This window comes from Triplophysa rosa, unplaced genomic scaffold (assembly GCF_024868665.1).
Source record: "Triplophysa rosa unplaced genomic scaffold, Trosa_1v2 scaffold426, whole genome shotgun sequence".
Lineage (NCBI taxonomy): Eukaryota > Metazoa > Chordata > Actinopteri > Cypriniformes > Nemacheilidae > Triplophysa > Triplophysa rosa.
Window position 1 is genome coordinate 1 of NW_026634431.1, and position 53,622 is coordinate 53,622.

At 43.0% G+C, this 53,622-nt stretch overlaps 2 protein-coding genes across 2 annotated transcripts; one reads left to right on the forward strand and one right to left on the reverse strand.

Annotated features, from left to right (window-relative positions):
- Positions 1 to 2,390: 2,390 nt before the first annotated feature.
- Positions 2,391 to 18,879, forward strand: LOC130550769 (integrin alpha-6-like). The gene is made up of 3 exons (XM_057328275.1): positions 2,391 to 2,676; positions 18,218 to 18,345; positions 18,761 to 18,879. Exons 1-3 carry the CDS (start codon positions 2,495 to 2,497, stop codon positions 18,877 to 18,879), a joined length of 429 nt encoding a protein of 142 aa, XP_057184258.1. The 5' UTR covers positions 2,391 to 2,494.
- Positions 18,880 to 30,588: 11,709 nt separating this feature from the next.
- Positions 30,589 to 30,993, reverse strand: LOC130550770 (protein LDOC1-like). Its single transcript, XM_057328276.1, has one exon. It carries the CDS (start codon positions 30,991 to 30,993, stop codon positions 30,589 to 30,591), a length of 405 nt encoding a protein of 134 aa, XP_057184259.1.
- Positions 30,994 to 53,622: the final 22,629 nt, after the last annotated feature.

The window sequence follows — 53,622 nt, forward strand, 5'->3', positions numbered from 1 at the left end:
ATTAACCATTATATAGATGCATTGGACACTCTAGCAACACACAGCGAGCCCCACAGCTCGATTCGTCATGCATTGCTTCATGTGATTTACAGCTGTCAGGTGGGGACAGAGCTGTCTGAAACAAGAGGTTTCTCTGTATAACGGCAGGAATCGTGTCTTTCAACCAACGTAAGTTTTACCACAGTTTATCACATGCCAACTATATATATATATATAAGAGAGAGAGAGAGAGAGAGAGAGAGAGAGAGAGAGTGCTTTATTTAATTACTTATTCATTCCTTGCTTTGTTTATTTGTTTATTTACTTATACATTACTTGCTTTGTTTATTTGCGTATTCATTATTTATTTAATCACTTATATAACCAATTCTTTCTTTAATCACTTATTTGCCGATTTATTGCTTTTATTTACTTATTCATGCCTTTATTTATTCACGCATAAGATACGTGTCAACATCATAAAAACATGTCCAAACATGATCTCCGGAGAAGAGAGAAAAATGTTCGGTAACCGTACGGGCAAAAGTTCAAGAGTTCAACTCCAGACGTGGGCAATCCCTCACGACGTGGACAGATACTGTCAAAGGCCAAAAGTTCAACACAAAGGGGGGCAGTCCCTCACAATGGGGCGGGTATGGTCAAAGGTCAACGCAAAGGGGGAGGGGCCCTCACAACGGTCAAAGGTCAAAGGTCACCATCAATCATTTTGACACTATGTCCCCCATATATACTACTAACACTCTCAGGAATGTCTATACTGTGCACTGCACAGTGTTTTTTTTGCACTACAACTTTTGAATTTTCTGAACAAGAGAGTTATGTTGGTACTGTAAAGAGTAAACAGGCTGGCATTTCATTTTGTATAACAGTAAAATAATTTTATTTTATTTTGTGTAAAGCAGAATATTTTTTGCTGTGCAAAACTTGTTTAATAAAGTATATTATTAAGATTTTTTTGGTATTTATTTGAGATACATTATGTATCATCGATACATTTTATTAATCGAGCAACAGAAAAATAATCGTTAGATTAACCGTACAACTAGTCGTTAGATTAGTCGACTAATCGATAAAATAATCGCCAGATTAATCGTTTAATAAATAATCGTTTACCCCCAGCCCTAACTGCAGTGTTGTGTTATAGTGTTGTATTAAGTTGTACTTGATGCATACTTATTGTAACCTATATGTATGTTGTTTCATTTGTACAGACCACACACACATTTACAGTAAATAATCAGCAAGATCAGAACGGTGTTTGATTCGGCTCTAATCGGTCCACCAGGATAAAGTGTACCATCTCCAACAGTCCTTAAGTCGTGTTTTCTAGTTCCAATTCTACATTACTTTGAATACTTGAGTACTTTTAAAAGCACGTACTTCTGTACTTTTACTCAAGTAAGAATCTGTCTTTACAACTTTTACTTGTAGTGGAGTAATATTTGACCAGTAGTATCTGTACTTTCACTCAAGTAAGGAAGTTGTGTACTTCGTCCACCTCTGCTCATCTCTAACTTAACATCTGAGGCTAACCAGAGAAATGTCCCTGACAATAGGAACTTATGTGATTAAACTGTCCTTTTCTATACATATATCTAACTATCTAGGTTGTGTGTTGGCGCTCGTGCCATTTTAAATAGTCTGTCACAGTTAGATATACAAGTTTAATTCAGGCTTTATTTGTGTGCGTTCTATCTGAATGAATCATGACTTGTTGCAATTCAAACCTGTCCATTTTTGATATCTAAATGTTTGTCTTTACAATTCCTCCTTGTATATATACATTGTGTGACCATAGAACACTTTCTTTTCATTATGTTATAATTGGGAATGATATTTTGTAAAGTTGCCAGGAGGTCATAAAGATGCAAATTAGCTGTTGAGTGGACAAAGAACCTCTTCCCTGCTCAACTCTGATTGGTCGATTCAAACTCAGGTGGGCATGCCCTCTCATGAGGTTAAATATCGAGCCTGTTCTGAAAACCTTCTCTTGTCTTGTCGTCCACTCTTCTCTTCCGGCTTCGTCTCTTCCTCTCATCTCTTCGGAGACTGCCCTCCCCCCTGGGGGAAGGGATGGAACAATGGACTTCTACTGCCACGTGGTTAAGCCTGATCGGCCCGCAACTTTCTGCAGGACTGCCTTTCTGAAACCTTTTGAACAATTCCATCTCTACACACGCATACGGATATCGGTCCAGCACAGAGCTTGCAAGTATCCGTTTCTAGCTGTGTTAAGTCTGTGCCTCTTTGTTAAAGATGATTTTTATTGGTGTTCAGAAATCGCTGCCATGCCATCTCTCTCTCCCCCTCTCTCTCTCCCCCCCTCTCTCTCCCCCCCTCTCTCTCTCCCCCCTCTCTCTCCCCCCCTCTCTCTCTCTCTCTCTCGTATTCAGCGCAGTGCAGTGCAGTGAAGCTTACATATTCACTTCTCTCAGCGCACCGCTAACTACTGCAAACAAGTGCTATATTCATCCAGCATCATTATTTGCATGCAATGGAGCTCTTTGCAGAGGGGCTCTCTCCGAACCTGTGGATTTTTACATTGCTTTTATGGACGTCTGCGAGTGCATTTAACCTGGACACGCAAAACGTCCTCAGGAAGAATGGTCAGCCGGGCAGCCTCTTTGGATTCTCTCTAGCTTTGCACCGACAGCTTCAACCTACCGATAAAAGACTGTGAGTAGACTTTTTAGTGTCGATTATAGCGAAGATTTGCGGCGAATGATGAGTTGCGCTATTGGCGCTCCGATCATCTTCCGTCCGTTGTGCACCTGCGCCCCTTAATTTAAAACACTTGTGAGACTTTCTTCTGCAGTTGCACAGGGATACGTATTTAAGTGTATTTTAAGGAACGAAAGAAACACTTTTTTGGTGAAATGTAGGTAATAGTGTGGCCTAAGGGTGATTGGTCGGAATTAATGCAGTGCACTCAACAGTCTGTGTAGTCGATGGTATTGAGTTGCGGCATGTGGGGGGAAGGCACGGCGCTTGAAGTTAACAATGCCCAACGTGATGTGACATGTCACCAGTAGACAATGGCTTTTCTCATTCAAAGAGCGATTCCACACAGTTTACACTCTTTAAAAAAGTCTAGAAACGCTATGAAGTTGTGGGGGTTGTGGGATTTTGCGTCTGTACAGATGTTTGAGTTATATGTTTTTTCTTAATTTTACTTAGATAAGCACAAGATGGAATTTTTTAAAGTGTGCTTGTTTTTTGACTGTACCAGTGCTTAAGTTGCCTTGGATGAGATCTACTAAAGAGATACATGAAATGCATCACTTCCCTTTTTTTTGCAGAATATTTAGATAGAGGTTTATTATGCAGTGATGGCATGGGTTTTAAATGACTTTGCTTTCTGTATGTGTTATCACGTTTTCTGCATGTTAGACCTGTACTCTGCCTGGTGCAGTTGGTAGCTTGGAAGGGTCTATCCGAGGCTATAAAACATCTGTCGGGATGGGATCCAGGGACCCTTTATGTGAAATATGAGAAGAAGCTTGGCACCACATTTTCATCCAGATGGTTAACTTCTAGGGAAAATCCAACCTGATATATTGAATGTCGATAACTTTCTTGTAGCAAATGCCAACTGGAAGGGGTTTCTAGAGTTAAGACTGGGTGATGGCGGAGTGAAATGGAAGTGTTGGTAAGCTCAATGCTGAGATCAGTTTGAGATTTGTGATTAACGGGAATGCTGAATGATTTACTCGTAGTGTGAGGGGGGTCATTGGCTGAAAAGAACACACAGGGATTTGTGTGCGTGTGGCTGTTTGTTCATTTGTGAGTGTGTTTGAACAGTTGTGTACAATGAACAAGTGTGGTGGAAGACACCTGTTTAGAGCACTATCAATGGTGTAGCAGCGCCTACGTTTACATTAGTTTAGCGGGGAAGATCCCAGAGTTGCCAGATTTCCGTTAAAAAACTGCCAAATGGCCATTCAAAGCTTGCCGGAAAACGGCGAGCATAGAAAAACTGAAATACTTGGCAACAGTAAAAGGTCCTGCAGATCGCAAGCCAGATAAATTGCGCACACAGGAAACCCCGCTGCATAGAAACCATTTTCTACTTTTGGACCTTTTTATAAATGTAGTGGAGTAAAAAGTATGATATTTGTCTTTCAAATGTAGTGAAGTTAAAGTACAAGTACTCAGAAAAAATAATACTCAAGTAAAGTACAGATACTCAAAAAGTGTACTTAAGTACAGTACTCAGGCAAATTTACTTCGTTACTGTCCACCACTGGTATTAGGATTTAATCATTTGCTCTTAAGGTAAATCTGTTCATTAAGACAAATAGGGTATCATAGTAATTATATTCACACATCAGGTTATTAGAGAAGTGTGAACTAAATTACGACTTCCGAAGCACTGGTCTATAGCGGACATGCAGTTTAAGAAGTGTATCTTTACGTCTGTCATTTGCTGACATGTGAGATTTGGAATGGGTGATGCATGTGGGCTTACCTTCATATGCCGATGCAAGTCTACATCACTGAAAGACAAGGTGAAGGCAAATTAAAATGCAATGTATGTTTGAAAGTACTTATAGAGCAGTCAAGAAAATATGAAAACACAAGCATTTGGCTGAATATGATAAATAAACTTTTAAATCAGGAACACACTGAAACCGGAGCATCTCTATCTTGAGAGCACTATACAGTATGTTTTGCTCATTTGAAGTCAATTCACAGCGCTTCAGATAATGCATTGTCTGCACAAGCTGACCATTTTTCTTGCATGCTTTAGCCACTTTTTAGGTTTATTTTAAGGATATATTTTTAAAAGTTTCCTAAATTTAACTACATTTTACCACTTACCTGTAGTACACAATCCAACACGCAACCTGTCTGATCTGAGTATGAAAAAAATATATATAAAGTTATTTACTTCATATCCTTGCAGTGAAGACCTCTATTGCTCAGTTGCTTTGTGTAAGAAAATATAGCCTAGTATATTCATTAGACACTCAAAAACAAAACATAAGAAAATGGTGAGGATAAAATGAAGAAAAGGTGATTCAACGTATACTTTGTGCGTGTAAAGTTTGGATCTAAAGCAAACTGTTTAACAACAAAAACAATTAAAACCTTGTTTAAACTAAAAGTAAACAGAAACACTTACTGTAGGATGGAATGTCTACTTCTTGAGTTTCCTTGCTACACAATCAGATGTCCAACACAAATTAATAAAAGAGGTTTGACGCTGAAAAGAACTCAGAGTCTGCTCTATATGTCAGTAAATCTTAGAATAGTGTCTAGGTGTTAAGGGGTTGCCACAGTTTAACACTAACCACTGAAACAGATGTGCAAAGACAACTCTTAATAACAGGATGTGTGAGATTTGACTGTTCTAAATGTTCTAAAGAATATCAGTTTAGAATCATATAAACAATTATGTTATAAGGTATACCTTTGATAGAATCACTTTTATTTTTAATCTAAAAAAAAAACAGAAAAAATATGTTGAAAACCTTATGCAAACTTATTTTATGATACAACCTGGAGGCATGATATAAAAAAACATTCATGAAATGAACATGAGGTACATTCAATTTAAGGATTCTTGCTGTTCAATCAAAATCTGCTTTATGTGTTTTAAGGAATCACCCAACTGCCTGCTGTGATGCTATGAACACCAGCAATAAAGATGTTTTTTTTTCTTCACCCTTGGTTGGTGGACGCACTGGCATCTTCTCAGACAGAAGGAAAACAGTCAGGATAGGGGGAACATCATGGACACCATTTAAAGACACCGCTCCATGCAGTTAGGAAAAACATGCGCTTTAATTATACAGTGTTGTAGACACAGTTTGAAGAATGGATACTCAGATTTTTTTTTTCATTTTTCATGAACGCTGGAAGGTAACCGCTCAACACTTGTGCACACATACAAACATTTATTTGGTCAAGCCATTTTCATGGTTGCCCCTGTACAATTAGACACGTGTGAGAATGGTTTAAGTTTTAAACAAAACAGGTAATGATGAATAAAGCGGATATGTTCAGAATGCTAGTGGAAAGTTGTTTTCTGATTAGTTAGAGATATAGCGAGATTATATAGTTGCATTGGACACTCTAGCAACACACAGGAGCCCCACAGCTCGATTCGTCATGCATTGCTTCATGTGATTTACAGCTGTCATGTGGGGACAGAGCTGTCTGAAACAAGAGGTTTCTCTGTATAACGCAGGAATGTCGATCTTTCCTCCAACGTAAGTTTTACCACAGTCTTTATCACAGCCTAAATACAGTATATATATATAAGAAGGAGAGGGAGAGAGAGAGAGAGAGAGAGTGCTTTATTTAATTACTTATTCATTCCTTGCTTTGTTTATTTGTTTATTTACTTATACATTACTTGCTTTGTTTATTTGCGTATTCATTATTTATTTAATCACTTATATAACCAATTCTTTCTTTAATCACTTATTTGCCGATTTATTGCTTTTATTTACTTATTCATGCCTTTATTTATTCACGCATAAGATACGTGTCAACATCATAAAAACATGTCCAAACATGATCTCCGGAGAAGAGAGAAAAATGCTCGGTAACCGTACGGGCAAAAGTTCAAGAGTTCAACTCCAGACGTGGGCAATCCCTCACGACGTGGACAGATACTGTCAAAGGCCAAAAGTTCAACACAAAGGGGGGCAGTCCCTCACAATGGGGCGGGTATGGTCAAAGGTCAACGCAAAGGGGGAGGGGCCCTCACAACGGTCAAAGGTCAAAGGTCACCATCAATCATTTTGACACTATGTCCCCCATATATACTACTAACACTCTCAGGAATGTCTATACTGTGCACTGCACAGTGTTTTTTTTTGCACTACAACTTTTGAATTTTCTGAACAAGAGAGTTATGTTGGTACTGTAAAGAGTAAACAGGCTGGCATTTCATTTTGTATAACAGTAAAATAATTTTATTTTATTTTGTGTAAAGCAGAATATTTTTTGCTGTGCAAAACTTGTTTAATAAAGTATATTATTAAGATTTTTTTGGTATTTATTTGAGATACATTATGTATCATCGATACATTTTATTAATCGAGCAACAGAAAAATAATCGTTAGATTAACCGTACAACTAGTCGTTAGATTAGTCGACTAATCGATAAAATAATCGCCAGATTAATCGTTTAATAAATAATCGTTTACCCCCAGCCCTAACTGCAGTGTTGTGTTATAGTGTTGTATTAAGTTGTACTTGATGCATACTTATTGTAACCTATATGTATGTTGTTTCATTTGTACAGACCACACACACATTTACAGTAAATAATCAGCAAGATCAGAACGGTGTTTGATTCGGCTCTAATCGGTCCACCAGGATAAAGTGTACCATCTCCAACAGTCCTTAAGTCGTGTTTTCTAGTTCCAATTCTACATTACTTTGAATACTTGAGTACTTTTAAAAGCACGTACTTCTGTACTTTTACTCAAGTAAGAATCTGTCTTTACAACTTTTACTTGTAGTGGAGTAATATTTGACCAGTAGTATCTGTACTTTCACTCAAGTAAGGAAGTTGTGTACTTCGTCCACCTCTGCTCATCTCTAACTTAACATCTGAGGCTAACCAGAGAAATGTCCCTGACAATAGGAACTTATGTGATTAAACTGTCCTTTTCTATACATATATCTAACTATCTAGGTTGTGTGTTGGCGCTCGTGCCATTTTAAATAGTCTGTCACAGTTAGATATACAAGTTTAATTCAGGCTTTATTTGTGTGCGTTCTATCTGAATGAATCATGACTTGTTGCAATTCAAACCTGTCCATTTTTGATATCTAAATGTTTGTCTTTACAATTCCTCCTTGTATATATACATTGTGTGACCATAGAACACTTTCTTTTCATTATGTTATAATTGGGAATGATATTTTGTAAAGTTGCCAGGAGGTCATAAAGATGCAATTAGCTGTTGAGTGGAAAAGGAACCTCTTCCCTGCTCAACTCTGATTGGTCGATTCAAACTCAGGTGGGCATGCCTCTCATGAGGTTAAATTCGAGGCCTGTTCTGAAACCTTCTCTTTGTCTTGTCGTCCACTTTCTCTTCCGGCTTCGTCTCTTCCTCTATCTCTTCGGAGACTTGCTCCCCTCTGGGGGAAGGGATGGAACAATGGACTTCTACTGCACGTGGTTAAGCTGATCGGCCCGCAACTTTCTGCAGGACTGCCTTTCTGAAACCTTTTGAACATTCATCTCTACACAGCATACGGATATCGGTCAGCACAGAGCTTGCAAGTATCCGTTTCTAGTGTGTTAAGGTCTGTGCTCTTTGTTAAAGATGATTTTTATTGGTGTTGAACGTGTCCATGCCGATCTCTCTCGTCCGCCTCCTGCAGTCATCATCCCTTCCCCTCTTCTCCCCCCTGGCTTCTCTCCCGCCCTCTCTCTCCTCTCTCTCTCTCTCTCTCTCTCTCTCTCTCTCTCTCTCTCTTCTCACTCTTCATCTCCGCGCTTCCAAGCGCATTTGTGTTTCATGTATTTGTTTGTTTTATGCGATCGTCATTGTTTTTGTTATCATGTAGAGTAGAGTTTAATAAACAACCATATATATTACTTTGTGATGGGTTTTCTGTATTCACGCTCACAGACTTGGTCCCTTTTACTGTGTTTCATTTACGCTACCTTTGCTCTAAATCCTGTTTGGTAAAGTCACGTTACTTATGGCCATGAGATAATGTAAAGTATATAATATCATTGAGGCATTTGCTGGACGTAGTGTTGTCAAAAGTACCGGTACTTCGGGTCCAAGTCGGTACCTAAAAATAAAAAAGTTGTCGGTACCTAATTTTCACAAGACCCGGTACACCGACGTACCGGGTCAACCGGGTACTGATGCTCTGTCTGACAGGTTGTCAGTCGGAAACTTTTTATAGACGCAAAAGACGTGATGAGCGGATAAGCGCGGCTCCGATCCACAAGAGATGCGCACAGAAATACTTCAGATTAAAGTCATATCACGAAGAAAACGAACAGAGTTTTGTGGTGAAACGAGGAAGCATCCGGATTTAAGTTAACAAGTTCAAGCGGTAAGTTTCAAATTCTGTTCGCGTTTGCATTATGAATGTTGTAGCATATGTTAAGTTAAAGGTTACGTTCAAAATAAACATCCCTGTTTGCGTGTTAATTTGTTAGCGCCAATGCTAATCCAGTCAAGTGTCCTTATTAACCATTTAATGCTTTTATAACTGTAATGGAGTAAAATAAGTGGGAGGACAGGTGGGGTTTACAGTACCTAGTTTTATTTAGGCCTATCTGAATCTATGTGCTAGAAAACTAGCATACTAACTGTATGACTAGCAATGTGTATGTCTTGGATAGATAACATCTATTAGGTTTAAAAAACCACATTTAAACTAAAGAAAAATTATCTGTTGCATTTATTATTTTAATATACAGTTACCTTAATTAAGTAATCTTGTGTAAATGCAGTATAAAAACTGAGGTTTGTTCTTAATATTGCATATGCATGTTTGTTCAGTCAGTTGACTTACTGAAGTTTATTCTATTTGTCTTATACAGCAGCAGACTGAGGAGGATGTTCATCAGCATGAAAGACCCCAGTGAGCACACAACAGTTTCAGCAACAATTAACTTATACGTTCATGTATACAAAATGGCATTGCTTTCTATACATTTATATTAACAATGAGCTTGTATTAATAAAATTGTGTTTCAATTAGCATGTACTGTGTTTTGCTTTGGTACCGAAATTGGTACCGAGAACCGTGGAATTTTACTGGTATTGGTACCGACTACTGAAATTTTGGTACCGTGACAACACTACTAAGGACATTCATTCCCACAATTCCATCCAATCCCTTCAGCTCCTGTGCATCGGGGTTGGACTCTGTGAGCACGAAGACACACTTTCCTGGAAGCAGACTTCCCATGCACTCTATATCTGGTATGGTCTTAAGATGGTGGAGACCATANTTACAGCATCTATGCTGCCAAGAAAGTGCACAGCACCTGTGAACAGGCTTGCTGTCTATGTCTGTGAATGTGATAGTAAGTGTGATGATACAGTGAAGATTCTCATATCACTGCAGTGTGAAACAATTGTGTCATTTTTTATTTTTCTGTTGCTAAAGAGAGATGCAGCTGTATCTTTCGTGCTTGTTGGATTCACACACATACTTACATGTTATTGTAACCAATAACACAATACAACCATACAAGGATTTTAAAGGTTATTTAGTCTGTCTGATTCATGAGCTGCTTGGAATTCCTCAGCAGTTTGGTGGGATTTTCTCACTTTACTCCTAAAAGTCCGAGGGGTTAAGGTTAAATGTAGGGCAGGAAAGGAGGGTCTACAGTATAAGTGAGAGTGCAGAATGTCTTAAACTATTAGATATTATTTTGCGATCTGAATGCTGTATAGCGACATCTCATAGCTCAGGAGATTTATTGGAGTTCTATGTTGTGTTTTCATCAACTTAGTCTCTGATCCCCGATAGCACACACACACATCTGTGAGAGGTTTATTTAATGTCTGCGTTTACATCTGCAAGACGTATATTTGATTGTTTGCTCATCTGCAATATGTCATATAGATATGTAGACGTCAGGAAGATGTTTATGAGTATGTAAAACTGCCCTTTCTATCAGATGTTTCTACACAGCAGATGTTTTCCAGATCTCTAGATCTTTAGCAGGCGTCTTACAGACATACCTGTGCTATCTGGGATGTGTCTCCTCAAAATGCGTAGGGCAAATGAAACTAGAAACATATGGGACAATTCTTCAAATACATGAAGAGCTGTAAAACGAATGTGCATTGTACAGGTAAAATCATCTGGATTTGGGTCAATTGGATGTGAAGTTCATAATATAATAATAAAATCTTCAATAACACAGACTTTGCAGACGCTGCAAATCTGTGATTCAGAACTTTTCCAATACTCAAATGGAGACATTTGTCAAATTATGTTTCTCTCAGGTGAAATACTGTATGTGAGATATAGGAGACGCAATGAAAGGTTTTATTTGCTCTTCATTTAACCTCATTGACGTCTATGAGGAAAAATATATTTTGAAGGGATTCATTTCATGTGTGATTTTGTTTCATGGGTCATTCCTGCCATTAGTCTCATGTGTGTGACTGTGAATAGAGCTGAACTCCGGTGGTAAGACGGCAGAAAGCCCACTTGTGCTGCATGACTGACTGCCGCTGCACTGTTTGTCCAATGTTTCACATAGGTTATGAGAAAAAGTTAAACTTTTTTTAAATACAAGATCATTTTTGAACTGAATTGTGAGCTTGAGTTGCTTGTTTACCAGATTCCAGATTTCTAGTCGAACTGTGTGAGCCACTGCAGACTTTAGGGAATCATGTTTCCTGCATGAAAGAGGTGAACAATCGCTGTGTAACTGAGTCTCCGGCTCTCCTGGCAGATGCCATTCAGTTCACCTAGATTTCAGTAGCTGCTTCTTTTTAATGGTCTTCCTTCCTGACATTCATATAGTTTCCTGTGGTCCAAAAAGAACCAGTGCTGATCTTCTTTAGTCATCTTAGAGAAGGAAGCCACGTAATCCTCAAAACACTCAGATGGACATGTTTGTGCTGCTGTGAATGTGTTGAGCGACCGATGAACAGGTTGGCATTTGTTTACGCTGGAACAGGAGGAATCAGGGAATACGTACACCAGGCCATCTGTGCTCCTGTAACACGAGAGACTCTTCGCTGGAGGCCTCTTTTCTTTTCGGATTCTAAGACTGAACAAATCATTTGTGCCTTCTCTCAGGTGTGGTTATTGGTCGTAGGGGTATTGTGGTCATTGTGGACATTTTCTAAAGTATACATCGTTTTCTGAAGTATTAATATGAACAACACACAGATTCAATCCAATGCAGGACCTTTTGCTATTTAGGCTAGATGCACATACTGTACATGCATGCTATACCCATCATGCCAGCATAACCCAGCAAACACACAACAACCTAAAGCACATGCTAATATAACCCAACACACACACATCATAATCCAACACAACCCCAAACAAATGCATCAAACCCCAAAATTACCCAACAGAATCTGAAACAAATGCATTGCACCACAGCATAAACCCAATACACATCATAACCCAACACAACCAAAATCAATTGCTTCACATGTCAACATAACCCAACACAAACACACATAATAACCTAACGCAACCCAAACGAATACATCATACGCCAACATTGCCCAACACACCCATCAAACCTTATGTAACCTCAAACAAATGCATCATTCTCAACATGACTCAACACACACATCATAACTTAACACAACCCAAAACAAATGCATCACACCTCAACATAACCTAAAACACACATCATAACCCAACACAACCCAACACAAATGCATCAAACCCCAACATTACCCAACACACCCATCAAACCCAACAAAACCTCAAACAAAGGCATCATACCCAACTTAACCTAAAACACACATCATAATCCAACACAACCCCAAACAAATGCATCAAACCCCAAAATTACCCAACAGAATCTGAAACAAATGCATTGCACCACAGCATAAACCCAATACACATCATAACCCAACACAACCAAAATCAATTGCTTCACATGTCAACATAACCCAACACAAACACACATAATAACCTAACGCAACCCAAACGAATACATCATACGCCAACATTGCCCAACACACCCATCAAACCCTATGTAACCTCAAACAAATGCATCATTCTCAACATGACTCAACACACACATCATAACTTAACACAACCCAAAACAAATGCATCACACCTCAACATAACCTAAAACACACATCATAACCCAACACAGCCAAAAACAAATGCATCATACGCCAGCATTGCCCAACACACCCATCAAACCCAACACAACCCAACACAAATGCATCAAACCCCAACATTACCTAACACACCCATCAAACCCAACAAAACCTCAAACAAAGGCATCATACCCAACTTAACCCAAAACAAATACATCAAACCCCAACATTACCCGTGGTTTGATGCCTTTGTTTGAGGTTTTGTTTGGGTTAGCCAAAACCTCAAACAAATGCATCATTCCCAACATAACCCAACACACATATTTAACCTGTAAAGAAACACGTAACACAATATAACCCAACACCCACTTCGCACCTCAACACAACCTAAAGCAAATACACCTAACACATTCATCATCACCCTTCCAGTTCCAACACAACCCAAAACACACATAACGACCTAACCTATGGTTAAACCCAATTTTTTTGGATATATTTGCACAGCTAAACTGTAGTGGCTGCACTCTGTAGAGATAAAACATCACTCGTAACACATTTGCACAGATTGTGCCCAGTTGTGAGCTACTTAGAAGCTCCAAACAGCTGTTCCAGCTTTGGCACGGATGGTTTTGGCCTGTGTAACACACCATGTATTAGTGAAAGCTTATGCTGCTGGTGTATTTTCTGATGAAAAGATGGAAACTTCTGCATGAGTGGAATGATGAGAGCTGACAGCTGGGTCTGGTCATTTTTCCCGTTGTGTGATGACGCAGCACACCGAAACAGGTGAATCATTCCGATGACTCATGGTCATTGTAAACTGTTTAGAAGCAGGTTTTGTAGGAATAAAGGCTCAAACTTGGAGAGATTTTACAGTGTGCAAGTGATAGATTGAAGCCAGCTGCTATGAAACAGCTGTGGGTATAAAGAAAAACAACGTGCCCACACTGACCACTTTTCATTTTACTCTTCAGCACTATAATAATAATGTTCATAATGACAGCTAAAGTCTGTTCATCCAAATCAAAAATGGATTTGAAATTCACAATTTTCATTATTGCAAAGCAGCTTTACATACATCATAATATTTTTTAAATCAAAATAATACTGTATGTACGGTAGAATATATGGTATTAAGATACATGGTATTATTGCAAGTTTTTCTCTATGCGATGTACACTCACTGATGTCAATGGATTGTCAGAAATTGTAAATTATTCAATCGAAGTATATTTAATTTAGGTATATTATTATTTTCAATATTGTTTTCAGGACTGGGAGCCTAAAATTACAATATACTAGAACAATTTGCAATAATACCAAAACGTGCAGAAAGAATATATTTGTTAAAATATGTTACCGTGCATGTGTGTTGTTAAACGCAAGTTGTTTATATTTATGGATTAAACTAAATCAGCAGCCTCCCAGTGAGTAACGGTGGCAAGGAACCAAAACTCCACTATAGATGTATATGTGTATTAGAGTGGATTAAAAAAAACCTTGGGAGAGGCCAGACTCAACCGGGAGACCCAGTCCTCCTCTGGCATATTAAAATAGCACTGCTATTTTACTGCTATTTTATTTCTCTCACTACAGAGAGAAAAATGACTCTAAACTGTGAGATTCATCAGAAATAGTTCGCCAGGCTGGTTAGTGAAAAGAGGAAAGAACTAGTGATGATAGAAAAAATAGATATTTAGGTCTGTCCAGTATTATTCTGGTTCTGGATGACTGTAGGTTGTGGCTGTAGTTGTCATCATGTACTTTCACTTTTAGAAATTTGCATTGTTTGTTAGGTTAATATGTTAAAGGGGTCATATGACACGGCCAAATGAATATTATCGTTCGTAATACAATGTGTATATACGATTTAAGGTTCAAAAACGCTGTATTTTCCACATACCGTGCATGTCTGTAACCCTAACTCTCTGAAACCCACATTTTTTACGAAGCTCATGGCTCTGAGAAGCGAGGTGTGCTATGATTGGTCAGTTCACCAGTGTGTAGTGATTGGTGGAATACTGCAAGCGTGTGAGGGAAATGTGACGCCTCTTACCATATTTGGAACATCAGGTTCCTCTTCAATTGTACTGACAGGTCGCCCACCTTACTTGAGTCTACATTTGGGCGGTCTTAGTCAAATCAGACCACCAACTGAGGTAGATTTGTGGGGGTGTGGCTACACGAGGCGTTTCAGGCAGGTCTGGGTGAGCATTCGCTTTTACATAGAATGACTCTTTTGTTCCCACACTTTCATTTTTGCAATTTTACGTGTCTAATACATGCATGAGCAACTTATAACACACCAAAGACACAGAAAAACACGTATTCGCACCATATGACCCCTTTAAATCTGGTGGTGACTAAAAAACCCTCATACTGTAAAAAATGAGAAGCTTCGGTCAAATCAAACTATTTGAGCTGAATAATATTCCCTTTATGCCTGAAAAGAAGGCAGGGCAACATTCTCTGACTTCTGAAAGTAAAATGCTATTATTTCTCTGATGAGATCTTTTGTCCTTCCTTAACGGGGTGTGTCAGGGCGACTGCTCACATTCTCCACATTCAATTTTAATGATTTGTCTTGCATTAGTCCCTCAGTCCATTAATGACTCAGGGCTGAAGTGGAATCTGTGCTCTATTAGTTTTATAGCGCTAACAATAACAGTAGAAACTGTATTTTGGCAACTGTGCTTAAATTTGAGTTGGGACCATAAATCATCATGGATGGGTTTAGAATGATCCTGAGTAGTAGGGCCTAATACAGTATGTACATGATTGACAGTGCCTATTATCTCATGCTCACAATGAAACATCTCATTCATGTCTATGACGGAGAATGTGACCCATTGGAGGTCTTCGGTTTTCCCACCACTGCCTATGTGCTGATCTGAATGGACTCATCCTGGAAGGATTATGGTGTACTGGGTGCACAGATGATTATGAAATGATGAGAAAACTCCCAATACTTTAACGGTTGATCTGTCCCATGTAGGAATGTGAGTTTAATGTTTGACAAACCCAACAGTGTCTATCAGGCATGGGTTGTTGAATTCACTGTTACTAACTGTCATTCTAGTGCTTTCCAAACGTTACCGTTCACCTCGTACGTTTTTGTGGGAATGAGTTGAGGTCCAAATATTTATTTACGTACGATAATTAGGGATGCACCGAATGTTCGGCCACCGAATATATTCGGCCGAAAATAGCAAAAAACGCATGTTCGGTATTCGGCCGAATATGTGAAATGGCCGAATAAATTTTACCGAACATGACTCGAGAAACGATCAACTAGCAACCAGCGCAGAGAGAGGAGAGAGAGAGAGAGAGAGAGAGAGAGAGAGAGAGAGGAGAGACGTGCGCTTTATTAATGCCGCAAACATTTTGGCAGTGTGTGTGTGGAGCATTTTAAGGTGTCAGAGAAAGACTTGATTGAACTTAAAATGTAATGAAGCTGTTTAACTTAAGTTTTTAAGTTGTTGTTTGTTTTACAGTGTATAAAGACGCTATTTAGTCTATATGAACTTCCATATTTCTATAGCTTTTTGAGGATGTCCTTCAATCTTTTGGTTTCTGAGGACATTTATCAGTCATTTTGTCTTTAAAACTACAGCTCAGTCGGGCACACAATCACACATTCAGGGCCTGGAAAAATGTGACCCTGATCTTTTTTATTTAATTTGTCTCACAATAAGTTCCCTGTGTTGCATGCAAGTCTGGCAGATTGAAGCCTTTCAGTTTTTCATTTACCGAAGTGCTCTGAACAGTTCATTCACGCGGGCTTCTGGAAATGTTTCATCGGAATAACAGCTGCTCAGTGCCGCCTGTTGTGAACTGCTGTGCGTGAAGTTCAGTTTGTCTCACTGTCATGCTTTGTGGAATCTGTCTAGTAAATTCAAACAGGCCAATCGAAACAGCTTACAGTGGATGTTAGCAGTAGGCAATGAAGGAATCTCTTCTCTCGGGAAAGGCGTGTCTGGAATGAACTGTGGAAAATGGGATTGGTTGTAAAAATTCCCCCATGTTCTTCAGAAGCACGACAAATGCAGTTTTGGAAATGCAACAAATAAGATTTGGGGCTAACAGGATTTGGAATAGAAACAACACATTTCTTTGGAGCTTTTTAGCCATGCCAGATGAGATGAATGCTTTAAAGGGATCGTTCACCCAAAAATAAAAATCCTGTCATCATTTACTCACCCATTTGTCATTTCAGACCTGTTTGACTTTCTTACTTCCGCAGAACACAAAAGAAGGTATTTTAAAGACTGTTGGTAACTAACTGGCACCCATTCACTTGCATTGGTTTTGTGTCCATACAATAGAAGTGAACGAGTGCCGGCGCTGTTCAGTTATCAACTTTCTTCAAATGATCTTATTTTGTGTTCTGTGGAAGAAAGTCGTTTACAATGACAATTGAGGGTGAGTAAATGACGACGGAATTTTCATTTTTGGGTGAACTATCACTTTAAATATGATGCGGTACAGTAAAACACAATCTTTGATCTGTTCTTCTTACATTGAGTTACCTCGATTGCAATTTAGAGCTAGACTCAGAAGAGAATATTTATATTTACAGCATTTTGAGCTAGATGGCGCGTAAATTGAAAGGTTTGCTTTTCATTTAGCCTGTCAAATATTTGTTTTGCTGTTGGTGCGAATAGAGCATCCGTTTGAAGATTCACTTGGTGTTTGGTGTGAGTGAAGGGCCTTTACATGTTCTATTTCTAGTAATGTCGGTGGGAATTGTGAGTGGAAATGTGGTGTGATGTGTGTATAGGTCAGTTCTGTTGTGTTGACAGCTGTGTGTATGTAAATAATTGATTGGTTGTTTGGTGCAGCTGGCAAATGCAGGAAGACACTCAGCGGTGACAAAATCTGTCAAATCCTCTTCATCAAACAGCACCAGTACAATAGCCTGGTCATTTACTCCGTCATAATGCCAAAGACTTTTCTCTTTTTGGTCTTTCCATCAGTCTGTGGCCGTGTTTTTATGTTCTGCTGTGTACTACCTACAGGGACCGCTGCATCCATTACATTTCATATGCATGTTGTTACTTTTACAATGTTATACTTTTGCTATGATACTATCTTTCGGTACGCCACGAGACGCGTTGGTGAGAGCTCCTGGCAAACAGTTTTTTGTACTTTTGAAGTCAAGCATTTCAATGTACAAACCATAAGTGACATGACAAATAAAAATGAAACATTTATAAGCACAAAATGTATAGTTTACTAAGCTTTTTCAAAGAATTTACTCACATTCATTTCCATAAATTAGAAATTATTTTAATATGCTTGATTTTGTTCTTTAAAATAATGAATACTGATACCTTTCTATTTTAAATATGATAAAAGATATAAATATTATAACTATAGTCAAAAGTTTACTATAGAATTGTATTTGTTATTTTGGTATTTAGTACATGAATACAAATTTTATGTAAATGAAAAATGTTTTGCAGATTGTTGATTGGCGCTCCCAAGGCCAGGGCTTTGTCCAATCAGAATGCAAACATCACCGGTGGGCTGTATAGCTGTGACATCACAACACACCCCAATGATTGTAGACGGGTGGAGTTTGACAATGATGGTGAGTTTGTGTTTCACATTTCGAAAGAACAAACAGAAAATGTGATTAGAGCGTTTAAAATCTGTTCTTCAGAAATGAAATGATTGTAGTATACTAAATATCCAATTCCAACAAGTAAATGTTTACCTAGTCCAGATTTTCCATTGGAAAGCTCTTACAAATGTTCTTAAAAATCAAGCATGGATTTTTTCCAATAGCCATGAACCTTATGTACAGTACATACCTGTTCTTTTCCTAATTTGATTTATATGTACAATTGAAACGGATATAGTTACATTGTAGTATGTAAGGGATAATCCACAGCTAGCCGTGCATTAAAGGCTTTTAATGCACACCTTCCAGCCAATCAGAATCCAGTATTCAAACAGACCATGGTATAAATGCGCTTAGTATGGCTGTTTGTCTTTTCTCACAGTGGAGGATGGTGCGGAGAATAAGGAGAACCAGTGGATGGGTGTAACAGTCCAGAGTCAGGGACCTGGGGGCAAGATTGTGGTACATCAGGAACATCTATTAATGCTAATGGATCATTAATTGACTTCAGACTTCCGTGTTATCACCCCTAAACTTTACATTTCTCTCATCCTGTATAAATCTTAATGTATACTGAGATTAATGTTGTATTTACTACCAAGCCATCAACCTGCATAAACACTGATATTCCATCACATCGATAAGTCTCGCATTAGTCCGTCTTTACTATCTTTACAAGCAGACCATGCTTCCACCCTATACACGCACACGCACGCTCAATTACATATCGAAATTATCACAGAATGCAGAAAAAGATGGTATACCCCACGCCGCAAACATTGCTTGCCACCGACAAACACTAGCCCAGGGAGGCGCCACTGGACATCAACGGGACGGCTCTGTCACCACATTCATGCTCACTTCTCACCTGATAGCACTCGACAGCCAATCAAGCATGAGGTATAGGACGGAAAACTGAGAAACTCCCAGCCACATCTACCGGTCTCGAATCTAGCTACCGATCGTCGTGAGAACCTGATATTGTGTGGCTGAACAGTGAAGGAGTCACTTTAACATCTGAATCTCCAGACACACACAGAGATGACACAGATGGATTCAGTGTGAAACACATGATCACTGTATATAACACTGACACTAAATATCACTGCAGAGTCAGAATGAGACATCACATGATGGAGGCTGAAATGATCACATCCAGTGAGTAAGAGTACCAATATTTTTTTCTGGTACTCGCCGATACCTATACCTATACCGATGCCTGTATAATGTACAATTATGTTAATAAACCAGTATCTTACTGGTACATTTTCTTTTTTTCTTTTGTTTTTATATATACTTAAATTGAAGTATTATTCTTTCATTGAGTTCTATTTTTAATGATAAGTAGTACAATTTTACTAGCACATTTACTTCAGTTTACTAAAGTAAACAATATTCTCTGTGGTCGAATTATAAAAAAAATTCAAGGGGGATATTGTGGTAAAATATGTGGGAGTTATAACTTGTCCAAGTTAACCGGACTTTTATTTTGACGGGACGCCGCAAAGAGCCTTTGTTTAAGTTTACGGGACTTTTATTTTGACGGATCCCCGCTAATGGTGTTTGTTTATGTGTTCGTGTCCTCGTATAGTGAAACGTTGGCGCCTAAAATTCCACAACCATCACACGTTCAGTACACGCAACCGCGCCACTCTTTCACACACAGACACGCAAAACAAGCAGAATACATATTTAAACAGTATCTCAATATTTTGTTAGCTGTCACGTTCAACGTTAGTTGTTAGCTGTTCAGCACTAATTTCTTGTTAGGAAATAATACATTTGCCAGATTCCGTGCCATTCCGTGTTATACAGCAAATTCTGTTTTAATGCCTGGATTTCTCGATTCCGTCTGCGTTTTCCGCATTGCGGAAATCATAGGGCTCTATGTATGTCACATGAGGTATCGGTCTTTGGTATCTGTGTGTCATTATGAGTACAAGTACGAGTACATGAGCTTGGTATCGGGCCATAGCTTGGTGCATCCCTAATGGTAACAGCTAAATTTGAACTGCTGCTAATATTATTATACCACTATTTGCATACTGTTTATTTAGTTGTGCTAAATATGTTATATTTATATATAATATATGATACATCTGTGACCCTGGATCACAAAACCAGTCTTAAGTAGCACGGGAACATTTTTAGTAAAAGACAAAAATACATTGTGTGGGTCAAAATTATCGATTTTTCTTTTATGCCAAAAATCATTAGGATATTAAGTAAAGATCATGTTCCATGAAGATATTTTGTAAATTTCATACCTTAAATATATAAAAACTTTATTTTTGTGAGTGGATGGTCTGCCACAGTGCCCCTGATTAACAACTTCAAAGACAATTTTCTCAATATTTTGATTTTTTTTGCGCTCTCAGATTCCAGAGTTTTAAACGGTTGTATCTCAGCCAGATATTGTCCTATTCTAACAACGCATATATCTATAGAAAGTTTATTTATTCTGCTTTCAGATTGTGTAAAAATCTCGATTTCGAAAAATTGACCCATAAGACTGGTTTTGTTGTCCAGGGTCACATTTGGTGTGTTTTGCTCATCAATATAATAACGTTAGCTAAAACCACTACAATGCTAATCGAAGGTCTTCCCAAAGAGTTTTTCAGTTCTTATGTAATATAGAGCAGAGATGTACACAGCACAAAATAAATGGGCTAGTTGCACAAGGGTGTGGGTGAGCTTTTGCGATGCTAGAGTTCGCAGACTAATTTTGCTCAGCAATGTAAAGATGATCTGTTATATCGTTTATATATTACTTTCTTATTTTTTATATCTAAAAAACACTCATTGCAAGCCTCCTTTTCCCATACAGTGTCATAAGACCAGAAATTACTCTGCCAACTCCCGCGTCCCAAAAGCTCACCGGTGCCATCTTGTGCAACTACTGACTTCTTTAAAGAGACAGAAACTTCTGTCATCATTTGTTCACTCTTGTGTGTTTGTAAATCTGTACGTGAGCCTTTCTTCAGTAAAACACAAAAGATATTTTGAGAAATGTCTCAGTGGTTTTGTGTTCATACAATGGAAGTATCAACATTCTTCAAAATTATTTGAGTTTCATACTGATTTGAAATGAACCCCTCAAACATATTTACCACCCTTTGGTAGTGATTTTTTAAATTGGTCCTCAGGTTGACCCACTGTAGGCTATACAAAGTACTTCTGAGCACACACAGGCAGTATACTTCATTAGTGCACAGATGCGTTGGTGCTCCGGTCGAGGGCTGTTGTCATGGGAACCCTCCGCCTCAGTGAGAATGTTGGGTCTGTTTTAACAGAACGCTGTCAGAAGCCTCACAGGCTCTGAACACATTTTTACCGCCGGCTCTCTGACGGGCCAATTAACACAATGAACACCAGAAGCTTTTCTAAGAGTTTGTCTGTTCGCCCAGAGAAAAAAAAACTTTACTTGCTTGACAATAGCTCTTCCAAAGAGAAACTTTTTCATGGTTCTGTGTACTGGTGTTTCACACAACCCGGAAACCCACACAATCATGCAATAAAAGTGCTATAACACAACGTTTAGATTCTCAAGAACACATTCTCAATAACACAAGATTTTTTTTAAGTGAAACACAAAATGTTATTTGTTAGACCAAATTATCTTTAAGGAAGCTTTGTTTTTAATAAATGCTGTTGCATTAATTTGAATAAACGTCTCATATTCCGCATCAATGCAATATGCGTGTGTGTGTGTGCGTGCATGTGTATTGGTTACAGGTCTTGAGTCAGCATTTCTCTCACAGAGTCTCAGATACCAGCAGAGACATAGAGACAGAGAATTTAAAGTTTCTCATTCTAAAGCCAAACGTTTGTCAGTGCAGATAATATTTTTTATTGTTGTTCTGAATTCTCTTCTGACACATAGGCTACTGATCGTATCTGCAGGTTTATAATACTGTATGTGCAAAAATAATCTCATAAGATGATGTATTATATTTTATTTCTAAAGTGTATGATTCACTCACAGTGCAGTGTTTGTGTAGCCGTAGAAATTATCTCCGAAAGGAATAAAGCATTGGATCTTCTCTTTTAGCTGAACCTTTCAATGAAATGTTCTGTGTGTATTGATTTATTGTCTTTATCTTGATTTACACTCTTGTTGTGTTTCTGTTGTTTTGAGAGTGTTTGTTTTGTGTCTTTCAGTTGTTGTGTGTGAGATTCAGAGGTGGACGAAGTACACAACTTCCTTACTTGAGTGAAAGTACAGATACTACTGGTCAAATATTACTCCACTACAAGTAAAAGTTGTAAAGACAGATTCTTACTTAAGTAAAAGTACAGAAGTACATGCTTTTAAACGTACTTAAGTATTAAAAGTAAATTTCCTTTATGTCAGTTGTGCATTGTTTTATTGTCGTATACCTTATGCCTCTGAAGCAACCTACTGAACACACTGAGTAGCTCACAGTATCAGTTGTATTAAAGGATTAGTTCACTTCAAAATTTGCCCCCATTGACTTTCCATAGTAGTTTTTATTCCTACTATGGAAAGTCAATGGGGGAAAATTTTGCAGTGAGCAACTCCTTTAAGAGCTTTATATGTTTAGCACATATATGTTTAGTTTAGATATAATCCTGTATGATCATTTAGCCTAATTATCCTCATTAGCCCCCTAGGCATATGTATTTATGAGCAGTGTTCTTTTATTTTGTATATTCCCTTAACCAGTTTTAGCAGCAATTTACCAGTAAGTAATAAGGTTCTTGTAAATAGTAAAGTGTAGAAGCCATGTGTTTGTTGGATTTATTACCATTTGTATTACCATAATTTAACTACAAACATACTGTAAACTATAGCTAGTATAATGAACTATGTTCATTATATGTTTAGTTGCTGTGGTTTTACTAAAGATTATTAATTGGAGTATGGTTCCCATATATAGAAAATGGTAAATATGTTGATACTGTGGTTTTACTGCAAATACCATCCCTGCTGAAAAAAACAATGAATTTTTGAATTAGAATGAGATTTTTAAATTAAATTCCTCTTTGTAGTGTGTTTTGGGTTTTATTCCAATAGGATTTACCATCCCATCAATAGAATCCATCACATACAACTAGACAACAAGTATCCATAGTACAAGTCCCATTATAACCATTAAATCCATTACATTTTATGTTGTATTTTGGGCAGGGTTCTATTGTTTTTATTTCAACAGGAATACTTCAACTATAGTTACTTCAGTAAAAACATCATTCATTCTCCAAATCGCTTTAAATGATATAGCAGCAGATCAGAAGTTAACACGCACGTGTAGCTCAAGGTGTATGTGATGCTTATTTACCGTTTAGCCGTTATGCCGATCATTTTCATGACAATGTTTCTACGATCTTTGACTGATCGTAACCCACAGATGATTACACCACACTTTAACATGTGCCTTTTTCGTCTTTTAATGTTCTATTTGTCTTTTTAGAGCGCTATCAATGGTGTAGCAGCGCCTACGTTTACATTAGTTTAGCGGGGAAGATCCCAGAGTTGCCAGATTTCCGTTAAAAAACTGCCAAATGGCCATTCAAAGCTTGCCGGAAAACGGCGAGCATAGAAAAACTGAAATACTTGGCAACAGTAAAAGGTCCTGGCAGATCGCAAGCCAGATAAATTGCGCACACAGGAAAACCCGCTGCATAGAAACCATTTTCTACTTTTGGACCTTTTTATAAATGTAGTGGAGTAAAAAGTATGATATTTGTCTTTCAAATGTAGTAAAGTTAAAGTACAAGTACTCAGAAAAAATAATACTCAAGTAAAGTACAGATACTCAAAAAGTGTACTTAAGTACAGTACTCAGGTAAATTTACTTCGTTACTGTCCACCACTGGTGAGATTGCATGCACGTTTCTTTTGTTGTGTAAATTAATTGTGTGTGTGTGTGTGCGTGCGTGTGTCTGTGAGTGTCTGGTTTGTTGCAGATCAGTGGTGTTTTTCTGTTGTCCTTTAAATAAGTGTACAGGTCTGGGTTTTTTCTTGTGTATGTCTCTAAATAAATCTCTCTCTCTCTCTCTCTCTCTCTCCCTGAGTGCATGCTGGGAGCGAGTGAGCGGAGCAGAGCATGTGTTTGTGGCTTTTCCTAAACGTTTTTTCCTATATATATGTTTTGGTTTTTCATTAGTTGGTTTTCCAATCGATTGGTTCTTTCATTTCGTGTGTGTGGACATGTTTTGAATGCACACCAACACATGAGGACTCGTGTCACCGTGGGGACCAAAATTGAGTTCCCTTTCTGTCGGTCTCTCGATGTTGTGTCGAGCCGACAGATGGGGTTCGTGCCTGAGAACCAATCGCTTACGACTTCTTAGAAAAGGCCAATGAAATTAGCGAATGAAATTTGCATGCCGGACTCTGCCCCCGGATATCCGGGTATAAAAGGGAGACGGCGTGCCTCATTCATTCACCTTTTGTTCTTCGGAGCCTTCGCTCGTGATCAACAGACTTCGCTACAAGTAGCAACGACAAGACTGCCGGTTCTACGACGTGGTGCAGCGGACTGTTCCTTCCTGCGGCGACTTCCCCTGGGTGTCTGTTAAATTTCTGGTTCCTTACGAACACTAAGTTTCTTTCTGTGTTTTGGATCACCAGTAAAATCAAATCAGAAATAGGTTGGATGTTGTGAGAGAATTCTTCTGCAGATCTGGGAGCACAAAAAACAAGACACAGAGAGGCATCAAGCTTTTGAACTCATTTATTCTAGAAACTACAAGTCTTTATATACGGTGCCAAAAGACATCTGGCAGGTTTCATATGTCAAGGGGTTCACAGAATGACCAAATAAGGTATAGCAGTTCGGACAAAGAATGTTTAGCTTAGAAGGAATCCCCTCCTCCCATGAATAGCCAGAAGGCGTCCCTTCCTCCTACCCTATAGCCAGTAATGTGAGCTTAACAACTTCACAATTCTTTATTTTGTGGGCTTGTATTTATTTATGCAGAAATTAAATCTAACAGTTGCCCTCTTTAAGTAATTTATGACTTACCATTTAATTTTCTGCATCCATGATAAACAGTAAAAGTAAAAATGCTAAATAATCTAAGGACCATGTCCGGTCTGAGCAGATGTTTTACCTCTGTCCTTACATTACATCCGGATTTGTGGTCATCTTATCTTCTGGTCTTGCCTGAGCAACATGGTAACCTTTCATAATCACACTTATAGATGATTTTAATGCACGGCGAATCATAGCCATAATACAGGGCCATAAGCAAAGCAAAACTAGAAGCATGAAATAATTATAATGATTAAAATCAGCCAATGTTCGATTTTACTGAACAGGCTGGAAAAACTCAAACTCCAGTCCCATTCTTCTCCATTCCTCTCTCGGCTTGTTATCTCAGCAACTGCTCTGGTTATGTTCTTAATTCCTTGATCGATCAAATGCCCACCCGCATCATTATCTGGAACATAAGTACAACAACTATCATGTCACTTTATGGTGTAATTAGCCAATCTCCACCACATTTGTGGAATATGAATGTGGTGGATCGTCATGGTCTAACCATGAATTATCTTCATCTATTAATTTAATTGCTTGTGCTCCGGCCAGGATCAATGTGCACCGGTCAGAAATATGACTGACATATTGAACAATTTAGACCCAAATGTGTAACAGGGGAACCTTCAGAGGTGATCGGGAAGCTATAAATGGGGCAAAATTTGCCCAGGCCCTATGTTCAGCTGATAGGTGGCCCCCTCACCCACTAAAAGAGTAAGGATCTTCTGTCTGGCGCAAGCCCTCTCACCAGTGCCCTGTCACACACTTTGGGCAAGCATCTTAGGCCCTACAGTGTCAATTGGTGATGCGGATGTTGGCAGATGCTTCAGCCTGGATGCGTGAATCCACTGCGGTTGATGATCCATAAGCACTCCAGTTCTCGTTACTGCGATAACTACAGCTGGGCCCAGGTATCTCGGTTCCCCCACGGTGACTGGTTTCAGACTCCGATTCAGCACCTGTTGGCCTGGAATGAAATTATGGGTGGGCTTATCTGACGGAATAGGGAGCGAAATAGAAACATCAGCACACACAGAATTCAGTTTATCAATAAGGGAAATCACGTGGTCATCCAGGATCACCTCCATGTCTCCTAGGGAAGAAACGCCTGCGCGACCTTTGACCCAAGGGGTCGGGAAAGGTCTACCCATCATAATCTCAAATGGTGAGTATTTTGTCGTTGAGGATGGGGTCATTCTCATTTCTGCCAATACGGCTGGTAGCACATCTGGCCATTTCCTGCTTGTTTCCATACAGGCTTTCGTGATCTTATCTTTGATTGTTCGGTGTGTTCGTTCCACCACCCCCGACGACTGCGGGTGATAGGGTATATTATAGTGCCAATCTATGGCTAACGCTTTAGCCAATAGTTTGGTCACTTTCGATGTGAATGGCGTGGCGTTGTCACTTTCGATAGTCATAGGAATGCCGAAGCGTGGAATTAGTTCTTTCGACAGTATTTTCACTACCGTTTTCGCATCCTCCTTCGCACACGCAAAAACTTCAGGCCATTTTGAAAACCTATCGACGATAGTTAGCATGTATTTTAGATTTCCGACCGCTGGCATATGAGAAAAATCTATCTGAAGGCACTGAAAAGGTGCTTCTGGAAACGGTAACGCGTCGTGTGGCGTTTTCCTGTGAGGGTTTGTTTTGGCGCATATTAAACACGAGTCTACAATTAGTTTGACCATTTTTGCTGTATCCTGTATACAATACAGGCGATTAATCATCTGTGTAACTTTAGATGCGCTGTTGTGCGAAATACCGTGGTAATGTCTTATCAATACCACCAAAGACAGCTTTGGTAATGCGATTCGGCCGTTTTTATCTCTTATCAAACCGTTAGCATCTGGGGCGCATCCATTTTCTGCCCAATGTTTCACGTCTCCCTGTGTGGGTTGACTTTGCAAAATTTTCAAATCTATGTCAGGAACGCATGATACATGTGCAAACATCATTGTTTCTACGTCCCTACTCTGCGCTCTCTGATATGGGGAAACCTCTGCATGTTCCGCGGCCCATTTGGCCATTTCATCAGCATTTCTGTTGCCAACAGCGTCTGGTTCATCTCCTGACGCATGTCCCTTGACCTTCACTACAGCTAGTTCAGATGGCAACATTACAGCTTGTAATAGATCTCCCACCAACTCTGCATGTGATATTGGTTTGCCCTCAGATGTCTGAAAATTTCGTCTAGCCCAAGTCTGGGCGAAGTCTTGAACGACCCCGTATGCATATTTGCTATCCGTATAGACGGTGGCTCTTTTGCCTTTTGTTAACTCACATGCTCTTGTTAATGCAATTATTTCTGCAGCCTGTGCCGAGTTATGGTTCAGGCGATATGCCTCCACCCTCTCACCCTCCTGTGTCACAATGGCATATCCACACAGATACACTCCATCAGACGGTCTTGAACAAGAGCCATCGATATATAAGTGCTCCCCCCCATCCAGGGGCGTATCTTTCAGATCGACCCTGGCCGAATTGGACCACTCAATATCATTCATGCAATCATGAGGTACAGTTTCAGTTATCAATGTGGATAAGACATACAGCGACTGAATTGCTGGGCTAGAAACCGAAGTGGGTTTAATGGTTAAATTTTCCGTGGCTAGCAGCGTTGCTTCATAGCCAGACCTCCTTTGGGCCGTCATGTGCTGTGTCTTCAAATTATGCAGAATAACACCCACCTGGTGAGTGGTGTATACAATCAAAGGATGTGATAAAACAATTTTCTCAGCCATTCTTACCATCTCCGCCGCCGCAGCCACAGCACGAAAGCATGCAGGCATACCATGGAATATCGGTTCGTGGTTTGCCACCATGCCCTTGGGTCAAAAAGCCCATTGCAACACCCATAGCCTCCCCCGCATACAAGTGAAACGGCCTTGAATAGTCTGGTAGCCCCAATGCAGGAGCTCACGTGATAGCAATCTTCAATGCATCAAAATGTTCTTCCGCTTCAGAAGTCCAGTTCAACGAGTCTCTCGGACCCATGCCATGTTGAATGAGACATCGTAGGCCTTTGTCATGATACGCACAGTCAGGTATCCATGCATGGCAATAGTTCACCAACCCCAAAAAACTTTGTAGCTGTATCACAGTTGCTGGAGTACGCATAGTCTTTATCAGCTGCACCCTCTCAACTGAAATGGCCTTCAGGCCCGGTGAAATGATGTGGCCCAGGTAATGGACTTTGGGTTGCACCCACTGCAGTTTGTTATTCGAGGCTTTAAATCCAGCGGTCGCAAGCACATTGCAGACAACAATTGAGGCCTGCAAACAGTCTAAACAGATTAAAATGTCAGCAGTATACTGTAGGACAAATACCGTGGACGGCAGGTCAGTTATTGTGTCCAATACACGTTTCACTGCAGCGGAGAAGACGGCTGGGCTATCAACAAAACCCTGAGCAAGGCATGTCCAGGTTAGCTGTGTACCTTTAAATGTAAATGCAAACAACGGCTGAGTATCTGCATGGACGGGGATAGAGAAGAAAGCTGCACACAAATCCACCACCGTGAAGTGGGTGTGATTGTGTGGTATTGAATTTAGAATAGTTGGAACATCAGGCACAATCGGGGCCAGAGGAATTATTAATGAATTGATAGCCCTCAAGTCTTGTGTCAAACGCCAACTTGTTCCATCAGCTTTCCTGATGGGATTGATTGATGTATTGTAAGGTGAGTGAGTGGATATCTATATTGAGAGGAATACCCTCAACCTTTTCAGGTGACAATGGGTATTGCTTCATGTACACAGGCTTCTGTGTGATCAATTTCGCCTTGTAAGGGGGTATACCAACAAGGCCTGATTCATCTTTATACTGTGACCACAACGCCCGGTTTACCTCAGCAATGTTGTGTTTAAATTGTTGTGGTTCGTCATTACACATGAAGTGTGGCATTAATTCCATAGTTACCTTTGAGACATCTGAAAGCAAAGAAAAATGAACAGAGCTTTCTGAAAATGCAATCTCAATGCCAGGTTTATGCATGAGATCTCTGCCCAAAAGATTCAATGGTGAATTTGGAGTAATTACAAATTTGTGAAAGAAAGGCAGATGATTAAATGCCCTTACTTCAATGGCAGGTGTCATGTGACAAATAACTTCAGTCCCTGAAACCCCAACAGAGCACATAGTACGATTTGTGATCGGCCCTTCATAAAATTTAGCAGAAATAGATGAACAAGTAGCAGTGTCGATTAAAAATGAGTAATCTACCCCATTTACTTCTAAATTTACAATGGGTAGTTCATCCGTGCGATTGCTAAAAGAAAAACAAATCATTGACTGTGCATCTGGACTGACATTGCTCTGTGGGCACACCTTAAGCATGTTTTGAATTATTTTGTTCACCCCTCTTGTTCACCCAAGACACCTGATATTGATCAGCAGAACCACTGCCATATAGTGGTGCTTGAGTTTGGTTTATCTGTGGTGCTCGAGGCAGACGTCCGATATCATGTTTCTGTTTCAATCTACACTCTCTCTCCCAGTGGCCTGATTTGCCACAGTAACGACACACCCCGTACCTTTTAAGACCTCCCTGAGGCGGGCCCCGACTATATTGAGGTCCGCCCCTTTGGTTCCCTCTGGTACGCACCGACACTGCAGCCATTTGCTGTTGAGAAGCTGCCAGCATAACTTCCTGTTTCGGCTTAAACAGAAAAGAAGTGAAACCACCAGATGCATCTAACTCACGAATGCGTTTGCAAAAATCTTCAACAGTTTGTTGCATTAAATTTGCAGTCGTTACACGAACCAAACGTGCCAAATCAGGATTCATATTATTTAAGCACGTATTTATAAACAGTGAGGACATTTCACCGCCTACTGGAATACGAGCATCTTCTTCCCACACACGTTTAAAACGAGAAACAAAAGCAGAAGCAGATTCGCCCTTATTTTGTTTGGTATGTGTGGCATGGGTCAGATCTCTACAGACATGAGCACGGACATCTAGAAAATGCTTAACCTGCTCAAAAAATGTAGTGACATTATCGGGATCGGCCCACCAAAATTCATGAGGGTCTCGCTGTATACCAGAGCCATCCAAGTCATCATTATCAAGACTTAAAGAAGGGATTTCCACAATAAGAGACGATTCAGTAACATCATCAGATAAAACTCGTAATAAGATCGATCTATAATCCGATCCGCTTAATTGCGCATATCTTGTGTGTGAGCGCAAAACATCTANTGCACCGAAAGGTAATCCATTGCTTGGCCAAAGACCCCTTTAAAGTGCTCAAGAAAAGACTTCAGATTAGTGGTAAGTGGTCCTCCGGCCTGCCAAATCCCGTATGCCCAGTTCAGGGCCTTACCGCTCAGGAGGGAGATGATGAAGGCTACCTTGGATTTGTCCGTGGAGAATTGACCGGGGTGCAACTGTATGTAGAGCTCACATTGGAGACAGAACCCGCTACACTCCTCCACGGAGCCAGTATATCGGTTGGGTAGGGCCATGGGACTAGACGCCGATGGTGGGTTAGACGGAAGGAGTGCAGGTGCGGGTTGGTTCCGGAGTAGGGTGACCAGTTCAGAGAGGGGATCAGAGGGAGCTGGAGGTGAAGGACCGGGAGAAGTCTGTGGTGTGGTCATGGTGTGGGGTTCAGTCTACTGTCAGGGTTCTGGTAGACGGAGAGCACACCACGGAGGTAGATAAGAAAAAGGAGTTTATTTCAAAAACAGGAATATCCAAAAACAGGTAAGTATTTCAAAAACAGGAATATCCAAAAACAGGTAAGTATTTCAAAAACAGGAATATCCAAAAACAGGTAAGTATTTCAAAAACAGGAATATCCAAAAACAGGTAAGTATTTCAAAAACAGGAATATCCAAAAACAGGTAAGTATTTCAAAAACAGGAATATCCAAAAACAGGTAAGTATTTCAAAAACAGGAATATCCAAAAACAGGTAAGTATTTCAAAAACAGGAATATCCAAAAACAGGTAAGTATTTCAAAAACAGGTAAGTATACTTATCGGGGTAAAGAATTGCAGTGAAGACAACAAGACTGAACAGGGAAGAACAAAAAGGTGCAAACTTAATAGTGAATCGTTTCCTGTATTGTCTCCCTCTTGTGTCTTATGTTCTACACCTGCCCTTGCTCGTTATCCCTCGTTTGTCTTCCCTATATATACCCTCATGTTTCTTTGTCTTGTGCTGTTGGATTGTTCATTGTGTTCTGTATGTCCTGTAATTCTGCGTGTGATTATTCCTCGAGTTTCCTGCCTTGTCTTGCCCGTGTTTGTAAGTTTGAGTTTTGGATTTTTTAGTTCTTGTTCTGCCCCATTGTGGGAAGTTTTTGTTTCATGTTTAGATCTTAGTTCTGTTTCTGTTTAACACCCCCTCGTGGGTTTTTGTGTTGTGTTTAATAAAGTATTTGTTTTGTTAACCCCGTCACTACCGCTGCCTGCGCTTGGGTTTTCTTTCACTGTGATTCGTGACATTGGTCACGATGTCACGAATCACAGAATCTGAACCGAATCAGATTCGAATCTGGGATATTTGTCAATTTGCGGTCCGGCGCTTTCAGACCATCCAGCCAAATTATCAACAAATGGTTGTGTCCAATAACCCTTGTTATTTCTGAACATAAAATCTACCGGCGTTTCAGCTGGTAGTGGTCTAGATATTTCTTGTCCCATACTCAACGAAAGAACAAAGCAAATGTTAGTAAAGAAAAGTAAAAGACGAAAACTTCCCCCACAAAATCCAACTCCTTTTTTTTCGTTACTTATTACAAGTTTGTAATAAAGTCAATATATCAAAATACGCATACGCATGTGCCTCTCGCCTTCAAAGGACGAAACCTGGCCCTCGGTTATCGTCACAGTGTGTCACACGCAACTCTGCAGAATCCCATCACAAACGTGCAGAAACTGCCATCAACAGTATATCACAGGAAGGTTATAAAAAAACTCTTACCTGTGTGATACTGCCGGAACCCGTAGAACGTCTTTCAGTCTAGCGCGGTCTTCAAAACACAGAATTATCAAAATTTCCCCGGATTACCGATGAGTAAACAGGACGAAGCCCCCACTTGTTAAACTTCTTGTTCCTTACGAACACTAAATTTCTTTCTGTGTTTTGGATGACCAGTAAAATCAAATCAGAAATAGGTTGGATGTTGTGAGAGAATTCTTCTGCAGATCTGGGAGCACAAAAACAAGACACAGAGAGGCATCAAGCTTTTGAACTCATTTATTCTAGAAACTACAAGTCTTTATATACGGTGCGAAAAGACATCTGGCAGGTTTCATATGTCCAGGGGTTCACAGAATGACCAAATAAGGTATAGCAGTTCAGACAAAGAATGTTTAGCTTAGAAGGAATCCCCTCCTCCCATGAATAGCCAGAAGGCATCCGCTCCTCCTACCCTATAGCCAGTAAGGTAAAGTGAGCTTAACACTTCACAATTCTTGATTTTGTGGGCTTGTATTTATTTATGCGGAAATTAAATCTAACAGGTATGAACCGCGCGTCCCATCAGCTATGTAGCGTTGCGTCTGCCTCAACTTAGCGTCACGCCTGCCACAAGATCTCTCGCTGTTAAGCTGTCTGACACTCAGACAGATGCGGACGAGAGCAAACAAAACAGCGCAACCATGCTTTTATTTACTTGTTTGTTTACTTTATTCCACCAGTTTTACTCGTAATGGAGCGCGCGTCCCGTCAGCTACTTAGCGTCGCTTCTGCCTCAATTTAGTGTCACGCCTGCCACAAGATCTCTCGCTGTTAAGCTGTCTGACACTCAGACAGATGCGGATGAGAGCAAACAAAACAGCGCAACCATGCTTTTATTTACTTGTTTGTTTACTTTATTCCGCCAGTTTTACTCGTAATGGAGCGCGCGTCCCGTCAGCTACTTAGCGTCGCGTCTGCCTCAATTTAGCGTCACGCCTGCCACAAGATCTCTCGCTGTTAAGCTGCCTGACACTCAGACAGATGCGGACGAGAGCAAACAAAACAGCGCAACCATGCTTTTATTTACTTGTTTGTTTACTTTATTCCACCAGTTTTACTCGTAATGGAGCGCGCGTCCCGTCAGCTACTTAGCGTCGCTTCTGCCTCAATTTAGTGTCACGCCTGCCACAAGATCTCTCGCTGTTAAGCTGTCTGACACTCAGACAGATGCGGATGAGAGCAAACAAAACAGTGCAACCATGCTTTTATTTACTTGTTTGTTTACTTTATTCCGCCAGTTTTACTCGTAATGGAGCGCGCGTCCCGTTAGCTACTTAGCGTCGCGTCTGCCTCAATTTAGCGTCACGCCTGCCACAAGATCTCTCGCTGTTAAGCTGCCTGACACTCAGACAGATGCGGACGAGAGCAAACAAAACAGTGCAACCATGCTTTTATTTACTTGTTTGTTTACTTTATTCCGCCAGTTTTACTCGTAATGGAGCGTGCGTCCCGTCAGCTACTTAGCGACGCGTCTGCCTCAACTTAGCGTCATGCCTGCCACAAGATCTCTCACTGTTAAGCTGTCTGACACTCAGACAGATGCAGAGTTTTTGTACAATTTTCTTTAAGCACAGTATTAGTTTGGTGAGTTGATAGGATTTATGTAGTCAGTAAAAATCCTGAAGTGTTTTTAATTCAACAACACTGAAACAACATTAGCTATTATGTTTATTATATATTTTGTGAACTTGACAAAAAATATTTAGCAAAATATGAAATGTAGGTAGGTAAGGAGACACATTGTGGCTTTAAAACAAAATTGAAAGACTATGTATTAAATAGGTATCTACAGTATATTAGTCCTGGAAACATTACGTTTTTATTACTCATCAAACATGGAAGAGAAGGGGACGCAGAGAAGGAAGTCCTGTCAGTAAAGTTTTTAAAAGATAAGAAATTAAAGCTGTTAACCAAGTTTTTCAAAGTTTAAGCTGATATCACAAAAATAATAAGTGTCTGTGATACATTTGGTTGCTGTATGACAAAATCATTTATAGCCTAGTACAGGGATTTTCCAACATTTCATGCCAAGGACCCCCAAATATGTTTAACCTTTCGCGAGGGACCCCCTTTCTAAAATAGATATCCATTTTTTGTATAAAGAAGCATTTAAACTGCTATACAAATAGTATGTGTGATATTATAAAGACAACATATTGTATGAAAAAGTTAAACTGGAATAATCTTCAGTATAGAGTTTTACAACTTTTGCTGTCTTTACTTTCTCAAAGAATTTCTGGGGACCCCTTAAACCATTCTGGAGGGCCCTTGGGGGTCTACGGACCCTAGTTTCAAAATCCCTGGCCTAGAAAATGCATAGACTCGTTTACAAATGAATAAATCAGTGTCACTACATCATTATTATTGCAAAAGTGTACACATATGAATAATACATGAAGAGTTCATTTGCAAAAACACTGTTCTTCAAATTTCTGTTTTTAATATGTTATCATGTTTTTACTTAACTGTATAAGTTGGCTGTATTATTATTGTTTTAATAAAACAACTGAACTGCAGTTTCAATTATATAAATTAGAATACACAATAAAACATATTATCATACATTATTTTTGAAAATGTGTCAATTTGTAAAAAGAAATTAAAGCATCATAATGACCAAATAATAATAATAAATAAAATAATATAACAAAGAGATGACACAGCAACAATTTGAATTTGCCTGTTTATTTATTTTGACACTTGCACAGATGAGAGCATGACATTCGTTACATGAAGATTTGAATCGTGTATCCTAATGTCTATAACAAGTAGTGAGTATAATATAGGCTACCATAACAATAATTTGCTAAATAAATAAAATAGAATAAAACAAATCAATGCGTGAGGAATCTTTGTCATGTGCTTTCCTATTCTGTATATCAGTCTAAGTAGCCTATATGCCTATCAGGCAGATGTAACAGTGAGACATCTTCTTTCGCAGGGGAAGGGCACGTTGTGGCACCCGAGACCAGACCTCTGGAACCTCCATGTCTGGCTCCTGGACGGGACGAAGAGATCCTGAGTGGCCTACCCCCAGAGGTGGTTGAGACCATCACCCAGGCTAGAGCCCCTGCCACTAGGCGGCTGTACGCCTTTAAGTGGCACCTCTTCTCGTCCTGGTGTTCTTCTCGAGGAGAAGACCCACAGAGATGCTCAATCGGGAACGTGCTGTCCTTCCTACAAGAGGGACTTGAGAGAAATCTCTCCCCTTCCACACTGAAAGTGTATGTAGCAGAGCTGCGGGTTGGGCTATGCCCAACACCTTCACGAGGTTCTACAGCCTCCGCGTAGAACCAGTGTCAGCCCGTGTCTTGCACGGTATCAGGTAAGACCGGCGACCGGTAGGGCGTACGCCTGCGAAAGCACCTTCCCCCCTTCCCTCTAGGTGGGTCAGTGTGCTATTTCCGCCTCCCTTCTTCCCCCACTGGGTGAAGAATAGGCATTCCATCCATCACTAAGCACCTTTCTGGCGGCGGGCTGGGTAGAGCAGCCCTGCCCCCCTAGGCCGGTACCTAGGCCGGTACGGAGTTATCTACCGCATAGCTCTAACCGGACCTAGTGCTCCAGATGTGCTCCAAAATCAGTGACAACATGATTGCCAGTTAATTCATAACAAAATCAAAAAGTTGTGATCTGTTCTAGAATGTTAAAAATACACATGTTGTATTAAATTTACCAAATCATTAATTATGCACATACAGCTGTACTAGCAGCTCAGATGTACCGGTGTGTGAATCATTGTTCATCTGTTTGACCTCTCAATTTTCCTCATGGTGGAGTGTTTCTTTTTTACGGGATCAATATACAAAAAAACATGCTTCACTTATGTTTCTCTTATGCTTCTCTTCTACACACAATTCACATTTTCTGCAAGCAAACATTACACACACTCACGACGTACTCATAGGGTAAAAAAGCATTAATGGCAGGGACAAAAAGAGTAAGACAAAACACATAATAAAGTTACTGTTTTAGACAAAGTATGAGAAACATGTGTAAACAATAATTGAGATAGACAGATATAGGGGAATTGAGGATAATAGAAAAATGAAAGAGGAATGGAGGAAGAAAGAAGGGAGGGAGAAGGGCTGGTAAAAATCATGTCTTCTTATTGGCTGCAAGGAAACGCAAACATGACACTGCTGTGTGACTGACCTTCATAATGGTTAACCAGCAAAAATAAAAATCACCCTAACTGAGCATGTCTACAGCTGTTTAGATTGATAGTAATCCATTTATTTCCCTCTATTTCTTTACCAATGAGATGAATGTGAGATATCTTAGATATATCCACGCCTGCTACACTTTTAATGAAAGCATCCCCCACTTTCTCAAAACCTTAATCATTCAAAAGAAGTAATTATTCTGGCAAAATCTGTCAGGACTCTGGTTTGATCTCTTTCTCTTGTTTTTCTTTTCTTTTGATTTTGGGATAGCTGTCATTTTTTCGGGCACGCTCGCTCATCTGATCCAGCTCTGCAATCAGCCGGGTTGCTCGCTTTTTCTCACCTGCCTCATTATTTCTTCATTTTTCTCTCCCCTTTATATTTCCCTTCTATTCCTTCTCTCGCTGCTGTTGCGTTTGCATTACTGCTTCGCTCTTGCCTTATCGTCTAGTCGTCATGAGTTCCCTTTCTGTCTGTCTCTCGACGTTGTGTCGAGACAGAATGGGGTTTGAACTTGAGAACCTATCATCTCTGATCCCCCGCCGTACAGCTCGTTTGGGAGCAGTTCGGGCAGGCACAGGTGGACCTGTTCGTCTCCCTGGACACCACCCATTCCCTGCTTTGGTAATCCCTGACCGAGGCCCCCCTCGGCACGGATGCCTTAGCGCAAAGCTGGCCGCGAGACAGGCGGAAATACGCCTTCCCCCAGTGAACCTCTTTGCACAGGTTCTGTGCAAGGTCAGGGAAGACGAGCATCAGGCCCTGTTAGTTGCGCCCTACTGGCCCAACCAAACTTGGTTCTCAGAGCTAACGCTTCTGACGACGACTCCCCCTGGCCAATTCCCCTGATGAAGGAACTTTTTTCTCAGGGGAAGGGCACGGTTTGGCACCCTAGGCCAGACCTCTGGAACCTCCATGTCTGGCTCTTGGATGGGACGAGGAGATCCTGGGTGACTTTCACCTGCAATACTATCACTAGCGCCTGTATGCCTACAAGTGGCGCCTTTTCTCGTCCTGGTGTTCTTCCCGCGGGAAGTTCTGCAGAGTTGTGCGATCGGTTTGTTGCCGGTAAGTCTCGGACAGCACGACCTTGTCATCAGATTCCAGAGTGGCATGAGGAGGCTGAATCCTCCCCGTCTGCGCTCCGTACCCTCTTGGGACCTCAACGTGGTCCTCGAGGGCCTGAGAAGGCCACGTTGAGCCCCTGAGAGAAGCTGCTCTACCTCATCTCTCGATGGAGACTGCTCTGTTTTCGGCAAAGAAGCCTCAAAGCTCCTGACAGCTCTCCGGCAAAGCAAACATTTCATTGTGGATTTCGAAATAGAATTCCGCACTCTGGCGGCGACCAGTCAGTGGAAACCAGAGGCTCTATCTGCGTGATTCCTTAAAGGATTAGCCAGCGTTGTCAAGGACGAGATGTATGCTCGTGATCTTCCCTACCAACTGGACGATCTCATTAGTGTTGCCATTCGGCTGGATAGAGTTGCACTGTCGGTGTAAAGCCCCTTTAAAATCCCAGGATCAGCGTCCGCTCCAACCCCCTAATTTCAGTGTGTCCACTTCCACTGACAACTCAGAACCCATGCAGCCTTGCAGTCTGCATCTCTCGGTGAAAGAGAACTCTGCCGTCTCAACGAGGGGGTGTGCCTTTACTGTGCTGGCCAAGGCCACCAGGCTTCTGCCTGCCCATTAAAAGCCAATGCTCGTCGGTAGTCAGGGGGGTCCTGGCGAGCGGTACCACCATCTCCCCCAGTCATTGCTCCTGCACTCTTGTTCCTGTGACCCCAGCCTTTAATGACGCCTTGTTTAACTGTAAGGCAGCTATAAAAGTGCTAAGAACTGAGTTTGTTTGTGGTGCTGGGTCACAAAACAATAAAACCCCATTCTTTGCTAGAGGAATGATATCCTGCCCTCCCCTCAGGGGTTGTTGATGCCTAGGAACTAACCCCCTCTTCTTATCACACCTCTCCTCTCCCCTTCATCTCTTCAGGACCTGACCACTGGAAATGTGCTTACACATTTTCATACTGTGTATATCATTTATTGTCATGCTGTGAAGACTTCATCATCATGTTTGGTATCCTTTTAAAGGTCATGGTGCGATGGGTAAAAGGGCCTAATTCCTTCAAACCTAACAAAGAGTTTAATAGATCTTTTTAACTTTAGGACATAACCTACACTCCTCTAAGAGGTGTGGCTTTCTCAGGGAATCTTGTTTACAGATAGATTGAGATCCCATTTGATGCTCTCTTCAGCCATAAGAAACCAAACAAACTAAATTCCACAATGACCATTGAATTTATGACTCTTTGTTTCATCTGGGTATATAAGGTGCATTGGCAAAAGACTCAGGGAAGCATCTGTAACCAGAACTCTCCCTTGCCTCTTATTTCTTTATTTTTCTCCCCCCTTTATATTTCCCTTCTATTCCTACTCTCACTGCTGTTGCCTTTGGGTTACTGCTTTGCTCTTGCCTTATTTCTATTCAAGTCTAGTCCTTGTGAGGTTTTTAGCCCGTTACTAACCTTGTTTTGCTCTGCCTAGTTATTGTTTGCGGTTCTCTTACCTTTTTTGTTGGCGTTGCCTGGATTTCGCTGCCGCTCGACTACGGATCTCTGTTCCCCTGTGAGACCTTCGCCTGTCTCGATTACGAGCGTGCCTATACCCCCAGACTCTGTCTGCATCTCGACTGACCTTCGCCTGTCTGGTTTATGAGCTTGCCTATTCCCCCGAACTCTGTCTGCACCTCGACCAACCTCCGCCTGCTTGACCTCAGCTTCACCTTGCCCTCTGAACTGTCCTAGCCTGGTCTCGGTTTTTTGTGTTTTCATTTAATGCACACAGCCAGTCAAATAGCAAACTTTGCAAATACTGTTACTTTTTTTATTACTAACAAGCATCAATCAATACTGAACTCTTCATACAAATTGTATAACCAACATCTTGGCAAAACAGTTAATCTAAATGATGTTTCACATGAATCAGTGACAATGATCAGTCAGAAATGCTACAACAATTACTGTTCAAAGATCAGTACTAGTAAAAATGTCAAAATGCTGTAACAGTTTAGTTCAGCTAAAGAACACTCATCTCACATTCTGTTTTGCCAGAATGTGCATCTGTTGAATAGTGCAGATTTGGTTGCACCTTTAGACACTATTCTTTCTCAAACAAATGGTTTTCAACTTGGTGAATTATTGTTACCCTGGCCTTATCAGATCGGTACCACTCTCTTTTTCCTCATCATGAACATATTCTTTAATTCATATTTGAAGAGTTCATTTGCAAAAACAGATTGGACTCCAGTAAAAGTTTTCAAAAATCATGTTTTTATTGAGTTATAATGTTTTTATTGTGTTAGTTAGCTGTATTTTGTTTAGTTGTTACTACTTAATCAAAACAAAAATAAAAAAACTGTGGTTTAATTGATATTACCTGGAATGCACATTATAAAACATGATTTTTTGAAAATCAGTTATCTGTTATCTATCTATCTACAGTCAGTTTGCATGAATGAAATCAACCTGCAACAAAGCGGACATTGCTGGAGCTATTGAGTTACATTGAGAAAACAACAACTCGGATGATAAACTGCTTTGACACAAAGCCGGTTTTTTAAACTGTGTATTATTACCATGGCATTGTACAGTATTTCAAACCTAGGCCAAAACTCTATACTCTACAGACGAATTTAAAAACCATAACATATGCAGCATACCATTACAAAACAACATGCAAATTACTACACTTTATATTTTTGTTGTAGACAGTGTTCAGACTATGCTGTTCTGCCATATTAGTTGGAAAAAGGCTTATAATAAAACTGACCTAATCAGTTGGACAGCTTTATAAAAACTGTGAATGCAGTCTTACCTCTTTTGGCTTCCAGAAAAAGCCCATGATGTTATTGTGCCCTCTTGTGGTTTATTTACTCCTGGCTAGCCTCTTTAATAATAAAAGTGGCCATAGATATTTAATTCAATTTCATTTTTATATAGCACTTTTTCAAGGTGCTTCACATATATTATTTATTTATAAACATGATATAAAAATTGTAAAATAATTATAATAATTAAGATTTAATTTATAATTAGGACAGTAAATATTGCGAACATATTGTCCATACTGTCATATCACATAAAAGAAAAAGAGTCAGATAAAAGCACTGTAGAAAAATATAAGCTTTATATGAAACTGCTTGATATAAACACTAGTGTCCAAGTGAGAAATTCAAAACAAAACTACACTAAACAGTTATGTTGCTAGTGGGTCTCCTCCTCAAAATCCTTTTCACATGATTAACACAAGACACAAATGTATATATTTGAAAATTTGTATTCTTTAATGTACCGTAGAGTACAATACACCATACAAAAAAGCTGATCTGTTCTGGTCTGGGTTAGGCTAGAGAATCTCGTCAACATCATAGACTATATTGGCCCTAGCCAGGGAGCAGGGGTAAAATCCTTGATCCACCCCTGGCACGAAACAACTGAAATGTTTAGACAGGCTTCTTCCATGGCCTGACGTAGGTGTATGTGAGGCAATTTTAATGCATTACTTTTTTATATAACTTTAAGAGAACAATAGGGCCCTGCGCCCCTTGTGGATTGGGCCCTAATAATAATCAGACGAAAAACAATATGGCTCTTTACCTACGGTGCAAGGCCTATGACCTGCACCTCAGTGCTCGGACCTTAGTAATAATCAGATGAAAAACTGTCATGATTCTGCCTCATCATGTCATGTCTTTCTTGGTCTATAGTGGCAGGATCATGACAGAGCCTCATGTTTTTTGTGGAGAGAGGCGTGTTATTGTTGGTTCTGACATAACATGTGCTCTCTCCGGTCTTGTCTTTGGCCCCGTCCCTCTTGTTTCCTCCTTTAGCTTTCCATTAGTGTCTCATAACTCATTAACACCTGTCTTGTGTTAATTTACCCTTGTTATCATCCCTATATAATGCCCTTGTGTTTGCTTTCCTGTGCTAGTTCGTTTCTTTCTATGTCTTGATGACATTGCGTCTTGTTCCTGCCTGTATCACATTCCGAGTCAAGTTAAGTCTAGTCAGTGTAAGTTCTTGTCAAGTGTTGTTTTTGTCCAGTTTTAGGTAGTTTACATTCCTGTGTTTTCTGCCATCATTATTCCCTTGTCCATGTTGATTTTCCCCCTCTTGGGTCTTTGTTTTAGTATTTTTGTTAATAAATCATTGTTTCATTAACCCTTTACCCGCTGCCTACAATTGGGTTCCCTATCGATACTTCACTCGTACTGCGTAGCAGGACGCTATGGGGAAAACTCATTTTTCGCCGATGACTGAAGCTTTACAATAACGCAGTGAATACTGCACGGCCATTGGTGCGTGCAAAGTAAAACTTTGAGCCAATGGCAGCGAAGCTGCACGGACCTATGGCGATGGCGCCCGCCAAAATGGGCGGGGCTTATGGCTATATAAGCTGACACATCCCTGTAGGGTCCTCTGATTTCTTCTCCTTCAGCGACGACTTCCACCTCGCTACTCGGACTGATAGCTTCGCCGTCGGAAAAGCATTGCAGCAGACTGGACCTCTCTGCTCAGCGATTTCGCTGGTTTTTCAGCAGCGCTGGTTCCTGTTCCTTGCCGCCATCCGGCAAAGCTCTAAAACAGCAAAATTCCTGAGCAAATTTCCTGCGCCGTTGTTGCAAATGCCGCGCTGTCACTGTCATTCGTGTGGGGTATCCCTGCACGCCGCTGATGGTCACGGCGAGTGCGTCTCATGCTTGGGAGTTTCCCACGCGCAAGACGCACTCAGAGAGACGGAATGCCCTCATTGCGAGAGCATGAGTCTCTCCTCTTTGCGCTCGCGGATAGCTTTCTTTTCAGAGAGCGAATCCGCTTCTCGATCCCTCCCGCTTCACTCTACGGAGACAAAGCAGCGGGGTAGAGGAACTAAGTGCTCGGGGAAGAGCGAGCTCATGTCCCCTCGGCATGCCTCGCCCTCTCCACAGAGAGAAATTTTGCCGGTTCGTTTTTCCCAGGCCGACTAGCATCCGCCGGTGTCTGTCGTTAGCGGCTTCAGACGGGTTGGAGCTGTCGGGCTCGGTTTTCGACCCCTCCCCCCTGCCTTCTATAGAGCACAGCGAACCCTCGCCGGGTCTGGATTCTGAGCTTTTTCGGGTCCTTACTAAGGCTGTGGAGGAGCTGGGCTTAGAGTGGTCCTCTCCGGAGGAACCCGCTCGCAGCCGCCTGGACGAATGGTTCCTGCCGGTGTGCCGTCAAGCCCCTCATCAGCGAACTTCACCATTCTTCCCGGAGGTTCACGATGAACTCACCAGGTCATGGCGCACTCCCTACTCGGCCCGTCTATGACCCTCTTCTTCCTCCGCTCTCACCTCGGTTGATGGAGCAGAGGAAAAAGGATATGAGAAGCTGCCTCCCCTGGATGAGTCGGTGGCCGCACATCTGTGTTCGCCCTTGGCCATCGGTTGGATGGCAAAAGCGGCCCATCCCTCTAAGCCGTGCAAAACCACCTCGGCCCTCGCTGGATGCGCATTCTCGTCCTCCGGCCAAGCGGATTCAGCATTGCATTCCATGGCAGTGCTTCAAGTGTACCAGGCCAAACTCCTCCAGGGCATGGACGAGTCCAGTACCGATATCGCGTTCTTCAAAGAACTGCATAGCGCGACGGATCTCGCCCTACGCGCCACCAAGGCCACGGCCCAGGCGATAGGCAGATCGATGTCCAGTCTCGTGGTGCTCGAGCACCATCTGTGGCTGATGCTCACAGAGATCAAGGAAGCAGATAAGGTCCCCTTCCTCGATGCTCCAATATCCCCTGCCGGCCTCTTCGGACCAGCAGTGGAGGGTTTTGCAGAACGCTTTACGGCAGCGCAGAAATCTGTGCAGGCCATGAATCACTTCCTGCCCAAGAGACCCGGGTCCAGACCTGCGTCGGCTCACCCCAAGCCAGCGCCGACTCAGCAGCCGGTGAAGGCCACGCCCCCCGCTGCCCAGAAGGTAACAGGAGCTGAGACGCGTCAACGATCTCGCTCCGGGAGACGTTTCCCCCACCCTCAGCGTCAGGGACCCCGGCCAAAAATCACGCTGGACCCTGCGCCTCAGGCACCATCCTGAGACCGAGGAAAGGAAGAGGAAGGGACCGTGTCTCGCTGCGGCTGGACCTCCTTCAAAGAAGGCTCTTTTGTTCGCCCAAACACCCCGTTCTGTTCCAGGTGCCGGCGAAAATGTGTTTTTGTTTCAAAATGTGAATACCGGGTCTGTTCTAACGCCCGCACAACCCACCGCTGTTATAGCGGGCACTTATATAAAACACAAACATTGTCAGAAAAAGAGCAACCTTCCTCTTCCACTCTCCACAGGAGTCAAGCCCCCGAAAGGCGGCATACCTCCCCAATGCATTCAACCCCTTGCCATACGGGCCGAGGCCTGGCGGGCCATCCCCGGGATATCGGATTGGGTAATGGGAATAATATCTCAAGGATATTCACTCCAGTTCGCTCGCAGACCCCCGCGTTTCCGCGGGATGATCACCACCCGAGTCCAGAGCGCGAGTTCACACGTTCTGCGCACGGAGTTGGTGAACTTACTGGACAAAGGAGCCATAGAACCGGTTCCTCCAGATCAAACCGAGTCGGGCTTTTACAGCCGCTACTTCCTCGTACCCAAAAAGGATGGCGGTCTCCACCCCATCCTCGATCTCAGACATCTGAACCGCGCCCTTATGAAACGGCGTTTCAGAATGATTACACTGAAACAGATCCTCTCGCAGATATACCCAGGGGACTGGTTCTTCTCCCTGGATCTGAAAGACGCATACTTCCACATCCAGATAGCCCCCCATCACAGACGATTCTTGAGATTCGCCTACGAAGGGGTTGCATATCAATACATGGTCCTTCCATTTGGACTGTCTCTAGCTCCCCGCACTTTCACGAAGTGCATGGACGCGGCTCTATCCCCTCTCAGGCAGACGGGAATCCGCATTCTGAACTACCTCGACGACTGGCTTGTTCTAGCACAGTCAGAGGAAGAGCTAAGGTCCCACAGGTCCCTCCTCCTCAGTCACCTGGAATGCCTGGGACTCAGAATCAACCTCGCCAAAAGCGCTCTGTCCCCCAGCCAACGGATTTCGTTCCTGGGGGCGGTTTTCGATTCGAACCGTCTGACGGCCAGAATCACGCCAGACCGTGCCCTAGCCATTCAGCAGCTCGCGGCCTCTTTTACGCCCGGAGCGTCACGCCCCCTCAAGGCGTTTCAGAAGATGCTGGGTCTCATGGCCTCCGCATCTCAAGTACTGCAGTTGGGTGTTCTTCGGATGCGTCCTCTGCAGTACTGGCTGAAACCGAGAGTTCCGCCTCACGCTTGGCGTCTCGGACGCCTACGCATCTGGGTGGATCAGGTCTGTGTAACAGCTCTAGCCCCATGGAGGGATCCTCTTTGGTTGGAGCAGGGTGTGCCCCTGGGCACCACATGCAGATGAAAGGTGGTCACAACAGACGCCTCCAAAACGGGTTGGGGGGCTCTGTGCGATGGCACACCGGCCTTCGGCCACTGGTCGATTCAGGAAAAGGGCCTGCACATCAACTGCCTAGAAATGCAGGCAGTATGGCTGGCTCTTCGCCACTTCCTGCCGGTCTTACGGGACCGCCACGTCTTAGTCCGATCGGACAGCATGACAGTGGTGTCCTACATAAATCACCAGGGATGCCTCTCCTCAAGACGCCTTTTCTCCCTGGTACTTTGCCTCTTGGAATGGGCTCAGTGCAATCTGCGCTCACTAAGGGCAACTCATGTGCCGGGCAGACTGAACCAGGGAGCAGATATGCTATCTCGGAGCAACGTCCCTTCAGAGGAATGGACGCTCCACCCCAAGTCAGTTCAGAAAATTTGGGAAGTCTTCGGAAAGGCAGAAATCGACCTTTTTGCCTCAACAGACAACACTCATTGCCCAACCTATTTTTCGAAGGACAGGGACACCTTGGCCCACAACTGGCCCAACCGGCTCCTCTATGCCTTCCCCCCGATCGCTTTCATACCACAGACGATCAGGAGGATCAGAGAACAGGCGCACAAGGTGCTGTTCATAGTCCCACACTGGAAGAACCAGCCTTGGGTTGTGGAACTGTCTCAGCTGCTCGTAGGAGCCCCGTGGCCTATTCACCTGAGACGGGACCTCCTCTCTCAGACAGGCAACATGATTTGGCACCCCCAGCCAGAGCTGTGGGCTCTGCACCTTTGGCCTCTCGACGGGAGCCTACGGTCCTCCCCGAGAGTGTCATGAACATGATATCACAGGCTAGAGCTCCGTCTACTAGGTGACTCTATACCCTCAAGTGGTCTGTCTTCTCCACCTGGTGTACAACCCGTGGCGCAGACCCAGAATCCTGTGACATATCACTAATTCTGTCCTTCCTGCAAGAGCTGTTGGATAAGGGCCGCTCCCCTTCCACGCTCAAGGTCTATGTGGCAGCAATTGCAGCTTCTCATGCCCCCATAGCGGGCCAAGGAGTGGGAAAGAATGACTTGGTCATTCGCTTCTTGAAGGGTTCCAGGCAGCTATGCCCTCATCGCCCATATGGGATCTGCCCACGGTGTTGAGAGTTCTGAAGTGCCCTTCCTTCGAGCCTCTGCAGTCTGCGAACCTCCGTCCCTTAACGCTTAAAACCGCTCTGCTGCTAGCATTAGCATCAGTAAAACGTGTGGGCGATCTACAGGCACTCTCTGTGAGCCCCTCCTGTCTTGAGTTTGGGCCTGACGACTCTAAGGTAGTCCTCAAACCTATACATGGTTACGTACCTAAGGTGCTCTCTACTCCATTTAGAGCACAGGTAGTGACACTTTCTGCGCTCCCCTCCTCCGAGCAGGACCCGGAGCTGAATCTGCTCTGTCCAGTCAGAGCACTTAAGATTTACATTGAGCGTTCTGCCCCATTCAGGCGGTCGTCACAACTTTTTGTCTACTTTGGCGACCGCACCAGAGGGTCTCCGGTCACGAAGCATAGACTATCTAAATAGATAGTTGAGGTTATCGCGCTGGCATACTCTTCCTTGGGCCTTCAATGCCCCACGGGAGTTAGAGCCCATTCTACTAGAGGTGTCGCCTCTTCCTGGGCATAGTCTAGCGGAGTCTCCATAGCGGATATTTGTGCGGCGGCCTGCTGGGCTTCGCCTTCCACATTTACCAGATTCTACAGTCTGGACGTTCCGGCCTTACAGGCCTGGGTCCTTTCTGCTTAAGACTACTGCTGGGCTGTGGTTGCCCTCAACCACACCAGCACCTAGCACACTACTGGGACGATTGACCGGATTAGGCCACCTATTAGCTTGGCTTTTCCGCCTTCCACAGCATTCTCTGCCTCATACCTATCCTCGAGCCACGGCTTCGGGATTATATGGTGTTTTTCGTTCCACTTGTAGCACGGCGGGATTATACTGGTTCCCCATAGCGTCCTGCTATGCAGTACGAGTGAAGTATCGATAGGGAACGTACTCGGTTCCCTTTCTGTTGGTCTCTCGACATTGTGTTGAGCCGACAGATGGGGTTCGCTCTTGAGAACCTTTCAACTTCTGACTAGTTTAGAAAAGGCCAATGAAATTGGCAAATGAAATTTGCATGCCGGACTCCGCCCCCGGACATCCGGGTATAAAAGGGAGACGGCGTGCTGCATTCATTCACCTTTTGTTCTTCGGAGCCTTCACACTGATCGACTTCGAGACTTCAATCTGTAAGTCGAATTACTGCTGGAATCTTATGACGTGGTGCAGTGGATGGTCCCATCCTGCAGCGACTTCCCCTGGGCATCTCGGCAGTTCCAGAAGTGTTCGAGTTTTTTTCTCTGAAAGAGCAAATTTCTCCATCGTGGCATGTCCCGCTGTTCTCATGGGTGCAACACACTCATCGAGGAGGGGGACAGACACGATGTCTGCTTCCAGTACGCTGGGGCAGACGTTGTGGATAGGTCCTGCCCGCACTGCGGGCGGTTGACGATTCAAACGTTGCATCACACTGTGTTCCCACGGGACTCAGCCACCACCTCATCTGCTCCCCGTTCCGTGACGGCAGGACTACAGCCCTGCCGCCCGCTACGGCAAGCAGCGAGGGTGATATGAGGATTACTGTGAGCATTTATCTGCCAACTACTGGCTCACGGCCCGTTCACACCTCGTCTCGCTCGTCTGACCGTTCCCCAGGAGACGGTCCGACCGTCTTGTTCCTCAACGACGTATTCGGACACGATGCGTGATGATGAGATGTCTCTTGCAGCATCGGGGGGTGACGTACTGCCATCCGACTCCGACGATTCCTCGGGCTCCCTCCCTCGGGGGGTCGAGCCCAGGAAGAAGCGGACGTCGAAATGTCAGCCATGCTTTCCCGGGCCGCCGTGAGCGTTGGGTTGCAGTGCCCGCACTGCCTCTCCCAGCGCTCGCGGCTGGCTACATGGCGCCTCTGGGTTGAGGGCGGCTCCAAGCCGCGCCCACCCGCAGTGCCGTGTTTACCGGAAGTGCATGAGGAACTTAGTAAGACCTGGAACGCCCCCTTTCCGGCACGTTCATGTCAAACAAAGTTCTGCCACCCTCTCTTCCCTCGAGGGTGAGGCATCTAGAGGATACGTCGATGTCCCCCAGGCGGAGTATGCCGCCGCGGTGCACTCATGCCAGCAGGCGGCGGCCACCTGGGGGGCTCGACCTAGACTCCCATCCAAAGCATGTGGGGTCTCGGCATCTCTGGTGTCGAGAGCTTACATTGCGGCGGACCAAGCTGCCTCCTCTCTCCACGCTATGGCTCCTGCCAGGCCAAGGCGTTGAGAGAGCTCCACGAGGGTAAGACCGACCCAGCGCTTATGCAGGAACTCTTCGCCGCCACCGACCTCGCTCTAAGGGTGACCAAGGTGACCGCGCGGGCCCTGGGTCGGGTGATGTCCACACTTTTGTGGTCCATGAGAGACACCTCTGGCTGAACCCTGCACAGATGAGTAACGCCGAGAAGGTCCGCTTTCTCAACGCACCCATCTTGCAAGGGGGGGGGCTGTTTGGTGTTACTGTCGAGCCACAGTTCTCGACAGTAAAGAAGCAGACAGAGGATATCAAGCATATCCTCCTCCGCCGCGACTCGGCCGCCCTCGGCCGTCGAGTCCCGTGCACCCTCTGCTTCCCAGCAGTCCTGGTCCTCTTCGACGCCCACCGGCTCTGGCGCCCCAGGCGGCCCCCCCTGAAGAGACATCGAAGAGGAGACCATCGCCCCATCAGCAGCCGCGGCGAAAGCGACCCCAGGGAGATCGAGAATACCATCGGGCCCGACCCCAGCCACTCCATCGCTGGGGGATCGGTGAGGGACGGTTCCTGACCTGTTTCACCACCTGCTGGCCCCCTCCGGGGGTCTAGCGCCCACTTACTCACAAAAGGAGTTTTCTCTCTCTCTGGGTCATTACAGCCACTCCCACCCTTGGCACGATGTTGGACGGCAACTCGACGTTGCGCCATGGTGAAGCATAACGTTGAGTATAAATACCAGCCCTCAGCACTCTCAGTCAGACAGAGCCGATCTCCTCCCCGGGGGCCCTCCCCCGGCAAGGGATCCGTATTGCTGGCCATCGAACCACCCCCCGCGGGGGCAATGAAGCAGATCAAACCCCTAGTCCCCCTGTCTCAGTTCCTGTGAGCTTGGCTTCTGCTCCCCGGCCATCAGGCTGGCTAGGGGTGGGGATGCGCCCGTGTTTTGGGCCGAGGTTGCCACCCTTCTGGCAAAGGGAGCGATCAAGCCCGTATTACCAGCCGAGATGTTCAACGGGTTTTACAGCCCGTACTTCTTTGTCCCAAGAAAGGCGGGGGGCTGTGCCCCATCCTAGATCTGCGTGCCCTGAACAAGCACCTACACAAGCTGCCATTCAGGATGATCACGCAGATGCGCATCCTGACGTCTGTCTGATGTCAGGATTGGTTCATGGCAATCTACCTGAAGGACGCGTACTTTCGTGTCTCGATCGTCCCTCGACATTGGCCGTTCCTACGGTTTGCTTTCAAGGGGCGGGCATATCAGTACAGGGTCCTCCCCTTCGGTCTGTCCCTGTCTCCACGAAGATCGTGGAAGCCGCCCTCCTTCCCCTCAGGGAAAGAGGTGTTCGGGTAGTGAACTATCTCGATGACTGGCTCATCTTGGTACACTCGCAAGATCTGTTGTGTACACACAGGGACCTGGTGCTCCGGCACCTAGATCGGTTGGGGCTACAGGTCAACTGGGAAAAGAGCAAGCTCTCCCTTGTGCAGAGCATCCTCTTTCTCGGTATGGAACTCGACTCGGTCTCCATGACAGCGCGACTGACTATAGAGCGCGCCCAGTCAGTGTTGAACTGCCTGAAGGTTTTCAGGCAGTCAGCAGTCCCCCTGAAACAATTTCAGAGGCTCCTGGGATACATGGCATCCTCTGCGGGGGTGGTCCCCCTTGGGTTGATGCACATGCGACCGCTCCAACACTGGCTGCAGATTCGGGTTCCTTGGAGAGCGTGGCACACCGGGAGCAGGCGTATGGTCATCACGCCTTTCTGCCGACGCACCCTGATCCCCTGGACTTCCATGACCTTTTTGCGAACAGGAGTCCCCCTAGGGCAGGTGTCAAGGCACGTCGTGGTGACAACGGATGCCTCCCTGCAGGGTTGGGGTGCTGTGTGCAATGGGCACGCAGTGTCGGGGCGGTGGACGGGCCCCCGCCTGCGTTGGCATACCAACTGCCTAGAGTTGTGGGCTGTGCTACTTGCACTGAGGAGGTTACAACCTCTCGTGCGGGGCAAGCACGTGCTGGTCCGGACGGACAGCACAGCTGCCGTGGCGTATATCAATCGTCAGGGTGGCGTTCACTCACGGCAGCTAACACGACTCGCCCGACGCCTCCTCCTTTGGAGTCAGCAGGTGATCAGCTCCCTGCGAGCCACACACATCCCAGGTGTCCTGAACCATACAGCCGACGCACTCTCTTGTCAGTCGACGCCTTGTGGAGAGTGGCGACTACATCCCCGCGCAGTCCAGCTCTTTTGGGAGCAGTTCGGCCAGGCACAGGTAGACCTGTTGTCTCCCCAGACAAAGTCCGCTTTGGCACTCCCTGACCGAGGCACCCCTCGGTATGGATGCTCTTGTGTACAGCTGGCCGCGGGACAAGCGGAAGTACGCCTTCCCCCCAGTGAGCCGCATTGCACGGACCCTGTGCAACGTCAGGGATGAGGAGCATCAAGTGGCTCAAAGTTTTAACTGCGTATATTGTAAAGCTTCAGTCATCAGAGAAAAAGGAGTTTTCCCCATAGTGTCCTGCTACGCAGTACTCTGCTACAGGACCAAGAAAAACATGACTAAATGAAGCAGAGCCATGACAGAGCCATGACAAAGCCTTTGGTTATGTGTGGAGGGAAACATATTATTGTCCTTTTGACAATAATATACGTTCTTTCCAGTGTCTCGTCATTGGCCCCGCCCCTCTCTTTTCTTGTATTGCTTTCCTCTCGTGTCTTATGTTCCACACCTGCCCTCGCTCGTTATCCCTCGTTTGTCTTCCCTTTAAATACCCTCTTGTTTCTTTGTCTTGTGTTCGTGGATTGCGTTGTGTATGTGCTTGTTCCTGTTTTTGCCAGTGTCCTGTTGCTGTTTAAATCCCAAGTCAAGTTGAGTCTTTGTAAGTTTGTTAGTTAGCGTTTGTATAGTGTTGTTCTTTTACCCTGTCTTAGTTTTTATTTGTCTTGTCAGCATTAGTATATAGTTTTCTTGGTTTGCCCCATCGTGGGTTTTTGTTTTGTGTTCTGTTTATTATTTATAATTAAAAAGTCTTCCTTGTTAACCCCTTCATGCCTGCCTGCATTTGGGTTCTTTCCACGCCAGCCGTGACAGTACTCGTTCCCGTATCTCAGGGAACCGAGGTTACGTTAGTAACCAAGTATGTTCTCTGTCCCTGCAAAACCGTGACAAAAACAATAGGGCTCGATCACAGAAGCACTCAATAATGCTTAGCTTTTGTGCTGTTCGTTTGGTGAAATGTGAAGGTTTATTTAACTAAACACATCGTCATCGCTTGGTGAAAAATTACCTAGTTGCTATGGGAGAGGAAGCGGCTTAGCTGGCTGAGATTTTAGCAGAAGTTTTTTCACTGTAAAAAATCTGACTTTAAGGATTATTTAGACCCCTACTGTATCCGTTTTTTCATTCTTATGGCTTATCGGCCATATTGAAGAATGTAGTAAAAGGCTGCATTAGCGTATCATTACAAAACATGCTATGGATCATCAGGACAGTGCGCTGAAAGAGCCTATGAAGTTTGAGGCCAGCACCACCTAGTGGTAAGAAAATATGATCACAGGCCTATAACTTTGTCTTTGGTTGACAAATTTTTATGGGAATCATTTCGTTAGATTCCTGGCAAGATTCTCCTTATGGTTTGCCCAGTATTGCGTTTTAGTGCTTTAAAAACGATTGCGAATATCTTCGCAACCATTAGACCGATCGAGACAAAACCACCTTGGGAACACGGATCCTTAGCTGTTTTACTATATGTCTTAGGACGAATGTCAAGAATTTACTGTAATAAGGAGTGGCCAAATAATGCAAAAAATAGTTGGGTGTGGTTTAATATTTATGCTTTTGTGAGCATACATGCTTTTTGTTATGTTTGGGCAGGAATGAAAACAGGGAGAGGATCCAAATGCAGTAAATCCTTTTATTAAGGTCCTCAGAGTAACTTGATATCCAAACAACTCACAAGAAAACACAAAAGGGAAACATAAACATCCAGGACAACAAGAGAAACTCGAGGCGTAACATTAAACATAACAAGTACAACAACTGACAAAGGACAACTGAAACACAGGGGTTTAAATATACAGAACTAATGAGGGATCTAACAAGGAAACAAGACACACCTGGGAAACCAATCAAGGGGAAACAATGAACAAAAGAACTACAAAGGACTACACAGGAAAAATGAAGGAACATAATACAAACTCAACAGCTAATTTGAATCTTTATGACCTCCTAGCAACTTTACAAAATACCAGTCCAGATCATGACATAAAGAGTATAAAGTGTTCTATGGTCACACAACATAACAAGGAGGAAATCAAGAGACAAACATTTAGGTGCCAAATATGCCAGGTTTGAATCGCATTAAGTTTTATGACATGACCAGATCCAACATTTGGCAATGCCAGGCTCTACATATCCTTCCTTTCGGAAGGTGAAGTTCAAGTGTAAACTTCAGCTGACGATGGTTAGTTGGATCATGATGGCGGGATGACGGGTGGTTCCTATTTGTCCCCAGCATCTCGACATAGAGAATGTTCCCAATGTGGTGTTTTCTGACTTGTCGATGTGGTTTCAAGGGACGGTTCCTGCTTCCTGTTTCCTGCATCGCTGCCGGCGGCTTGTTTGTATCAGTGCGCTTACCACTTCGCTCTAATATTAGTGTATTTTATTATCGTTAATTATTATTGTCGTTGCTAACTTATCCTGATATCTCAATAACCCTGTTCCTGTTATTTACTTGGAAGAGTCTAAACCAAAAGTGATAGTTAACTTAACGCCGTTAGCATAGCAATAGCGTGTTAGCTTGCTTTCTGTTCACACTGTGGAATATCATCTTGCCTCTGGTTTGTCTTGTGTGCTAACTGTTTCTCTTTTTAAGCGAGTACTACGATTCATCGAACCTTGGTAAGTTGGAATTGCACTTCAAATCCGATGAGTTATGGCTTCTATTCCTATTATTGTTACTTGCACCTCATGTCATATGTTTAGCTTAGCCTTCTCTGTCAGCTGCGAGGGTTTTATATGCAATAAATGCAGGGAAATCGTTAGGCTGACAGAGAAGATCTTAGAATTAGAGTCTCGCATCCAATCTTTATCTGAGGATAGTAAGAGTGTAAGGACCATAGAAAACACTTTGGATGCGAGCAACATTAGCGCACACAGCTCGGTTCCGGTTGAAAATCCCCCGCAGCTGGGAAACTTTGTGACTGTGAGACGGCGTAGTCGCAGGACAAAACATCACTCAACCATTCCGATTACAGTCTCGAACATGTTTGCCCCGCTCAGTGATGCACCGACTGAGAAACCTGCTGAAAGTGCCC

Bases quoted from the DNA above. Each gene is read 5' to 3' on its own strand.
- LOC130550769 (XM_057328275.1), top strand. From the start codon at position 2,495: ATGGAGCTCTTTGCAGAGGGGCTCTCTCCGAACCTGTGGATTTTTACA. The intron at 2,677-18,217 runs GTGAGTAGACTT...AATGTTTTGCAG, and splicing joins CAACCTACCGATAAAAGACT to ATTGTTGATTGGCGCTCCCA. The intron at 18,346-18,760 runs GTGAGTTTGTGT...CTTTTCTCACAG, and splicing joins GGTGGAGTTTGACAATGATG to TGGAGGATGGTGCGGAGAAT.